At 38.1% G+C, this 71,471-nt stretch overlaps 7 protein-coding genes across 14 annotated transcripts in view; 3 read left to right on the forward strand and 4 right to left on the reverse strand.

Moving 5' to 3' along the window:
- Positions 1-8,790: 8,790 nt before the first annotated feature.
- LOC105219535 (protein RCC2 homolog) lies at positions 8,791-11,800 on the reverse strand. Of its 2 annotated transcripts, none has more exons than XM_054226835.1 (5): positions 11,497-11,800; positions 10,837-11,182; positions 10,200-10,778; positions 9,649-9,907; positions 8,791-9,588 (listed from the first exon to the last, which is right to left on the reverse strand). In XM_054226835.1, exons 2-5 carry the CDS (start codon positions 11,161-11,163, stop codon positions 9,311-9,313), a joined length of 1,443 nt encoding a protein of 480 aa, XP_054082810.1. In that variant the 5' UTR covers positions 11,164-11,182; positions 11,497-11,800; the 3' UTR covers positions 8,791-9,310. The 2 variants fall into 2 exon arrangements, with proteins under 2 accessions (XP_054082810.1, XP_011194047.1); XM_011195745.3 differs by having other exon boundaries at positions 10,837-11,200; positions 11,497-11,790.
- A 3,264-nt stretch (positions 11,801-15,064) lies between these two features.
- Positions 15,065-19,161, reverse strand: LOC105219537 (sesquipedalian-1). Its single transcript, XM_011195748.2, has 4 exons — positions 18,825-19,161; positions 18,568-18,762; positions 18,257-18,445; positions 15,065-15,581 (listed from the first exon to the last, which is right to left on the reverse strand). Exons 1-4 carry the CDS (start codon positions 19,024-19,026, stop codon positions 15,349-15,351), a joined length of 819 nt encoding a protein of 272 aa, XP_011194050.1. The 5' UTR covers positions 19,027-19,161; the 3' UTR covers positions 15,065-15,348.
- A 2,503-nt stretch (positions 19,162-21,664) lies between these two features.
- Positions 21,665-22,367, forward strand: LOC105219538 (uncharacterized). The gene has a single exon (XM_011195749.3). The coding sequence runs from the start codon at positions 21,782-21,784 to the stop codon at positions 22,352-22,354; it is 573 nt and encodes a 190-aa protein (XP_011194051.1). The 5' UTR covers positions 21,665-21,781; the 3' UTR covers positions 22,355-22,367.
- Positions 22,368-30,949: 8,582 nt separating this feature from the next.
- LOC128920323 (uncharacterized) lies at positions 30,950-32,080 on the reverse strand. The gene has a single exon (XM_054227404.1). It carries the CDS (start codon positions 32,078-32,080, stop codon positions 30,950-30,952), a length of 1,131 nt encoding a protein of 376 aa, XP_054083379.1.
- A 625-nt stretch (positions 32,081-32,705) lies between these two features.
- Positions 32,706-33,951, forward strand: LOC105219539 (protein slowmo). 3 transcript variants are annotated; one of them, XM_011195751.3, is made up of 2 exons: positions 32,706-32,847; positions 32,952-33,951. In XM_011195751.3, exon 2 carries the CDS (start codon positions 33,038-33,040, stop codon positions 33,680-33,682), a length of 645 nt encoding a protein of 214 aa, XP_011194053.1. In that variant the 5' UTR covers positions 32,706-32,847; positions 32,952-33,037; the 3' UTR covers positions 33,683-33,951. The 3 variants fall into 3 exon arrangements, with proteins under 3 accessions (XP_011194053.1, XP_054083205.1, XP_011194054.1); XM_054227230.1 differs by having other exon boundaries at positions 32,724-32,746; XM_011195752.3 differs by having other exon boundaries at positions 32,761-32,889.
- Positions 33,952-34,893: 942 nt separating this feature from the next.
- Positions 34,894-43,098, forward strand: LOC105219540 (phosphoribosylformylglycinamidine synthase). 2 transcript variants are annotated; one of them, XM_011195753.3, is made up of 8 exons: positions 34,894-35,112; positions 35,174-35,365; positions 36,136-37,070; positions 38,041-38,120; positions 38,309-38,569; positions 38,638-38,852; positions 39,637-41,440; positions 42,278-43,098. In XM_011195753.3, exons 2-8 carry the CDS (start codon positions 35,288-35,290, stop codon positions 42,967-42,969), a joined length of 4,065 nt encoding a protein of 1,354 aa, XP_011194055.2. In that variant the 5' UTR covers positions 34,894-35,112; positions 35,174-35,287; the 3' UTR covers positions 42,970-43,098. The 2 variants fall into 2 exon arrangements, with proteins under 2 accessions (XP_011194055.2, XP_054082685.1); XM_054226710.1 differs by lacking the exons at positions 34,894-35,112; positions 35,174-35,365 and adding an exon at positions 35,914-35,955.
- Positions 43,099-64,799: 21,701 nt separating this feature from the next.
- Positions 64,800-71,471, reverse strand: part of Fastkd1_1 (FAST kinase domain-containing protein 1, mitochondrial) — a 12,775-nt gene continuing 6,103 nt past the window's right edge. For 3 of the 4 annotated variants that reach the window (XM_011195754.3, XM_054227095.1, XM_011195755.3), the window contains 5 exons: positions 71,041-71,191; positions 70,857-70,980; positions 65,637-65,746; positions 65,185-65,267; positions 64,800-65,119 (listed from right to left, as the gene is read on the reverse strand). In XM_011195754.3, the coding sequence (XP_011194056.1) occupies positions 64,918-65,119; positions 65,185-65,267; positions 65,637-65,746; positions 70,857-70,980; positions 71,041-71,191 (670 nt within the window). In that variant the 3' untranslated portion in view covers positions 64,800-64,917. The remainder of the gene's footprint in view (positions 65,120-65,184; positions 65,268-65,636; positions 65,747-70,856; positions 70,981-71,040; positions 71,192-71,471) is intronic. The other variant, XR_008470340.1, reaches the window with a different exon arrangement.

Genomic DNA, 71,471 nt, shown 5'->3' on the forward strand with positions numbered 1-71,471 from the left:
CAGTGATCTTATACTTTATTATCCTTTATTGAACAATTTCAATTATTCCTATTTACTGAACTTGTAATAAATACATAGATATGTGCGCTAGGGACCAATATCAAGAAAAGAGCAAAAGAAATACGTTAAGTAAAAATGTTATGCAAAAGAACTACATATACCCATAACAAATCGAAATTTTTATTTGAAGTAACAAAAACCGATCTACATACTTTATTTCATATACCTAGTGGTTTAGCTGACATATCTCATCAAATTACTATTTCATGATCTTCGTAGTATGCTTAAACGCCAGTCAAATAAAAATGTCAGGTTTTTATTCTGGATTATGGGCTAAGTGCCCACTACTTTAGAAAGAGATCGTACTGCAAGTATGCTAGTATACAGAAATTGATCAACTAAATTATATGATTCTTAAGAAAATGCTGAAAGAAGAGGTTAGAGGTTGCTATACAATTTCTGGAAATAGTTTTAGTTAAATTACAATGTTAATGTTTACAAATATCAACTTCTGAAATTAAACTTATTATGAATCTTTAACTTTTTCTAAAACAGGCCCTGACCCTAATAAAGCAAATTTCCTATTTAACACCCTTTTTTGAAATGAGTATTTTCCTCAGTTTTTTAATCTAAATAACTTTAAAATTATTCAGGAGTATATGTATAACATACGTGCATATATCGCATAATAACTGGTTACAGTTTATATACTATGTAATCGTAATAAATTCAGCTGGACAACTGCGTAATGCTAAATTTATTTGCATTTGTGGAAAGTAATTCGAAAAATACGGTCATCCTTATCATTGACGTATTTTCTTTGTTTTCACTAGCTAAATAATAAAAATTTGAGTTTGACAAGAATGACAATAAATTCATTAACATTGTCACATCGTATTCTCCCTAAGCGCAAGCCATGTTTGTGAATGGAATGATTACATAGTACAACATCATAAGTATTTCATTTGATTATGTACTTTGCAGATGTCTTGATTATTTCATGCTTTTATAAATTACTAATATTCACAAGGTTTCTGAAAGTAAAATAAAATAATCTAAGAGTCATTAACAAATTTTGTATGAAAGCAATATCAAATTAAAGTTAATAAATGCCATAGATTCTACAAACTTCGTTTCACACACATAAACATACATACATACATATATTTGTAGCAATAACTCTCCGAATTTGATATTTTTATTTAATATTGGAACAGGTAAGTGCAATTAGCTTATTATGAATTAGTTAATATATAATAGAAAAAGATCCTTAAAACAATAAACCCGAAATGAAGGTTTCATTCAAGGGTATTCGACTGGGTATTGAACCAAACTGCTTTTTTCCGGGTGCGAGTGCCAGGCTCCTCGCAGAGAAAAATCGAGAAAGTTCAAGGAGGTAGTCGTTCACTTTAGAACGCATGTCATCTATTACAGTGCCCGACGTCATAATCGTGCAAACATCGGCTTATGAAGTGATTGAAATTCCCTGTGGGTTTTGAGGGAGTTTCGAGATGTTGAAATTAAACAGTCGAAATTGTGGAACTCCCTGAGAGAAGAATTGTGGAACCCCCCGAAGAAAATGATGTATGTTTGATATCTTCTAGTAGCGTTGTGAGATTGACCGTGTCAGTCCTGAGCAGCAAGACTTCAAGCGTCTTCACTACTGGGTTATCGGGCGATAAAGGTCCCCTTAGTTTCAATCCCAATATTCAACATATCGGGCATTCTAAGAGTGGTCATCGACGTATTGAGTACCTTGGTGAAGAAATTTACTATCATTTAGCCTAGGTGTTATCAAATTATTAATTCCGTCTGAGCCAATGGCTTTGGATGATTTGGCATTCCTTATGACATCTTAAATATCCCCACTAATGTTGTTGTCGTTGTTGTTGTAGCGGTTAGGTCAGGGTCTAGTCTGGATAGGTAGGAGTTTAGTCTGCTACAGTATCCAGAATGAAGTTGCGTAAGGGTCTTCTAGTCTAGTCCCCACTGATGAAAGTAAGTGGTGCGGTTTTGTTTGGCATTTTTCGCAGTCGTCTGGTGACATGTCTTCTAGCCTCGTCTACCGAAGGGTTCAGTGTAAATTGTCGGCTAAAATTACTGTTGTTGTTGTTGTTGTTGTAGTAACGATTATCTATCCATGCCGGAAAGGAAAGCATAAATATAGTTGTCGTCGAGGTCATCTAACGGGAGGCCCAGGAAACGTGCTGTTTCGACGTGCTGTTGGACCAAAGGGAAAGGGGTGTTAGATGAGAAGGGTTCGTTGGGCATGCAAAAAGGTGGTTAGTGTCATGCGGGGACTCATTGCATGCAGGACATGTACGAGGGCTGCTATATATATTTCTGGCCTAGGCAACACTAAGTGTTGCCAGGTGCGATCTGACATTTCCATTGGAAAGTTTGACATTTTTTAGCATAACATCACTCAGAACGTTTTGTCATTCAATCGTGAATTGTTTTATTTACAGGGAATTAAAAAATTCATCTCTGCCAAAAAATGGAATTAACTCGTGAACATTTTCGTGCGATCATTTTTCACAACTTTCGACGTGGATTATCGCGACAAGAGTGCATCGATGAACTAAAATCTTTATATGACTATGAAGCACCATCCTATAACACTGTGAAAAACTGGTACAACGAATTCAATCGTGGCCGACGCTCGCTCAAAGACGAATTCCGTGAAGGTCGTCCAAAAACAGCCGTTGTGCCAGAAAACATCGATGCCATACGTGAACGGATAATGCAAGACCGTCAAGTAACATACCTTCAGATAGAGGCATGCCTATGCATTTCTGCCACCAGCATACATTCGATATTGCTCGATACGCTCAAAAAAAGTGCTTCGAAAATTGGTTTGAGCGCATGCAAAAGTGTATAAATCTTGATGGAGAATATTTTGAAAAACAATAATATGTTGTAGGAGTGATCTCTTGATGCACATGGGAGGCGGTTCTGCTCCCAGCAAGTGACTACATTGGTGATTTCTGCGAAAACACCCAAATAGAAACTGCTTGGTAAGCAGTTCGTTATGCTCCTTAATAGGCAGCATAATGGTCTCACTGTGTAAATGTGTCTCTGGTGACATCAAGAGGCATCCTGTAGCTGTTCGGAGTGCGGTGACACGTCTGTATCTTCTTCTGCTGCGTGCCACTGCATCCAGGTGACCATGCCGGTGCTGCATAATTTACGACCGGCCGGCCGATAGCCTTGTAAGTGGCGAGCAACGTTCCTTGGTGCTTTCGGCAATTGCTACCGGCTAGCGACTTGAGGATTTTGTTCCGGCTCTGTATTTTAGTGATTATCGCGGTCATGTGTGGAATGACAGACTGTCCAATGTGACACCCAAAATCTTGGAATTGTTCACAGTCGGAATTGATGTGCCATCGACGTGAATATTAAGATTTAGTCTGTACTCCTTCGTCCAGTTGATAAAGAGGGTCGCCGTGGATTTAGTGGGTGCAAGTGCCAGGCTCCTCGCAGAGAAGAAGCGAGAAAGTTCGAGGAGGTAGCTGTTCACTTTCGAACACATGTCATCGATGCTAGTGCCCGACGTCATTGTCGTACAATCATCTGCGTAGGAGGTAACTGAAATTTCCTCTGGTGGTTGAAGAAGTTTAGAGATATAGAAATTAAACAGTAACGGGGAGAGGACGCCGCCCATTGGCAATTCAAGGCGAAGTTGAAAGTCAACGAATAAATAAAAAAAATGAATTGAAGTGAAGGATTATAAGTGAAACCTAAAACAAAATTAAAATCAATGGATTAAAATATAAAGAAAATAAGGAAAGATAAGCATAAACCTAAAAATTAAATTCAAATATTAACTTTGAAATCGTTTAGGAACTGACTGGAAGAGTTGTGGTGTGAATAGTGCAACAGATTCAGATGAAATATTTGAAGTAAAGAACAACAAGCGAAAGAAGGGATTCTCAAAGGTTTGTAAATTTGATTTAAGCAAATATTCAAATTAATATTTAAGCAAGTGCTTTGAATGCGGTAAGGAGGCGTGACCATTTGACCCGATTTCATCGCGATTGTGATAATAATGAAGAATCCTTTTGTACACGTTCTGGATCAACGATATGTGTTACCGTGTGCCAAAAAGTTGCGTGTTGAACTGAAACCGTCAACTAAGCTGAAAAACTTAAACTTAGTTTAAATTGAAATCCATATTATCGAATGTTGACCATGTCAGTATTACATGTGACGCCTGGACCTCGGCTGCAAACGACTCTTACCTTACCATCACTTGTCATTTTCTTTTAAATTTTGAGCTCAAATCGTGTGCGCTGTCAAAAAAAAATGAAAGATCCAACAAATCATAAGGCCACAAATATAGCTAATTCTATACAGACGGTATTACAGAAGGTATTGGATGATTGACATAGTGACAGACAACGCCAACTCAATGATTAATGCATGTAGTTTACTGAAAAAAACGCATCTTGGTTGCTATGCGCATACACTAAACATGGTGGTCCAGGATGGTTTATCACGGAGCGAAGACCTTGCACATTTGCGGAAAAAATGTAGGGACATTGTACCTTTTTTTAAATCTAGTACAATAGCATATGAAAAATTCAAGAAAGTGCAAGAAACAGATAATCCTTACTGTTTGCTGCAGGAAGTTGAAACGAGGTGGAATAGCATATATTTCATGTTTGAGCGGATTATATCAACCAATGAAGCTATATCCAAAATTTTATTGTCAACAGTGAAAGCTCCAGCACCACTTTCGGCCTCTGATGTTAATGTTTTGCGGGAAGTCGTCGATTTGTTGAAAAAATTCCAAGACGCCACGGAACAGGTACATTCTATATACTTGTATAAATTGTATTTAGTATTTTAATTTCTTATTCTTATAAATTTCTTAAATATAATTAAAATAACAATATTATTTTCACAGATATCTGGCAGTAGTTATGTAACTATTTCTTTGATAATACCGATCTCTTTTGGAATTATTGAAAAACTTGGTATAATGCGAACGGATTTGACAACGCCGGAGGCTAATTCGCTTCGTGATATTCTTTTAGCATCTGTATGTAAAATATTAGTTCCATATGAATTACGGAGCGTTACTAGAATAAGCACAATTTTGAACCCTAGAAGGGTTTCAGTCAACTAGCAATGCAAATGAAGCATCAAAATATCTGGAGCATGAAATTTCAACAATAGTTGCAAACGAAAAGAGAAGCCCTGAAAGTAATGGATCGACAGAAGGATACCACAACAGATCCTCGTTTTTTGACTTTGTCGAAAAAAGAATTGAAGAAAAAAAATGTTATCTAGAGCAGATGCAATTATTCTGCTTCGACAGTATTTTGAAAGTCAAAATGCAAAAAGAGATATAGATCTTCTTATTATTTGGAAAGTAAGTATATTTCATGCTTTACAAAAACTAAAATTGATATTAATGAATACAGTTTTCTTCTGCCGCAGATTTCAGCAGACGATTTAAAACCACTACGGAATATTATAATTTTTGCACGCCAGCAACGTCTGTTGATTCTGAGAGGATGTTAAGCAAGACTACACTCATAATATCGGACCGCAGGTCAAAATTAAAACCTAAACATGTGGATGCTTTTTTATTATAAATACATTTTTGTTTGTACTATCGATAGTTAATCAATAGTTTACCAAATACTATCGCACACTATCGATGGTATCCACTATCGATAGTTTCAGGCGTTGGACCCACTAGTACGGTTCTCTTACAGGGTGGTTTTTGATTAAGACCATGAACTATCTGGGCGTTTATGACGCTAAGTGTCTTGGTGAGATTTTCTACTCCCGTTGAACTTAGGTGTTTTAACATTAGAGAATTGATTCCGTCAGGGCCGATGGCTTTGGAGGACTTGGTCTTCCTGGTGACCTCCTGAACCTCCCCACTCGTGAAAACAAGTGGCGATCCGTTGTTTCGCATTTTGCGCAGCCGTCTGATGTCACGTCTTTTAGCCTTGTTAACCGGGGGATGCAGTATAAATTGTCGGCTAAAATAGCTCGCGCACCTCTCTTGTCCGAGTAGGCATGGCTACCGAATTGAATTTCAACCCGGTCGTCATGCCTCCTCGGGTTTGACAGGGATTTATTAAAGTTAACATAGGTGCGGTTGTCCGCAGAAATTAAGACAGGAGGTTTTTCAATCGAGATAATTATGGGCAGATGATCTGATGCAAGAGTTAGCATAGGTCGCCAGGTTATGCAGTTTATCAGACCACCGCTAGCAATGGTGATCTGATAAGCTACTGCTCATTATTCTGGTGAGGGCTTCGTCATTCATTGTGCAGACTAGCCAAATACCACAATTTCACTAAAGCCTGGTTCTGGGTCGGAATTCACATTTTTCTATTTTTTACATCAAAAGGATAATATTTTAGGCTTTCTCGAACCGGATTTAATATCGGGAAGATGCTAAGACTTTTCTGACTAATATTCCTGCAGGGTACTCTCGTTGCCAAAGTCTATGTGCACGTAATGGGCTCAGAAGATGATTTATACCAATTTGAGGACTGTGACTGTGCGCTTATTATACAGTTCGTTTATCGCACAAAAGTACAAATGTATGTTTGAAATGCACAATGATAACATTGCATGGTGACATAAAGACCAACGGTGGCCAAGGCAAGGCAACTAGAGATACTTCAAAAGCGGAGCAACACATAGAGAACAAGCTGTTGAGTGGTTGTTGTGAGTAGCGAGTGACAAATGCTAACACCACAGACAGCGTCAGAAAGACAACCAGATATGGAATCACATACATATATACGTGTATATCTACAATAATGCAGACGATCCTACTTATCTACGTTCATTTCAGTTTTCTGCTTTCCACTCTTTGGCTGCAATGTAAGGGCTTCGTCATTCATTGTGCAGAATATCGAATCGTCTATCTGTTCTGCCAGCTCCGTCCCTCTCCGATCATTTAACAGGCTAGAATGCCAAAGATCGTGGTGCGCGTTAAAGTCGCCAAGTACTAATCGGTTTTCATCCCGTAGTAGCGCACTAATATTCGGCTGATATCCTGTTGGGCAACTAGGATTTTTGCATTGCTTTCGCAGCTTTTTTTTGCAACACATCTCTTGAAATACCGTAAGTAACCATCCCTGATTCAAAAAATATGTTGAACTGAAGTAAAAAGTAAAAAATTTTGCTGCGGAAAGTGAAAAAGTGTATTTATTTTGAATGTGTAAACTGTTTCTTGACATACTGTATATATTAAATATTTCGAGCTCGACATCGCCTAACCGGACAGCTACACCTTGGCATTCTAGGATAGTGTCCCTGCGGTGGAAGTCACCTTCGATAAAACGATATTGCACGGTGTTGTGTAGTATGAATGCTAGGCCTCCACCACTATCTTGCTCGCGATCTTTACGTAAACATTGAAACCTGCACACATTGGTCAGACTGGGAGACATGCTGTCTAGTTGAGCTCCTGGGGGCCGTAGGGGCCCTAAGTTGGCCACTCCCTTGGGGGTGGCGGCGAGTTGCGCAAACTAGGTGCAAGTTGTACTGCCGTAGAGGCAACAGTCGCAGTATTGCGTTGACAGCATGGGGCCACACATAACGTGTGGTCCACTCCCTATGAGTCTTAAGGGCTGAACAGGTCTTAAGATGGCTCCATCCATTGCATGAGCTACACCTAACCGAGGTGGAATTTGGATGGAGCCTTTTAGCGCATACACAGCAGGAAAATACCTCAGGCCCTGGGTTGGCCTCGATGTCCTCGAAAGGGCAGCCATTGACCGGATAAAATCCGGGTCAACTCCGGTAACGTAGAACCGGCTGCAGTGGGAGTTGTTACTCGCACACCGCTGCAGGTCCGTGGAGGCATGGCCATTGAATTGAATGTCAAAGTCTTGTCTCCTCGGGTTCGGCAGGGATTTGACGGTGAACTAAAGCTTGCTCACATCAATGGATAGATTTTAATACTTCGATCTGCTTATGATTGTTTACTAGTTGCAGAAGCTCCAAATTCATTGTGCATAATCGTCTATCGTCCATGCCTCTACGGTCATTTAACAGGCTAGAATCCCAAAAAACATGGTGAGCGTAAAAGTCGCTAAGTACCAAACGGTTTTCGCCACGAAGTAGTTCACTTTATACGTAATAGTGGTATATGCTACTAGGGGTGTATATATGTATTAAATATGGAGTTTTTTTCGGTAATGCAGAAAATTCTGACAACTTTACGCAGTTTTCCCAGCTAATGTTTTGCCGGCTGACGCTGTTGCATGACACTTACTCGAAACTGCTCATAGAAACATTTGCATTTATAAACTTAGAAGTTGTTTATTTATTATATTTTTCAAAAACGAAATTTGTATAAATAAGAATAGTGAAAATATAGTAATTATTAATTGAATTACAAAGTAGCTCCACTAAATTTTCTCTGCAACCACTTCTTCGCTGCAGAACTTGCACTTTTTTGCGCATCACTAATGCCTTTGCTTTTTAGAATTTCCATTTATGATGCACATTCTTGTTTCGTTTTTTCGACCACGCATTAAGCATATCAACAGTTTGCATGACGCGAAAAAGCCCATGGTAGCGTAGAACCGGCTGTCGTGGGAATTGTGTACAAGATGCTAGGTATTTATGTACTATACGTATGGAGATATTCAATTAACAACATTTTACGTTTTTCAATCTCGGCAAAAACTTACTGCAAATCTATTTCATTTAACAAACCAAGGAACCATGGATGGCACACACATTTTAAAACGTTTTGACCAAAATCACTACCATACGAAATTTCGAAAAAAAATCATTTCGAAAAAGTGTAATGTTATTAAAATTTTATTTTCCAAAGAGTTCTTGTATATGTTTGTAATATATAGAATACAATACTGCATCAAAGTGGCAAAATATAAATATGTACGCCAAATAGTAAAAAAATATAAAACAGTGACATTGAATCTTAACTAAATTATTAAACTTACTTCTAAATAAGTATTCCGATATGAAAGAAAATGTACCGCAGTTCTAGCGAACATCTATAAAATAACCGTTTATGGATGTAGATATTAGAAATATATAGCAATGCAATTGCAAAAAATGTAATGATATCATACAATAAATAGTTTCACGAATGTACAGACTGTATCCGTTTAGCAGCCATGCACCTAGTAAATCTACTTACATGTATATATATATATTAATTTATAAATATTTATTTGTATTGAATTACTTCTTTAAACTCTATGACCCGAGGAAAAACTATATTCCCGAGCTAATATTATTATCATAAATGCATAATGGGGAGTATGAAGGTCAACAACTACAACTCAATCTACTCTGCTCAATTATCGATGGTATATTCTGGCAGTTTTTCATATTTTAGTTTTGTTGGCTCATGATCAGTATCAACAAGTAAAACTGTATGTGAATAACCAACAGCAACCTGAGGTATTTTTATATTATCCATTTTGGGCACTTCCTTAGGGACAGTGGAAGACTTTTGGAATTCACCTAAGCCTAGCTCTCCATATGTTGGAGAAGCACCCCATGCGATTAAGGTATCATCAGCTGAAATAATAATGGAAGTATTTCCACAACCAATGTCAGTGATATTCCAACCTGTAAATTAATGCTGTAAATATATTTTTTCAATATAACACATTATATTACGAAAATTACCCGATAAATCCTGCACAGGTTTTGGATACATGTTTGCTTCTCCAGTCTTTTTGTTTTGTCCAAATAAAAATAGAACTCCAAGTTCATTGACAATCAGACTAAAAGTTGCACCACAGTAAACATTACGGGCGCCGCGTCCTTGAGTGTCGAAATATTTTATTAAACGGGGTACCATTTCATCTTTAGGTTCAGCATGACCCAAGCGACCAAAACCACCGAATCCCCAACTATACACGCGCTTCTTTGAGTCAATGGCCACCTGAAAACAAATAAATAAAAAATATATACAAAATTCCAATTGTTACTTGGCAAAACTGCCGGTGTAAACCACATTTATGAAGTGTTTAATAAACCAAAATCGGTTTAAGCACATATCTAGTTATTTATGGAGTGAACAAAAGACATATAAGCAAAAATAAAATTGTATTATGAACATAATGTTTTAAGTTAACAATCCTACTACTGTTATTTTCATTAAATTTACTAAGTTTTTATAAGTTCCAATTTATAATTGTACCGATAATTGATATCTTAGTCGTTGTTACACTAACCGTATGATTATTACCGCATGCAAAATCCACAATTTGTACGTTGTCCACAGGAGTTACGTGTCCTTCCTTGTTCTTTTCAATATACAGTACAACCTTTTTAGGTGATGTTTCAAAGTGGAATGACAACTTGTTGGCGTTAACAAAGTATTTTGCGTCTGTGTTATGTCCAAGCTGGCCATATTCAGGTAAACCAAATGTATGCAAATTACCTTTAATATCAAGAATAACTGAAAATTCAGCTCCACAACCAATTCGAATAATTGGAGGGCCTTGATAATTTATCGGTGTTGGTTTATTTACTACCGGAAGCGTGTTTCCAATACCACATTGGCCAGGCTTATTTTCCCCACAGGCGTAAACTGTGCCTGTATCAGTCAAAAATAGGGAATGATGTCGACCACATGCGACTTGGACGATATTAAATTTCTCCAATCCTGGAACCAGAGTTGGTTGTTCACATATTTTAACATCGGATAAACCCAGCTGTCCTGATGGATTACGCCCAAAAGAAAGAGCCTTACGATCCATATTAATGAGCAGAGTGTGAGCGGAACTTGGACCAGTTGCACAATAGCGGTACTACAATATTAATAAAGACATATATAATAATTCGATATTTTTAATAATTTCCACCAACCTTTTCATCTGAAAAACGATGAAAGCTATAAAGATTAGGCCGCACTTTAACAACATTTTTGCGATCTCGTTTTCCGGTTAAGTCCCATGTTACCATTCCAGCAATCAACATTTTCCCCGGCGTCTTATCTAGAGATAACAGCAAATCTTCCGGTAACTTACTAGGTGGATCCAAATCATCATGGGGAATTAAAACTTCAACTTGATTTGAGGTAGACTGGACTTCGTCACTTGAAGCATCGCTTAAATCGTCTTCAATCTCCTGTTTTTTGGGACGACGTTTGTTAGGTCCATTACCATTTCCGCCAGCTTTACGTTTCGCAGACATATTTGATATGATTGCCTTCCTATTAGTTCGAAGAGGACTAGATTTCGTAAAGTAATCAATATATATTGTAGTATTTTGATCGATTAAATAATTAATTTAACAAAATATAAACGGAGCCAAATACAGGTCTAACCACTGTTTCAACATTTAAACTTTTTTGATAGTTATAAGCCTACCTTGAGAAATACCTAATTTGGTGCCACGAGCCGCCAATAATGCAAGCATTAGGATATATAAAGGATTAACAAAACTAACATATTTACTTAACCTTATATACTTCTAAAATTTTATTGCAATACACATGCGAAATTGCACTATAAAAATATAACTTACTTTCAACTTCTCAGTTTCACAAAGACAAACTTTTGTTAAATTTTATCGAACAAAGTGACGCTACAACGAAAATTGTGCATCACCCTCTCAAACCGCGGTAATCATTGAATATTTACAACGCCTCATATTTATCCCTATTTCAAACACAGAGTCGCACACACACTACATTTTCTTATTAACATGGTGTTCAGACTGACAAAAAACAAAGTTAATTTTGTTTTTGTATATTCGCGTGGAATTTACCGAAATTTACCGAATTATATGTAAATGATATGTTCTTTTACAAAATATCATTCTCATTTCGCAATTGTATTCAATACAGGAGAAAATTTAGTCTTTGATTGGCCATTTCTCTGCTCACTATCTCTCAGTATTGTTTTTATTTAAAATTTAATATTGAAAGAAACAACAATGTTCTGCGTTTAAATTCTTACAGCAGAGTATGCGGACCAGTATGCGGACCAGTATGCGAAAGAGTTTTGACCATTCTCAATGGTACGAATGGCTGAAAAGAAAAGAAAAATTTTATTTTAATTGATTTTATGAAATATAAATATGAAATATATACATATATAATATGAAAGAAATTACATTTTTTTAAGAGGAACGTAAGGTATAGACGCAGCTGGACACTAAAGGACAAACAATTGCACAGATTTAAGTGCTGCCCGTTTGTTTGAACATCTGAATAATTTGTTCGATTGACTTCTCTCCAACGTTTGCGAATTGAAGACAGCTATGTGTTCTTGGTACTGATATAAAATTATTTTTAGTAACCTAGTTCGAATGCACTCAAGTACCATTCTTGATTTTATTTCGAAGGACTTAACTATCACTGATAATGACAACACGTTATCCTTTCTGATGGCTTAAACTTGTTTGATATGGCTTCTGGGGAAATCCGTGAACCGATTTCACCCATTTTCGGCAACAAAGTATAGTTTATCCTAGTTTATAAGTTTATTTAATTTTATTACGATATTTTACTTGTTTACCAAAATATGTATAAAGTATACATATAAAGCCAGCCATAAGTTTGAAAATCTTTATATAGGTTTAAGGAGGCTACCCGACTTTCGGTAAAAAGTCAGCCAAGCGGTAGCTTAGATTATACTATTTGAGCAAGTCCGGTTGCGATATATTTATTATTTTTGTATTGTGAAACGAAATTTAAAAGTGTATTATTGGGGAAGTTGTTGTGGTTGTTTAACCGATATCATGGCAATGTTAAGAGCTTCAACCTTCGGTCTTCGTCTGGGCTTGACAAATAACCGTGGTCGTTAATTCTTCGCGTAGTACACCTTTTGCCATTTACGGTTGTTGTTGTAGGGATTACCTAAACTTTAACTTATAGTGGAAGCGCAAGTTTAGTTATCATGGAGGTCATCTAACGGGAGACCCAGGGAACAAACTGTTAAATATATATCGCACATCTCTTCGAATCTTAGGAGGCATGACTATCGAATTTAATTTCGACAAAGTCTTCGTGACCAAAACTTACTCACACCAAGGGAGAGCTTCCAAGACTTCAAGTGTTCTACTCATTTCGTCCGCTTATTTCCCAGTTGCCGAATCTTCAAACTAGGGTCCCTTATGCGAGATCACAGGGATCGACCTGGTGTAGGGTGCCACACAGGTTTTGCACTTTTTGCTTCGGCCGGGAAGTTGGGGCGAATATTCGCAATTCTTCCGCCATGTAGGAAGTGCTGAAAGCATTCCCAGTGAATTTCGTGAATCCGACCCATCTAGCTTTATAAAAGATAACAACGGTATGGTTCTCCACAGAAATAAAGTTTGGAGATTTCTCAATCGAGATTTTTTGTTTAATGTTTCTTTATTTATTGGATCTATTTGTAAAAAGCCTAACAATAAGTAATAAAACCTTTAAACTATTTAAAACTAGACAAGCTCAAATATGTACTTGAGCTGTTTTGGTAGTATGGCTTAGCCAATGGGTTTCAATGTTCACGGAGTTTAGAAATAAGTATATTTCTTTCTGCTGTCCTCTATCTTCTGCTTTACCATCGGGATATCAAGATCTGTGTGTACGCTTTTTTGGATTCATCTCTTTCATGATCCTATGACTTTCAGAAATAGAAGTCTTATAGGCACGAGCGACTCGTTAGCAGTTTTGAGCGAAGTTAGCAAGTCGAAATAATTGTTGGCAAATGTTCCGATGCCAAGGTTAGTATAAGTCGCCTGGTTATGCCTGCGATTAACACCAAGGTACAGACCGCAACAAAAGAACAAAGAAACGTTGTTGGCAACTCCAAATTGGTCTCCCAGATGCAGAAGGGCACAGTTTAGCAAGCTACAGACTTGCCATAACACCGCTATACGGACAGTACCAGGTTGCCTCTAGATGTCTCCGATTGAGCACTTACACAACTGGGATGTTTTCTTACAGTAGTAGATTAAACTCATACACAATATATGTCCCCTCATGACACTAACTACCTCTGTTCATGCCCAATTAATCTCACACATATACCCCTTTCCCTTTGTTCCGACCCGGTTGAAACAGCTTATTTCCTGGGCCTTCCGTTAGATGACTTCAATGGCAATTAACTTATACCCAGTGAGGGAAGGTTTAACCTTTACAACAACAACAACCGAATAACTAACTTCGCGGAGTCGGTCCCAGAAATTCAAAACCCGGATATTCGTTAGGTTCTGACGAAATCTTCCCAATTTTACTTGAGCAAGGAGAGAATTCCCTAGTCCGATGTTTGGTTGTGCTAATGAGAGAAAGCCTTGCGAGGCCCTCTTGGAGGATCGTGAAAGTAATTTTCATACCAAAAATAGGGAAGAAAGACTGATTCATGGCCAATTAGTCTGACTTCCTTCATACTGAAGAGGATGCACAAAATTATAGATAACGATTTTGTAACAGTTGACGACTGAGATCCATAATTCTCTTTAGAATGGAAATTAGCATTTTGTGCCTTTTTAGACACGAGAGATCATGCGACAACACTTCCCATACCAGCACCGCTTCAATATAGTGGTAAACCAATGTGCAAATCACAGTCTCCAGCGCAATTACCGGTATGAACTTACCTTATTTGGGTACTGGGACACAAAAGTTTGGCAGGAAATGAACTAGCCGATGAATTGGCCCGATCAGCAGCAGCAACACGACTGCTGGCTCCTGAACCGTTCTTGGCAGTTCGACCACATGCCTTCAATGAGGTGTTGCGGATGGAAGAGAGGTCAGAACGAGAAAGGCACTGGCAGGCGCAACCGGTTTGCGACAGGGGAGGATACAATACCAAAAGGTGTAGGACTCTAATAAACCTCGCTAGGAGTAAACTCAGGGTGGGGCACGCTACATGACACCTTAAGCTCAAGAAACAGCTGCATATATAACTTGGGCTTAGTCTCATGGATAGCTTCCCCTTCTGTGACATGGAATCAAAAAATTTTCAATAACTTGAAGGAGCATGTGGCATTTAAACATGACATGTGAGTATAAAATATTTAGCTCTTCTTTGTTTTTGGTATAAAGCCATTTTGATGAATAATGTTGTTGTTCAATCTGATTCTAATACCAATATTCGCAATGATATTGATGTGATAAAAACGGTCAGTGGTTTTATTTTGAGTACACCACAGTAAGTTGGTTATAAAATGGAACAAATGTCAAACTATTCAACACACAATTTTACAGTAGTACACATATACATATGTAGTAATTGCTATTATCGTAGGACACCCTCAAATAACTAATGACGACAAAGTTAATTTTCGGCACATAAGAAAATAAATATTAAATACTTAAACTGACAAATATGTGTCTTAATTTCAAGGCACATTACTATTCTTAAGCATATGTTAAATATTAGAAAAACATCACAATTCAATAAGCGGCTTCGCCTTGAGTAATTGTTCCGTCCTGTATATAAGCACATCTTTCATTACCGCTTGGCGAAAATTTTCATGTAATTGATCAAATGTATAATTGTTATTTCGCAAAATATTCAGCGATGGGGAACATGATTTAAATACTGCTGAATTGACTGCATTATTGCAATCATTTTTGTTAGTCCTTACTGGCGGCATAGGGATGTTCCCAAGGATTGATTCTGTAAAACAGATAATATAATTTTTTTTTAATATATAAGTATTAAGTAAAAAAATGTAATTTCAATAAATGAAGCCCAAACTTAAAATGAGAACGTCAATTAAAAATTTTTAAAATTAAAGAGCTATGTGACGACTATGTAAATCTTTTGCACATCCTGCAGTAAGTATTTTATTACAATACACTACAAAATCTAATTGATGAGGGTCGAGGATTTTTCCAAACTACTTCTTCTTGCAAAGAGAAGACTTACTCCTCTATGAGACTTACTCCATTTATTATTAAGATCGAAATCAAAATTTATATGCTTTCATTGAACACTTGGAATAGGATATTAAAACAAAACGAAAACAAAAATATAAAATAACAAGAACAAAATGTTGCTGTTTTATGTGCAAATTCAAAGAAACTTATAACAACAGTAAAGGTAACAACAAAGTGCAAATTGGATTAATAAGTTGCATAAGGAAGAAGCGCAATGATGCTCAACGTAAATTTCTCTATTCAGGCTTTCAAAATATTTTTAAATCTTATCTTAATTGAATTCAACTACTAACTTTTTATCCACTTAAACTGAGATTTTTGCAAAAAAGAGGTTCATAAGTTCAAAATACAAAAAAAAAAAATCTGTGTTCCTTTAACATGCTACTAATTAAAACTGTGTTACAATCTTTCAAATAGATTTTGAAAAAAAAAAAACGTTGTGTAAAGCAAAAGTGTGTGGCACAATTCCGATTTCTTTGGCGACGCGATCTGAAGGTACCGTTGGAAAGAGGATGAGATTAAAAAATATATAGGGTTATAGGTAACGCAGACGCCTAGTTTTCGAGATATTCGGCTTTAAAGATCAAAAAATCAAAAATTTCAACAAGCAATTTCACACACTTTAACACATTTTACGCTCTTTTTTCTCTTCAAATATTTGAAATTACATTACTAACATGCAATAAAATTCAAATTTTACATTTATTTTAAGTTTTTTAAGCAAAAAATACTTATTTTAAAAATTATTTTTCACTCTAAAATTTCTATGTTTACAATTATACAATTAAATTCAGACATCCCTGAAAAGATTTTTTATATACATACTTGATGCAGAAGAAAGTTCTACGGCAAAAAACTATGATATATAATACTATCGTGCCATATATATATATATATAATCGGAATCGTGCCAAGTGTGTCAAAAAAGATAGAGAAAGCTGTTAAATATCAAACCTTTAATAACACTGGTCTACATCAAAATTGCCTTCTACATGAAAATCTACTATATTGATTGTATTTCACTCGTTGAATGCTCAATAACGTTATTTTGGAATTAAAATTAAAAACCAAGACAAATCGTGGGTACCACATTTTAGTTGCACAATTGCTCCACAAATATGATTAAGTGGCTAAACAAAAAGAAACGTTCATTGCCTTTTGGTGTACCAATGATGTGGAGGGAACCTACCAATCATGCGAATGACTGTTACTTTTGCTTGACTCCACCCATCCAGCACGGTATATCACGAAAAAAGAAACGAAGCGTAGTATACCCTGACGTAGCCTCTGTATCGCGACCTGTACTACATGGAATCGATTTACCTGTTCCTCGACCTCTCGAAGAATACCAGCAAGATTCTGAAGAAGCGATTAATTCAATGGAAGTTGACTACAATGAGCCTACAACCTCACACTCGCCACAGTTTGTGGGTGACAATATTTTTGGTGACGAACTTCATAGAATTTCGCAAGATGAACTCAGCGACCTTATACGAGATTTAAATTTGCCAAAAGATAAAGCGGAATTACTAGGATCGAGACTTTAGTAATGGAATTTGCTTCAACCGGATGTTAAAATCAGTTTATACAGATATCGTCAGAAGAACTTGATGCCCTATTTCAAATCCGAAAACCAGCTTGCATTCTGTAATAACGTAAATGGCTTGATGAACGCTTTGAACATTGAATACCATCCACAGGAATGGCGGCTGTTCATAGACTCCTCAAAATTAAGTTTAAAAGCTGTTCTTCTCCATAATGGTAACACACAACCATCGATTCCGTTATGCTACGCTGTGCATACTAAAAAAACATACGAAAATATGAAATTAATTTTAGATGCCTTTTTTTTTTGATTTTTTCCCTTCTAACTGCGGTGGTGTAAGTGACGAACATGGTGAACGATTCCACCAAGATTTCTCGACAATGGAAAAGAGATACCAGGGCCGATGTTAGCGGACTACTGCTGGAATTTGAAAAGAGATACCCCTAACAGTGATTACAAAAGACAACCAAAAAAAAAGAGAAAATCTTAATCAAATACGTTATTTTTTTTAAATTGTAATATTTCCAATTTTTTATAAGTGAAAAGAAAAAAATAATAGTAAATAATTATTATAGTTTTTTTTCATAAAATGTTTTGTACTTTAACGTGTTACTAAAATTTTGTATATTAGATATATTTCCAAAATTAGAGCTAATTCAAAAAACATATTCTTGTTTTCCTATTCAGTAACTTCAAAGCAATATAAAAAAAAGTATTCAATTGAAAGGCACACAAAAAGTTACATTTTGTAGACCAGTGTAATTGAATTCATGTTGTCATACTAATCTACACTACATATACTATGTAGTAGACATATTTTTAATATTACTTCAAATATTATGATAATGCTAAGTACATATATTTACCAGGTGAAGTGTGCGTCGAGTTCAAGCCACCATGTCTGGCAGAAACAAACTGACCATTAATGAAGGGTCCAGGAACTCCATTATTATTACTAGTGCCTGGCAAGGGCGGAGCTGGTCGATTGAATGGATTGTATCTTCGAGGTGGTGGCCTAGGCACATTTGTTGTAGGGGTTACCTCCGTAGGAATTTCTGAAAGGTTTTCTAAATTACAATCTGATCTCAAAATTTTTCATTTCTTTTCTAATTGAATGAAGTGATATATTTTATATTACAAACGAAATTCATTAAACAATGTACAATTAATAACTTACTATTACGAGAACAATCAATCTCTTCTAATTGCCTCTGTAGCTCTGCTACAACCAATTTTTTGTACTCATAGCCAGCGCATGTCAAAGCTTTCATCCAACTTTCCATAATTTCCTGCGAATCTGCACTTAAGACGTAAGTTCGGTTACCATTGAAAGCTATTTCGAAACAATACTGATCGCTTTCTTCCGACAATTCTAAAGAAAAATTACACGTTTAATTTTATATATTCAACTCTTTTAATTCAGTTTGAATTTACCTATTGTGCAACCTTCTACAATTATGAGTCCCAAAGGTTCTTTATCTCCTTTTTTCTCAAAATAAAATAGCAAGTTTCCTTTTAGTACGAAATATCGTCTTTGGAACGCCTTATTAACTTCACCACGCTTATTCAAAAATCCCTCGCAATCAAATGGAGGTGTAGAGGCGAAAACACACAAGTTTTTCTCGTTAATTTTCATTCTGTCAAAACACTAAACACATAATAACAATTCCTGAGGTATTAATAAATAGTCAAATTTCAACCATTAAATGGTAAAGATAACTTGCTAAATTTATTCAGACATCGATATTCGTAGTTGCCAGATCGTTCGAGTGGCGATGTATTATCAACAATCGACTATATAAGAGCTGCCGGACTGACAGCAATACACAGTTCTAATAAGAGAGTTGTTGAATAAGGGTCCCTGCAGGAACCGGCGAATTCTTCGGTGAAATGCCAGGGAGCGGTACCCGCAGTTTCAATGAGAGTTTCTATGCCATTCTTAAGGGCGAATTGACAAAACTACCCGAAACTATTGTGTGCGTTTGGTCGATCATCCCTTTCTTGCACATTACATTCATCATTTAGCAATGTATATATACCTCTTGCACAATTTCGGGAATGGTATTGGTACAATCACGGATGAAAGACCCAAAACTGCGAACCAAAACAACATGTGCACTTCCAGTACTGTTCTTGGTACTATCACGGATGAAAGATCCAAAACTGCGAACCAAAACTGCACGTGCACTTTCAGTACAGCGACCCACAAAAGCCCAGAAACTATACCCGCTATTTTCGGTTAGTTCTACCAAAATCCCAAATGAGAATTTAATAACAAAATCATTAATTATATTTCATATTTATTTAAAATATCATGCCATTTATGTGTATTATTATATTTACTTTATAAATGTATTATCGTACTACACTATACACATATGTAAACGTATTGAATATTTGAACAATTTTTGCTATCTGACAAAGGCTGGAGGAAGAGTGGCAAATGTCAAATACCCCGAGCGGCCTGGAAGTGTAAGCTGCGCACATTATGTGAGGACTATTTTGGTTTCTTTAGGAGTTTTTATATAAAGAACAGATCTTCTTTCATTAAATTTAGATTCATCCAATTTCTGTGAGGAGGGCTTCTATAAAATATAAAGCAAAATTTGAATTTTATCAACATAAAAGTTGGTAATAATTACCTTATGTTTCAGGAATTGTAAATCTAGCACGGGCAACGTTCTAGTCTTAACATCCGTACTCTTGCTGTTGTGTTTCCACTGAACTAATTTCGTTGAATCAATATCCTTGTAAAGTGATACAACAACGTTATGTTTCCTCAATACATGGTGAAAATTAATCAAAAAAGTCCTCCTAATTAAGCATACAAGTTTTTAAATTTTTATGATCACAAACAATCACTTAAATTTACCCTTTAATTTCTGTGTTTTAGCTGCTAATGGCACGGCTAAGTGCCGGTAAACCCAAAAATACTGCAACTGCTTTGCCCTCTAGCTCATTGGAAAAACCCAGTTTATAGTTTGTGTTCGATGTAGCAGCGTTTGCATCCATAGTTCTGGATTTGCTTTCATCACATATTCCATCGCTTCGAAAGTTCTACGCTGCTACCATAAGTGACACCAATTAGGTTGCGTACCTTTAACGCGGCGTATGAGGTTTGAAATATCTGTATGGAAAATTTTAGAATTTAAGACAAGATAATATCATTATATTCAACAATTATTTACGTATTAAATGGTTTCGCCCTTGATGTTGACCATTGTTGGCGTAGCTTCTATTGGGTGCTTCGAATTGACAATGCAAAGTATTACTGTATCACCCTCTTCAATTCCATATTTTGGCTTTAGCAAACTTTTATTTTACGTTTTACTTATTTAAAAATGCGTGCTTCAATAATTTAAACTTTAATTAGGCTACAGATCACTGATTTAAATAAAACACGCAAAATAATACTTCACAAGCAGCCATGATATAGCTCAAAACAAAACTTGATCAAACACATAAAATTGGATAGAAAGCTAATATTGCGGTTCTTAGCGTAACCATGGTTACATATGACAGTATTTAAACAATATTTAAATGGCAAGTCGTGAACATTTAAATACAAATTAAGTCAAATGGTGAAACTCAAATTAATTATTTTTCACTTAAATTTGTTTCGTGAAACCGACTGTAAGCTTCTTGAATATGCGCAATCGTGTTGCACTATTTCCTTTGGAGGAAAAATATCTAAATCTGCGTAAAAAAGTTTAACACTTAGTTTCGAATTGCGTCCATGCCTTACGTTTTATTTTATCAATTATTTATTTTAAGTTAAAAACAATAAAAATATATTTGTATTAAAATTGGCAATAATTTGTCCTTTGAGAGGGTTTTACCATTGTGAATAGTATAAATTTGAAAAACCAAATAGCTTTCTAGTTGCTTCCACATGTAAATTTTTTGACAAACAAGAAGCGCACAAAGATAGCTAGCAGAGAGGGTCCAAAAAAGAATTGTCAATTGATCTGCGTAAGTAAGCTGTGTAATATCATTTAATCTCAGTTATAACAAAAGACATATTAAAATCATTACGAATGGCTTTATTTGTGATGAACAAAGGGGCATTTGTAATTAATCATAGGGTTTTCGATTGATAGCCTTTGTAAAATCTCATATAAGAATTTTAGAAAATTATATGAATGAGAATGACATAAAAACCGGAACTGAGCTGTTCAGCAATTTCCCGAAAATCAGCAACAATAGTATTTGTGTATGAACGCGAATCTGTGAAAACTTTTAGCTTATAATTAAAGTGTTATCACAGTATTAGCCTAAATCTGTCAAAAAAATTTGTTTCTTTGTGAATTGTGTTGTATGATTTGTTTATGGTGTTTTCTAAATATTCCATTTCCTTTGCTATTATTACGATTATTTAATAAATTTGAGCAATGTCATACTTATTAACTGAAATAGCTCTGGAAATGCTTGGATATAAGTTTTATGATATTGACGGTAACTTCGGTCCCACTAATTTTCAACATGTTACTGCAGGGCAACAGTGCCAAGCAAATGAAATATGTGCTGAATCTCTGCAAACTGTAATGGTGTTAGATACAGAAAATGAAAATGTTACTAATGTCTCTAATGATGGAAATCACACCGAAAATTCAAAGAAGAGTAATTCCACCGATATAGTGGATAAATCTGGACAAGAACGTACATTTTCTGCAGGCTTGAAGAAGCTTTTGGATCTTGAATATGAGCGACTTCGAAGTCAGGTTGAACAGTCAATAAAACAGGAAGCTGTTCGAATAACTGATGCAAACGGAGATAGAACACTGGAAAAAAATGCCAACACTAAAGATACATTGAAAACATTTGTACTTAAAGAGAAAGAAAAATTAAAGACCGAGTCTCGCAATCTGAAATTATTTAGAAATTTAGTGGAAACAAGCACATACAAAATGAATCCAGATGTTTTCAGTCAATATAAGAGAGTTTTCGTTGGTAGTAATAAATAAAAGTGAAAATGCACTTCTCGATTATTAGTATTATGTAGTTAGTTCAATAGGAGTTTTGTATGTTACGCTTGAAAAATGTTTGTATAAAATATGCTCTCGTTCATTTTCATTTTGCTGTTTCACTGGAGTACAATTATTTCAATTATATTGGGCCTAATCATTGAATCCGTTTCGATCGAAAAATGGTTCGATTTGATCGAAAAATTTTACGTCGGAATCATTGAATCCGTATCGAAAATAAAATTTACGATCACATTGAACTGACTTACCGACTCGAAAAAATACATTCCATTGCTAATAGATGTCGCTAATTACGAAATCATTGAATCCGCAAAATCGAAAATTTTGCTCGAAATCTATCCGTTGGTGAATGAGTTGCGGAAATGTAAAAGAAATGAACCATTTGGAAGTTTTTATGTAAACAATTACTGATGACGGACTAAATCATGTTTTAAATGGGCATTTTAGAGACGAGAGACAAAAACGGACTAACAAAAATGAATTAAAAATGTTTAAAAGCGATATAAAGTTGTCTACTTTCTCAAAGAGCCTCAAGCGAATTAAATATTTTTATGGAAGAAATTTCTCAATAGTTAAAGGTCAGTTTTAATTTTTTTAACAAAGCAAAAAGCACAGACACTTTATCAAATTTGTCGATAAAACAGTTTTACATTCTCATTTTGTGGAAAAACAGTTTATCGACGGAATCAATGATTGCATGAACATTTTCGATCGAAAATCTTTATCGTATCGAAATCGAATACGCTGCGGATTCAATGATTAGGCCCATTATATATGTATACTAGCAGACCCGACCACATGTTTTGGCTAAGGTATACATTAAATGGAGTTGGTCCCAACTTGGCTTCGGCGACGATATTGATTACTCGAGGTTGATTTATGTTACGCAGCATGATGACAACTCACACTACTTTTAATTGCAAAGTGAGTGGTGATAGTACAGGCAATTTGAAATAGTTTGGGATACTTGACTACGTCATCATGGTTTGTAGCTGTGTCAACTCTCCTGGACCGAAATTCTAAATTGTCGCATTAAGATCATCGATATCTTTGTTTTTTTTTTTACCACCAATATAGGTCATTCAATCAGTCATTTATGGTTATCGTATTGAGGTTGTCAGGAAAACTTTTCTTTCAAGTCAATGAAGTGACAGAAATCTGTTGGAAATGCTATTAATCCATCGAGGTGTCAACTGCGACCCTACCATTTCCAACTGCTTCTACAATCGCAATTTGATATTGTTGCAAAAACACTCATATGTTAGTTGTTAATTGGCGATACTTTATGTGTCAGTTGATCCTGGAATAATTGGAAGAGTCTGGCGTAAATCACCTGTTAACAGAATCCTGGCTCCACCAAAAACGTTTATCGACAATCAAGATCTTTTTAAGTCCTGTGCAGTACCTCCAGCGACTTCTTGAATATTTGGAAAATCTTCGTTATAGCGCTATTTTTGGCGATTTTGCCGACTGGTGTTTCGTTCATTTGCAATTTAGGAGTAATTTCAAGGCCGAATGTGCCGTTTGTTTGCCTACTAACAGGTGCATATTCTCGTTAACATTGGAACCTTGGTGAAAATGAGTGAAATTGGTTCTGGAATTACATCAGGCCTCATATACTATATGTTATGATTTTCTATGGGACTTAAAGCCGAATATATAGGTCATATTGTGTGTTATCTTAATAAAATTACATAAATAAATTGCGAGAGTGTAAAATGTTCGGTTGGACGTGAACTTAGCCTTTCCTTATTTTTTACAAATTGTTTTGGGCTATCGACACAACCTTATACAATTGAACAATAACAAAAATATTTTAACAAAGCAACAATAACAACCTTCAAAATATTATTTTTTTGTTTTCTCTTTTTATATTTTTCTTGTCAACTCGAATACAATTCTCTTATTGATATCTTCCTCGCAATTTTTCCATATTTACTCACTTTCTAATCTTTTACTGGTCTTCCACGAATATTTCAAGACTAAAATTAGCCAGATCGGTTTGAACTTCAACAACCAATAACTTCCCGATTTTAGAAAATTTTTAATTTTCTCCGCGGAAAGTTAAAAAAATTTAGGGGTGGACCACCTTTAAAATTTAGGAGGATGAAAAATAGATGTTGTCCGATTCTCCACCCTAGCCGATATGCACGCTAAGATTCACGAAAATCGGTCGAGCGGTTTTAGTTTTTTCAATAACGTACACCGTGACACGAGAATTTTATATATTTGATGTATGGCAGGATTATTCCTGCCTCTTCTTCTTATGAAGAATTGAAGTTTAGAGGACTACACTACGGTGGTCTTTTAGTGTTATACCCTCTCATAAAACGCATTGCTTTGCGTATACCCGTAGCCTGCCGCCAGTACCTTTCCCTGTCTTTCCTCACTTCATTCCGGAACACCTCCCTAATTGTGTGTGGCCCCACTGCTATAAAGCGGGACTTTGTCTCATAAAAAGATATAGCTTTAAGTGCCGCTTGGCTCCCACTCATAATAGCAATGTGTTCATTCCAATATCTGCAATCGATGGTAACCCTGGCGCATCGGTAGATAGCGTAGACTTCTGCCTGAAATATGCTAGGGAACATGCCCATTGGCACAGAGAGGGGGCTTCCTCTACTGTCTCACGAGGGGCGCTCCAAGTGTGTCTATCTTACTGACAGTAGCTTCCTGCTTTCCTGAACACACCTTGGACATTAGCGCTGCTTACGTCTATTTTATTTGGGGGCTTAGGCCGCCAGGGGCGCATACGAACCGCGCTTCCGGAGAATTTTATAAGACACATCGTCAATACAAATGAAGAGCCTTATGCCGGAATCTTCGATGGTACTGTTGAGAGTTCGGCAAGCTGAGGTGTTAATGCCCTCATTCTGTGCCTTTTTTAGGTCCAAGGCGAACGCCAGAGGTGCTTTAGCACTCCTAGGAAGGAATACCGTCATGCTATGCATTGGTTGTATCTCATCTCCTTGTTTTGCGCAGAGGACTGGACCATTCCACCCTTCAAGCTTGGGAGCAGTCTCCGTAAGCCAGGTGGTGGTCTCTTCGTCTCTGCAGTTGACAAGAAGCATACCTGATCTGAAGTAGGCGCCGTTGAAGGATAGAGCGTGCCTCCACCCTTTAGCTACCTATTTCATTATCATGTTTTGGAGAACGGTGAGCGTTTTTGGTTCCATGGCTTCCGCTGGGTTGTTCAGTGGCAGAAACGCTATGCGTATGCTTCTTCGAGCATCAGCATACCTGCGTTTGCTCTCTGATACCCGCGTTGTTTTCTGGACCTTAGCATGCCCACTTTTCTCCTGTGAGGGGATTTGCCTTAACCGTTTGGAATTGGGCATCTGTTTTCTGATTTGCTTGTAGGTAATGGACCACCTACAACCATGGCAAATCGTTCAAATGGCGCTTCATCTGACCATGACACTCTCTTACTGATTGACGACAACCAACCCATTAAAATCAATTTTTCCATAGCTTTCGTGATTCTCAATAAACCTAGATTTGGACCTTTGTGCATCTCATTGCGAACTTTAAGTAATCTTTCCTTCCGACCAATCATGAGAGATCTGGAGATTTGGAGATCCTTGTATTTCCTTCAGATTACAATCTTTTGTCCATGACACTTCTGCCATCTCTGGGGTCACCTGCGTCGATATATGTGCCTCCTGCTCCTTCAGCTATGTATACACCTGTACTGAAACCTGTGTATACCATACTCTCCATGCACTTCCTCTGCTCTATTTAAGATCACCTCCATCGACTCCACATCCTCCAACTGTGAGACAAAATCTCTTCATGTGTTTTCAAAGGTATTGACATACGCGCCTCATTCGCTTCCAAAAATGTGGCCATATTCCCCCCATGCTCTTCCAGCTATCTTAACATATCTGCTCTATTCGAGGTCACATCCATGGACTCCTCCTCCTGTTTTTCCAACTGGGAAGACACATCCGCTATATATGAGTTCACCTGCCCGGCCTGAATTTTCTCCTGCTCTTTTAACTGTGAAGAAATCTTCGATCTACCTTCCTCCATTTGCTGGTACGTTTCGAACCGTGACAGCTTTCAGCGAACAGCGAACATTCTGGCAACTACGAATATCGATGTCTGGATAAATCTGGCAAGCTATCGATTTCGATTGTTGATTCTTGTTTGTTCTGGTACCATTTTCGTTACAATATAGCAAAGTGTATTCAACAAAGTGAACTAAGTATTTGACATACCCGTTTTTGACAATAAAATAGTAAACAATTCATTTATTTGTTTACATTAACCCGTCTTTTTTTATCTTGAACAATATAATATATATTGATAAAATTGTTTGCAATTTGTCAGTTGGAGCACAAAACATTAGTAAATTGCTTCCATGAGTTGTTTTGCATAATCAGAAAGTATTCGGCATTTTCTTTTATCCATTTAAAAAATATTTTTTTGGTTTGAAATTTGTTTACTTTTGAATTTCAAAATTTTATTTTTGAATAAATGTAAGGGTTAAATCAATGGCAACAAACATGCCAAATTTGGGTAAAAAAAAATTAAATGTCATATACTTAGCTCACTTTGTTGAATACACTTTGCAATATAGTGTAACGGATTTCCAAAATCTGTCGTTTACTCTAAAACTCTACCTTGAGTTCGATCACTGGATTGTCAAATAAAAGTCACTGTTTAATGGTTATACACTTAACTTTATTTCTAATTGAACAAACTTAACACTTTATTACTCGTTGTACTTGTTTACAACTTCTTGCACTTTACTCGGCAACTCTCTAATTAGAACTGTGTCCTTATATACCCGATTGTTAGCAAGTTATCGTCACTCGAACATTCTGGCAACGACGAATATCGATGTCTGGATAAATCTGGCAAGTTATCGATTTCGTTGTTGATTCTAGTTTATTCTAACATACATGTTCGTCACACTGCCCTCCACTTAAGTCTGATCGTCCCGATTAGACATACTTCCAGAACCAAATGCTGCAAGCCGTTCTAGATGAACCACCTTCATTTTATTCCTAGGTCTTCCAATGGTTTGTATACGATACACCACATCATTTATCCGTTTAATAACCTGGTATGGTCCTTCCCAACTACATTGAAATTTTGGAGACAATCCTTTCTTCCGTTGTGGGTTATATAACAATACCCAATCTCCTTCCACAAATCCTTCTGAGTTCATTGCCTTGTCGTATTTTGCCTTCATTTTATCACTCATGATTTGCGTCCGCTGCCTCACCATAGCATGAATTTCTCTCATTTCGTCTTCTAGGGCACTGTTGGCTTCCCTAACATTCTTTCCACCATTTGCGTTTATTCCGAACTTTAAATCAATCGGTAACCGAAGATGATGACCAAAGATTACCTTTGCTGGAGTCTGCCCCGTTGTTTCATGTACAGCAGACCGATAAGCCATCAGGAACAAAGCTATATGGGTGTTCCAATCCTTTTGATACTTGTCTACCACTTTCCTTAGATGTTCTTCTAAAGTTCGATTGAAACGTTCTACCATTCCATCGGATTGTGGATGTAGGGCTGTTGTACGAGTTTTCCGTATACCCAATTTTAGGCACATTTCCTGGATTAGAGCTCATTCGAAATTCCTTCCTTGGTCAGAATGTAATTCTATTGGAACACCATACCTTGTTACCCAATTATTGATGAATACATTCGCTACTGTTTCAGCTTCTTGATTAGGAATTGGATATACTTCTGGCCATTTGCTGAAGGAATCCATAACTACCAAAACATATTTGTTTCCTAATTTGCTGGTGGGAAAATGACCGGCTACATCCATGGCAATTCTTTCAAATGGGGCGCCCGAATTGTACTGCTTCATCTGGCCGTGACTCCTGGATTTCGGCCCTTTTGCTTTAATGCACTCAATTAGCAATCCATTCCGTGACTGATTGCCGACAACCAACCCAATAAAATCTATGCTTTAGTTTTTCCAAGGTTTTTGTGATTCCTATGTGCCCTCCACTTGGACCGTTATGCATCTCCTTAAGTACATCAGGAATTCTAACTTTCGGAACGATTATAAGTGTTCGGGAACTTTGTCCATCTTCGCTTTCCCATACTCGATGCAAGCAGCCAGATACCAACTTTAAACTGTTCCACTGTGCCCAATATGCTTTTGCAACTGGACTCTCTGCAGCTATTTCTTCTCTCGCTGGACGCTTCTTCAGCTCCACTCCATGCATTATCAGTTCCAAATCTGGATCTTCTTGCTGACATTTTCGTAAATCCTTTGGATCCCAGCCTTCTGTGTTAGTTATTGTCATTAATCGGACATCTATAATGTCTTCTTTAGCTTCAGCTCTCGAACAATGTCTACATTCTAAATTTAATCCGTATTCCCATGACTACTACCTTTTCGATGTTCTATAGAGAAGTCATAACTTTGGAGTCTCTCAATCCACCGTGCCAACTGTCCTTCTGGATTCTTGAATTGCAGAAGCCATTTTAATGCTGCGTGATCTGTCCTTACTCGAAATCGCTACAGGTACTTATGGAAATGTTTGATGCACTTCACCAATGCCAGTAATTCTCTTCGCGTTATTTAATGAAAAGTGTTTATTTTGGGCTAATTTACCTAAAAGTGAACTCAAATCTTGGCGCCCCAGAAACTAAAATCTCCCCCAATAATTCTTCTCTGGCTTACTTATCGTCTGGCTATAATACGCGACCACTTTCTCATTCCCGTCAATCACTTGTGATAGAACGCCTCCTATAGCATAGCCACTAGCATCCGTGTCCAAAACGAACGTTGAGCCTGGAACTGGATATGCTAACATTGGCGCAGTACATAATCTCTCCTTCAGAGTTTGGAAGGCCAATTCCTGTTCTTCATTCCATTCAAAGGCTCTGTTCTTCTTCGTGAGTTCATGGAGGCTACTAGCTACGCTGGCGTAATTTGGAACGAATCGTCGGTAATACGTACACAGTCCAAGGAAACTCCGCAATTCATGTAAATTTTGAGGTCTGGGCCAATCCTTTACTGCCTCTATCTTTTCCTGAGCTGTACAAATGCCCTTCGTTGTCACTTTGTGTCCTAAATAGCTAACTTCCTTCTTGAACAGAGAACACTTCTTTGGGCTCAGTTTTAAACCAGCGCTGGCTATGCGTTGGAAAACCTCTTCCAAATTTTTGAGATGCTCATCAAAGCTTTTACCCAACACGATGATATCGTCTAGGTACACCAAACATGTCTTCCAGTGTAATCCTTTTAACACTTGGTCCATAAGCCTCTCAAAAGTGGCAGGAGCGTTACATAACCCAAAGGGCATTACAGTGAATTGCCATAGACCATCTCCAACGCTGAAAGCCGTCTTTTCTTTGTCTTCTTCGTTTACTTCCACTTGCCAATAGCCACTTTTTAAATCGAGTGTTGAAAACCAATAGTGCCTGATAGTGAGTCTAGGGTGTCATCTATTCTAGGTAATGGATAACTATCTTTCTTCGTGACATCATTCAACTTTCTATAGTCCACGCAAAACCTCATGTTACCATCTTTCTTCTTCACAAGTTCTACAGGTGAACTCCATGGACTCGATGATGGTTCAATTATGCCGCTATCGCTCATTTCACGTATGGTCTGGCTTACAACTTCTCGTTTGGCTAATGGAACGCTGCGAGGAGCCTGGCGGATTGGTCTTGCATCTCCGGTGTTGATGGAATGTTTCACAATTTTGGTTCTACCTGGTTTGGATTCATCTTTGTCGAATATGGTGGAGTATCTGAGAAGAAGTTGTTTGGCCTTCTTTTTATGGTCTACCTCTAGTTCCTTGGTCCATGCATTAATCTCGTTTGAAATATCGTTTTTACAACTGGAATTATCCTCAAAATGTGTTTCGCAATTTATTACGGCCTCAATCTCCTGACACTGCCCTAATATAGCTCCTTTGGAGACTGTGACTGGTGACTTACACTCATTAAGAACTCTTACTGGAACTCTTTTGTCTTGTCGTGTCATAGCCAGGGTTTTTCCTATAAGCAAGTTTGGTAAAGATTCTTTTGCACCTTCAACAACCCACAATGTGTTCGTCCCATAGTCTCCATCTATTTCTGCCCAAATAATTGCTTCTGATTTTGGTGGAATCTTCTGATTTTCTGTTATTAACACTTCTCTAACGTTGCATTTGTTATCATAACCAAACATAAGAGGCACTTCCATATTGGTATAAGTCATAATTTTGTTTTCCATGTCTAATTTGATTCCTTTACTGGCTAGAAAGTCTACTCCAATTATGACTTCGTCGACAATATCTGCCACTATAAAGTTATGTAACACGGCTATTTTTCCTATTCCAATTTCGCACGTTACTTCCCCGAGAACTTGAGCATCATCTCCAGTTGCAGTACGTAACTTTGCACCAGCTAGTGGTTTTACTTCCTTGTTAACTAGATCCGATCGAATTATGGAATGTGTTGCTCCCGTATCCACAGTGAGAATGCGCTTTTTACCATCCACGCATCCACTAACGGTAACGTTGTTTGTATTTCTATTTATTTGAGAGACAGAGATTACAGGGCATTCACTTGAGGGAGCCAGCACGCGCCCCTTCCGACTGGCTCGCTTTAGTTTAACGATTGGGTGCTTTTCAGAGTTGGTTGGTCTTCTTCAGCTTTGCGTTTCCGTCGGGATAAATAATTGGGTCGATTCGATTCCATATTGCAATTACGTGCAATATGGCCGCCTTTCCCGCAGTTGAAGCATTTAACCACACCATCATTTTTCTTACGTGTTTCTCCAGATTTCTCCAACATTTTATGCATTTCTTCCAAAAATTTCTTCGTCCAGGCAGGCTCTTCTATTTCTACACGATGAGCTTTAAATGTTCTGTTACTAAGTAAAGAGGCAGTTTCGTGCGTTAGAGCAAAGGAGACTGTTTCTGCAAATGTCAATTTTGGGCATGCTAGTGCAGAATAGCGCGTATTCTCGTCTCGTATACCATTAACGAAACTGTGGATTTTTATATCCTCTATATATTCTGCGGACTTATGCGCATAAGCCAAGTGAGCTAACCTTTCCACTTCCGTAGCAAATTCTTGCAGATACTCACTAGCTTTTTGTTTACGATTTTGCAGTTCGATTTGGAAAATTTGTCTCCGGTGCTCACTTCCATACCGTCTTTCTACAGCAGCCATCAACGCTTCGTAACTGCTTGACTCGCAATTGGGTATAGTTTGTAGAATTTCCGCAGCAGCCCCTTTTAAAGCCACGAACAATTGGGCAACTTTGTCTTCCGCATTCCATTTATTCGTATCTGCCGTCTTTTCAAATTGGAGTTTGAAAATCTGGAACGGAGTTGTGCCGTCAAATGATGGAGTGTATACTTTGACAAGTCCTGTTGGCACCATTGGTCGGTTTAGTTGCAGGTCACGGAGACGATCTTTCATTTCTTCCACATCAGCTTTAACTTTATCTTGCTCTTCTGAAATCTTTGTTGGCACTTCTGCTATTTGGGAAGTTACCTGTGATATACGGGCGTCCTGTTCTTTCAACTGTGCTGACACTTGAGCTGATATCTGTGATAACAGCTGTGTTATTTGTAAGGACACTTGTGTTGACAACTGTGACTGCTGTGCTTTCATCTCCATTAATTCTACTGACTGCGCCTGGAACTGTGACGACATCTGCGACGACAACTGCGACAACAATTGCGACGATATCTGCGAGGACATCTGGGATATTGCAGACAAAACCATGTTCATGTCCTGTATCCCTGAGGAACATGTAGTCTCTTCCTTTTCTTTTATCTTAGTTGTTGATTCTTCCAACACCGATTCGAAAACATATTCGTCAACGTTAATGTTTTCTTCTTCCTTCGCCTCTCGCAACCGAGCTTGTAACTCAGCTTTCAACCCATTCGTTGCTAAGCCTCGTTGTTCCAACTCCTTTTTAAGTTGTGGTATCTTTAATTCACTGAATTTAGCCATTATCTCTTATGGAATTTTCTTTGTCAATCCCACTTCTGACACCAATTGTAACGGATTTCCAAAATCTGTCGTTTACTCTAAAACTCTACCTTGAGTTCGATCACTGGATTGTCAAATAAAAGTCACTGTTTAATGGTTATACACTTAACTTTATTTCTAATTGAACAAACTTAACACTTTATTACTCGTTGTACTTGTTTACAACTTCTTACTTCTAATTTCTTGCACTTTACTCCCGATTGTTAGCAAGTTATCGTCACTCGAACATTCTGGCAACAACGAATATCGATGTCTGGATAAATCTGGCAAGTTATCGATTTCGTTGTTGATTCTAGTTTATTCTAACATACATGTTCGTCACAATAGTATATGGCCACCTCACCAATTCATTTCACTGAATATAAACGGCATCACCGCCTCTTTATAGTCAATAGGGTATGTTCAATGTACATGTTTAGAAGTCAGAAATTATTCAAGGGCCACACTCCTTTCTTTGACACTTGCGCTTTTATTTCGCTAGTTAATTTTAGCCAAAGGTTATTTACATCAAATTATTTTCGTTTGCCACTAATTTTGTGGTACAAATCATAGCTTTAAATTGAATGTGGTGATTTACTTTTGGATTTTTTTTCTAATATAGGCAGCTGGAGTCGTTTGGAGCCCTAGGCAAAAATTGATTGCGAAACGACTATCTGAGGCCCTCACTCACATATATATACTTGCATAATGAAGATATGGACATCGGAGCACACATTCAACCACCCGTGGGAAACAGTTACACAGGCAGCATGGCGGAAGTATCCAAATCCGATGACTCCATCTATAATTGGGACAGATGTTGTAGAACGTAAAGTGGTAGACGGAGTGTTACATACGCACCGCCTTGTTCAGTCTAAGTGGTATTTTCCAAAATGGACAAATTCATTGATTGGTACTGCTAAAACATGTTTTGCAAGTGAGCGCTCTACTGTGGACCCGCAACGAAAACAAATGGTTCTTAAAACCATAAACTTGACTTTCTGTCGGCATATATCGGTTGATGAAGTCCTCTATTACGAACCACATCCCACGGATTCAAGTAAAACCCTCCTTAAACAGGAAGCGTCTGTCAGTGTGCAAGGTGTTCCATTGTGCCATTATATGGAGGATATGCTAACATCAACGATCAGCATGAATGCTGGCAAGGGTCGTCAAGGTCTTGAATGGGTAATTGGACGAATAAATGCAGAAGTCAAAGGAATTGCCGAGTCTGCCGATGACTTCTTAATGAAAACAAAACACTCATTAGATGATATGACTGAAAGTGCTCGTAAAAGTATGGATGAAATAAGCGTGCAAGCTGCAAAGGCAGCAAAACATATTCACATATAATTGATGCCATATAAGCAAAACCCGAGAAGCATGTGATTTTTGTGAATTTTATATTTGGGGTGTATGAAAATAAAAAGGCTACTGTGACAAAAGCGAGTACTTGGATTGAGACTATCGTACAAAATGAATTACCAATAAAATATTTTATTTGTAAAACAAGAAGTTTTAAAAGAAATTTTATTACTCTTGTTTTTTCGAAAATTAATAATAAAAAATATTTATTACGGTTATTCGATTGATCCATTAAACAATCGTATACCTTCATGTAATTGTTTTTTTTTGTTAAGGCAGGCGTCTAGTGACATTTAGACATTCAGTTCTTATTATCTTATTCGAATAGAAATTTGCTGCAATTTCAAGGGAGGTGAGATACGCTCATCGATAATCTAAGTAATAAATAATATATATATATATCCCTTGTATATATATATATACAATATATATATATATATATATATATTGTCAGAATCTGATATATATATATATATATATATATATATATTGTCAGAATCTGATATATATATATATATATCCCTCCCTTGAAATTGCAGCAAATTTCTATTCGAATATATATATATAATCTAATCGATAATCTAAGTAATATATATATATTTGAATTTAATCTTCAAAAGGGGCTTGAATTTAACGTTCTTCCATTGTACATTTATTTGGATACTTAAACATCAGGTGTGCTTTTCTAACAGATTGTCACACCTTTTTTTCTACCTTAATCCCAAAGCGACCAAACAGAATCCAGTTGGAAGACTACTATTTACACTCTTGCAATAATAAATTAATAAATTTAATTACTTTCGACATCATTTTACAGACACACAAGTTCTTGAGAATCCTGAAAAATATTTTATTATTATATTTTTTATGTAAATAATGTTGTGGAGCGTCGTGATTGTCTTTCATAGCAATCAAAAAACGCGATTTTCTTCAAGTGTCTTTATCATTCCTGCTCTAGTATTAAAATGCAGATTGACAATTACATCTTGTTACTTTTTTGTAGTGTGTTTTTCAGAAGATTAAATTGGTCTGAGACGATATATGTACATACATATCATTCTTACTTTAAGAAAAAATAAAGAAAGATAGAATTTTTCTTGTACTGAGCTAAGTTTAAATAGTGTGAAAATAAGTAGTGCGATTGTCAGAATCTGATATAGGTTATATTCACTTTTTAAAATATTATTTAATCTCTTTTTTATGGAATGGCACAGTAATGGAAATATTTGCATTAATTTTTTATCAACACTGATCTATATAAAATCGTATCACCAGCCTAATTTGAAAATAAAGTATTGATAATCACTAGATTGATACAAAATTTCAGTATTCTGTATATGTATTGCTTATTATTGATAACCTCGAAGAAAAATATTACAACCAAAACATATCATATACATATGAATGTATATGCATAAGTAAGTAAGACAGTTTAATAAACTGAAGCGTGAACATACATTTTTGTATTTTATTTTTCAGTTGCTGTCTAACAACGCTGCCCAAAGGTTGTTGTTCTATCAATAAAGCTACTGCTTGATCCGGCTGCGCCACACGTGGTATTGAAGAAAAATATTTACTAAGAGGATTGTCACCATGCCGATTTTACGATATTTTTCAACGAATACATGGAGCGAATCGCACAAGCTGAGATTACTGAAACAATTGCAACAAGTAAGAATCCACTTCATATGATGGAGTAGATGATATGGTTTACATACATACATATATAGAAATAAAGTGTGTAGTTACTCTGACGTTGTTTTATGTAAGGTATGAGTATGATGTCTCTAATATGTTTTATATAGGCATAGTCGCTTCAGTATAATAATATAATATAAAATTATAACATATGAATGCAATGAGGATTGGAAAGTGCCATTTTTAATTGATTAATTGTTAAACTTAACTACTATTTTGAGATTCCAGCTTTCGTTTTAAGTTCTGACTCTATGTTTAAAATCATATCCTTAAGTTTAGTGTAAGTTAAGAGACACCCATTGGTATATCTTTGGTGTGAACTTGCGTTATTCTGATCTTTTATTGGAGACTACAACGAAAACTCTGTATAATGCTACTCCATTCACTGTTAATATGTATTATTCCGATGTAACAATTTTTATACAGAATACAAAAAGTAACTCTATTTCTTTTCTATTTGTTTTATCATGAGATCTCAGTGTCATTTCTCAGTCTTCAAAAACTCAAGTTTTGTGAAATCATCCTTTTGTCAGTGAATGTCTCAAATTAAATTTAGTAAGACAGTACGAAAATCTGATTCATTTGCCTTTTGTTTGTTTGATAACTCAAGCAATTAAGAAGCTAAAATATCATATAAAGCAAATAGTCTGCGTTATATTATACATACATATTATGTATTCATATAAAAATTTAAAACTTGTTTCCTTTGGTAAAAATTAATAACGTTTATTTATTTTTAATAGATATCTGGCAATATTTTATCACTGGAAGTAGAAAAGTGTTATTATGTGGAATCTACTCCTTCTATTGAGGTTGATACAAAGGAGGAATATTTATTACGCTGGTTACTCAAAGATCCGCAGGCTGATGTCTCTTCGTTGGATTATAAAAGCATTTTGATTGCACACCCTCAATCTTATCTCATGGAAATTGGTCCCCGCTTTAATTTTTCTACTGCATTCTCAACTAATTGTGTTAATATATGTCAAAATGTTGGCTTAAATAATGTAATACGCATAGAGATGTCTATGCGCTATCTTATTGAGTTCAATTCAACTCAAATGATGACACAAACATTAAAGGCTCAGCTTTTTGATTTGCTTAGTGATCGCATGACGGAATGTGAATATACTGAAGATAATTTACCAATAAATAGTTTTATTGAACAGCTTCCGAAATGTCAAGAGCCTTGGTACCATGTACCTCTTTTAACAGTTGGGCGACCAGCTTTGGAGAAAGTTAATTCTGAATTGGGTCTTGCATTTAGCGACTGGGATATGGATTACTATACGCATCTCTTTCAAGAAGTTCTAAGACGAGATCCGTCTACTGTGGAACTCTTTGATTGTGCTCAAAGCAACAGCGAGCATTCTCGTCACTGGTTTTTTCGAGGCAAGATGTTATTGGACGGACAAGAAGAGCCTGACTCCTTAATAAAAATGATAATGAATACTCAAAACTATAGTAACACTAATAATACTATAAAATTCAGTGATAATAGCAGTGCGATACGTGGCTTTAAGCATAAAACAATACGACCAGACAAATTTTATGAGCCAAGTTGCGTTAACTTGGTCAAAACAGAATCAGATTTAATTTTCACAGCAGAAACACACAATATGCCAACAGCAGTGGCTCCTTTTAGTGGAGCTACCACCGGTACTGGTGGTAGATTAAGGTGAGTACTAAAATCAGTTTAACGACTATATAATAGTTTCATATGATGATATCCGAAATTGATTCTTGGCTTCACTTAATCTTTGTATAATGAATGTACCGAACCAGGATTTACATTCGACTAAGGTCTGTACAATAGCACCCAAATTAATTGGGAATGTTTGCTGCTGTTACCGCAACAACAACAACAAAAAATAGTTTTTACATACTAGATAGGAATAATTGTGTATATGTATGTACATAAGTACAACAAATCGTAAGCTGATTATTGTCACTCCTACAAAACTCTTTTGCTTTACATTATATATAACGCGGTAGTCTATACTACTATTATAAAGAGGAGAGATTTGTATGTATGTTTGTAATGAATAAACTCAAAAACTACTGTGCCGATTTCATAAATTCTTTCACCATTGGAAAGCTACATTCATCCCGAGTAACCGAGACTCCGTGATGGAGAATCTTAATCTGAAACTGAAAATCGTCTAGCAAGTCATTCTCTTCGCATCGCAATCGCATGCCAGAGCGTCGAGTAACGAACGCGGAAAGAACATACATATGTATGGGAGAGTTTGTATAAGTGTTAAAAACTTCTAACTTTTGAAATGTATATTTAAACCCGTGCGAAGGCGGAGCGGTCTGCTAGTCTATAATAAATTAAACATACATACATACATATGTGTCATAGAAATTTTTGAATTAACGTATTTCAGTACTAACTCGCCAAGATGTAAGGAACACATATACGCATTTACTCCAAAATGGTCATCCTTATAATTATGCGACATCGAATAAAATACATATGTATATACTACATAAGTACATTGTGTAACTAAATAAACTAGCAGTCAAGTCTTCTATAAAAAATATATTTTGTCACCTAACTTTTTTTGTAGTTCGCTTTTGGAGTATAGATAACTTGTAAATAAATTCAAATCTTAATAAAATACATATCTATATATTTATTTTAGGGATGTCCAAGGTGTGGGACGTGGCGGTATACCTATAGCTGGAACGGCTGGTTATTGCGTTGGTTGTTTAAACATTCCAGGTTCGTATACATTTTTCAAATATTAAATTAAAAATATATATAATAAAAATATTATTCTTTATCAAATGCAATGCGATATATGACGTGTATGTATTACATCAATAAATATGTATGTACATTTTTTAGTAAGAATAATTTATATAATATATAATTTATCAAGTATTTATATATAAATGCTTACTACACAGGATATACACAAAGATACGAGCAGAATACTTTTGAATATCCTTCATCTTTTGCCAAGCCACTTAAAGTTTTAATTGAGGCAAGTAATGGCGCATCTGACTACGGCAATAAATTTGGTGAACCAGTAATTGCTGGATTCGCAATTTCATATGGTCTCGAAAACTGGCTTGGTGAACGCCAAGAGTATGTTAAACCCATCATGTTTAGTGGCGGAATGGGCATAATGGACTCAAGAATGCGTCAAAAAGTTGATCCCAAAAGAGGTAACGATATATAAATAATACATATGTATATATTTTACTTACATATTTACTATATTTGAAATTTGTAGGAATGCTACTAGTTAAAATAGGTGGACCTGTATACCGTATTGGTGTAGGTGGTGGAGCTGCCAGTTCTGTAGAAGTACAAGGCTCCAGTAATTCCGATTTGGACTTCAATGCCGTTCAGCGGGGTGATGCTGAAATGGAAAATAAACTTAATCGAGTTGTACGCGCCTGCATAGAAATGGGTGATAATAATCCAATATTAGCCATACACGACCAGGTAACATATTACGCTTTGCTCATTATATATACATTGAAATTCTGATATCAATAAGATTCTATAATAATTATATAACACTGTAAAACACTGGATATTGGATCAAACCTATTTTTCCGGGAGATTGAGTCATAAGTAAAAAACGTGTGTTCTTCGAGTTTTGTTATCCTCCAAAATTGAAATAAATGCCCTCGATGTTCGAAAAATGGCTTATTTAAAACAGATATTAATTTTAGAATATAGTCACTAAAAAATCTAAAAGATGTATTCAATACAAATTTTCTTTTCAATGGTGTATAAAATGTTTCGGTCAATCTTATATGACAGATGTTATTAGGGGTTAAAATTGCATGTTCGAAAAAAATGAAAGCTTTACATTTCGAAAAATATCTAATTTTTGAAAATTGTGTATGGTTGTGAATGTGATTAAGCCTCCTTCCCCCATATTTATTTAATTTCAATTCCGGAGAAAACACTTAAATTAAATATTTAATTTCTTTGAATTAGAAGAAATTTTAAAAATTGTGTCAGTATTTTCGGTTTAGATTATTTATTTCATTTGTCAAATAAGTTTGATCGAAACACCACCATTTGAATAATAATAAAGGGAATTTTAAGATTTCCAATTGTTCCCTTGAATATTTTACTGTTGTTATTATGCTATTATTCTGGCTCAATCAATTCAGAAATTCTCTTAATAAGAATTTCGTTTTTCCGACGCCACATATACATACTAACCTCTTGCATACACCTCTCTCAATACTAATAGCTTGATGTTCTTCCCTAGGGTGCTGGCGGTAATGGCAACGTTTTGAAGGAGTTAGTAGAGCCTGGTTTCGCTGGAGCAGTCATATTTTCGAAAGAATTTCAATTGGGTGATCCTACCATAAATGCCTTAGAGTTATGGGGTGCAGAATATCAAGAAAACAACGCACTGATTTGCAAGCCTGAACATCGTGAGGTATTGGAAGAGATTTGCTCACGTGAGCGCTGTCCAATCAGTTTTGTTGGTGTTGTTACCGGAAATGGAAGAGTGACATTGGTTGAAAGTGAGGCTGATTTTGAACGCGCTCTGGAGTTGGGGGATAATTTTAATTCATTGGGTGCTATACCCTTTGATCTTGAACTGAAGCATGTACTTGAGGATATGCCAAAAAGAGAATACAAATTGGACCGTATTCCAGAAAAGCTAAAACCGTTATCATTAAATTCGGTTTTCAATAATTCCGAATGCTTGAAGAGCGTGTTAAGTCAATTGTCCGTAGGAAGCAAACGATTCCTTACTAACAAAGTTGATCGGTGCGTTACTGGTCTAGTGGCGCAGCAACAATGTGTAGGACCGTTACACACTCCTTTAGCCGACTACGGCTTAACTGCAATTTCATACTTTGGTAAAGAGGGCATAGCTACATCCATCGGTACTCAACCTATAAAAGGCATCCTTAGCGCTTCTGCAATGGCACGTATGTGCGTAGCTGAAGCTGTATCCAATTTGGTTTTTGTAAAAATCACCGAATTGGCAGATGTTAAGTGCTCTGGAAACTGGATGTGGGCAGCGAAATTACCTGGAGAAGGTGCCCGTTTATATGATACTTGCAAAGAAATGTGTGCAATGATGAAGGAACTACATATTGCAGTTGATGGCGGAAAAGATTCGCTTTCTATGGCTGCAAAAGTGAATAATGAAACTGTAAAGTCTCCGGGTACTCTTGTAATTTCCACATACGCACCTTGTCCAGACATTACCGTAAAAGTCACTCCAGATCTAAAGGGACCTGCATTAGGAGAGCAAACTGCACTTGTCTGGATTAACATCGAAGGCAAGTTTCGTTTGGGTGGATCCGCGCTAGCTCAAGCGTTTTCACAGCAAGGAGACGAGTGCCCAACAGTTTTGCGAAGTGATATTCTTGCTAAAGCTTTCAGCACTACACAAAACTTAATAGAAGAGCAAAAGCTCTTAGCTGGACACGATATTAGTGATGGTGGCCTTATTGTATGTTTATTGGAAATGGCAATCGGAGGATTGTCTGGAATTCAAATTGACTTAACCAATGTGATGGAGGCGTTAAAGAATGCTCACATCGATAAAGCAGCAAAAATGATAGTTAAACCAGAAATTGCTGTCTTATATGCTGAGGAGTGTGGTTGGGTGATTGAGGTGCCAATGAATTTGCTATCAGAAGTTCAAAATATCTTTACGAATAATGGCGTGCCAAACTATTATTTAGGTTCGACATGTGGTCATGGTCTCAATTCGACCGTAACTATTAAAAATCATTCCGATACCATTCTTCATAGCGATGTTAAAACTATTTTCCAACAATGGGAAAGAACAAGTTTTGAAATAGAAAAGCTACAATCCAATCCAGAATGCGCTTTGGAAGAATATAATTCGTTGAATTATCGTTCCGCTCCTAAATATAATTGTACTGTCGACTTAAATGAAGAAATACGTGCACTGCGGGCAACAACAGTAGTGAGCGTTGCTGTTATTCGTGAAGAGGGCGTCAATAGCGATAGGGAAATTATGGCATCTCTAATGAAAGCCAATTTTGAAGTTCACGATGTCACTATGTCCGATTTGTTATGCGGTAAGTGTTTCCCCGTGAATTTTATGATTTTAATTAAAAACTAAAAGCTTATATTTGTTTAAATGTTATTTAATCATCACTTATTAATATTCGAATATTCATATACCCAACCTTCTTGCATTATAAATGTAAATGGTATATATACTTTTATTTTTATTATATTTGAAACTCCGATTTCGCACGGGTTTAAACTAACATTTCGAAAGTTATAAGTTTTTACACACTTATATACATTCTCCCATACATTAGTATTTACTTTCCCGTTTCTTGCGTGAGTTCATTTAAAAAAGGTAAAATGAGGAAAATTCGAACATGAAATTATATTATATTTGCAATGAGCTAAAACTTGATTACGACCTCTAGTCTTTGGTGTCTGTTGCCTTTCTCTCTGATTATGAAGGCGTTGGGAACGCTCACAGCTCCTAGTGCGATCTTGTATATTTCTAATATTTTGTTCTTCAAGCCGCTGCACACGCTCCGTACTCAACTTTGAGAGTACGCGTACTTGGGAGGTTTTGAAATTTTGTTCAGCAAGCAGCTGCGAGCGCTCGTTACTCGACTCACTGGCAAGCGATTGCAATGCGAAGAGTATGTCTTTTCGAGTTTATTCATTACAAACATGCATACAAATCTTTCCTCTAAATAATAGTAGTATAGATTTATTTTAGCTAAAAAGTTGTTTATCAGTGCTCAGTGTCTTTTAAGTACAATAGAATCATATTAATTTCGGTTAGTTTAAGTTCTGCGAAATACGTTTATCAATTTCTATCGACGAAAACATCTGTTAATAAACCTGTGGCTTATTCAACTTTTAATATATGTTCTCTATTTTTACAGGAAAAACTAATTTGGATCGATACCGTGGCATCATATTCCCTGGAGGATTCAGTTATGCCGATACTTTGGGTTCCGCTAAAGGTTGGGCCGCCAATATCATGTTTAGCGACTTACTTGCTCCGCAATTTGAAGCATTCAAACGTCGTCAAGATGTCTTTTCTTTGGGAGTTTGCAATGGTTGTCAACTCATGGCCTTAATCGGGTGGGTAGGAAACGTTACCATACCCAACAAACAAGTTATTGACATGCCGGATGTTGCCGTTCTTCATAATAAATCGGAGCGCTTTGAATGCCGCTGGACAACAATACGCGTTGAAGATAGTATATCTATAATGCTGAGTAAATTGAAGGGTTCAGTTTTGGGTTGTTGGATATCTCATGGTGAAGGCAGATTTTCATTCCGTAATACAGAAATTTTGAATTCACTCAAATCAAATCGATGCGTTGCTATAAAATATGCCGATGACATGGGGAACGCGACTGAAATATATCCAATGAATCCCAATGGAACTGTTGATGGCATAGCAGGTCTATGCTCAGAGGACGGCCGTCACTTGGCACTCATGCCACATCCGGAACGATGCAGCGCCATGTTCCAATGGCCCTATGTCCCAGCTGACTTCAAAATTAATTCCGTAGAAAGCCCATGGCAAATCATGTTTAATACAGCCTATGACTGGTGCAGTAAATAACTGAATATTTAAATTTGTGTTCTTATAAAAACTTATTTTTTATATTCCGTTTTTTAACTGCTAATTATACTATGTCTTGTAATTTCTATAATTTTGATGATTAAAAAAACCAATATATATACTAATTAATTTGTACTAATATATATGATTTCTTAAAAAACAATGGATATTGGCACAAATATTGAAATTTTAAGTTTTATTTTCAAACAAGTAAGAGAGGTCTACGTTCTGATATAACCGCACATTTCATACTCTGGCAATTTATTTATTTAATTTTATTAAAATAACACACATCCGATCTCTAAATTCGGTATAAAGTTCCGTAGAATAACAAAAATCAATATATATGGTATAAGAGGGTCACAGTAATTCCAAGGGGCCGATTTTACTAATTTTCGAAACCAAGATACATTACATTCATTCACTTATGATATCTCATGTATTAACCGATATATACGGTATAAAGTTTGGAAGTTTGAAAATCCTAATATTAGGTACATGGGAGCTACGGCAAGTAATTACTCGCTTTTATCAATTTTTGTCACAAAGGCACGGTAGGAAGAGAATTTCCCTTTACATTTTTATAAAATATCTGGAAGATTTACAAATCTATGTATATAAAAATTACATGTCACGTTGTTTGTCCGGGATTGGCGCCTAAATTACTGAACCGATTTTAATGAAATTTTGCACACGCCTGCAGTTTGGTCCAACTTAAAAGATAGATAGATATATTAAAAATTTTAGTCGCAATGTCCATCCGTCAATCCATTCGGCCATTCGGTCAAGCGATAATTTGAATTGAAATCCATATCTTCTTCTTCTTCTTGACTGGCGTAGACACCGCTTACGCGGTTATAGCTGAGTCCAAAACAGCCCGCCACGTATCCCTCCTTCTGGCAGTTTGGCGCCAATTGGTTATACCAAGCGAAGCCAGGTCCCTCTCCACCTGGTCCTTCCATCGGAATGGAGGTCTCCCTCTTCCTCGGCTTCCTCCGGCGGGTACTGCATCGAATACTTTCAGAGCTGGAGCACTTTCATCCATTCGAACAACATGACCTAGCCAGCGTAGCCGCTATTTTTTATTCGCTGGACTATGTCTATGTCGTCGAATAACACATACAGCTCATCGTTCCTTCGTCTGCGGTATTCGCCGTTGCCAACGTTAAGGGACCATAAATCTTCCGCAAAACCTTTCTCTCGAAAACTCCTAGTGCCGTCTCGTCGGATGTTGACATCGTCCACGCTTCTGCACCATAAAGTAGGACGGGAATGATGAGGGACTTGTAGAGTTTGGTTTTTGTTCGTCGAGAGAGGACTTTACTTTTCAATTGCCTACTTAGTCCATAGTAGCACCTGTTGGCAAGAGTGATTCTGCGTTAGATTTCCATGCTGACATTGTTATTGCTGTTAATGCTGTTTCCCAGGTAGACGAAATTATCTACAACTTCAAAGTTATGACTGTCAACAGTGACGTGGGAGCCAAGACGCGAATGCGCTGACTGTTTGTTTGATGACAGGAGATATTTCGTCTTGTCCTCGTTCACCACCAGACCCATACGCTTCGCTTCCTTATCCAGTCTGGAAAAAGCAGAACTAACGGCGCGGGTGTTGTTTCAAATGATATCGATATCATCGGTGTACGCCAGTAGCTGTACACTCTTGTAGAAGAATGTACCTTCTCTATTTAGCTCTGCAGCTCTTATAATTTTTTCCAGCATCAAGTTAAAGAAGTCGCACGATAGTGAGTCACCTTGTCTGAAACCTCGTCTGGTAACGAACGGCTCGGAGAGGTCCTTCCCGATCCTGACGGAGCTTTTGGTGTTGCTCAACGTCATCTTACACAGCCGTATTAGTTTTGCGGGGATACCAAATTCAGACATCGCGGCATAAAGGCAACTCCTTTTCGTGCTGTCGAAAGCAGCTTTAAAATCGACGAAAAGGTGATGTGTGTCGATCCTATTTTCACGGGTCTTTTCCAAGATTTGGCGCATGGTGAATATCTGGTCGGTTGTTGATTTTCCAGGTCTAAAGCCACACTGATACGGTCCAATCAGTTTGTTGACGGTGGGCTTTAGTCTTTCACACAATACGCTCGACAGAACCTATACGCGATGTTGAGGAGGCTTATCCCACGGTAATTGGCGCAAATTGTGGGGTCTCCCTTTTTGTGTATTGGGCAGAGTACACTGAGATTCCAATCGTCAGGCATGCTTTCTTCCGACCATATTCTGCAAAGAAGCTGATGCAAGCACCTTATCAGCTCTTCGCCGCCGTATTTGAATAGCTCGGCCGGTAATCCATCGGCCCCCGCCGCCTTATTGTTCTTCAAGCGGGTAATTGCTATTCGAATTTCTTCACGGTCGGGCAATGGAACATCTGCTCCATCGTCGTCGATTGGGGAATCGGGTTCGCCATCTCCTGTTGTTGTACTTTCACTGCCATTCAGCAGACTGGAGAAGTGTTCCCTCCACAAACTCAGTATATTATGGTCATCAATAACTAGATCACCTCTGGGGGTCCTACAGGAGTGTGCTCCGGTCTTAAAACCTTCAGTTAGTCGCCGGATCTTTTCGTAAAATTTTCGAGCATTACCCCAGTAGGCCAGTTTGTCAAGCGCTTCATACTCACGCATTTCGCTCTTTCTTTTTTTGTCTGCAAATGCGTCTCGCTTCCCTCTTCAGCTCTCGGTATCTTTCCCATCCCGCTCGTGTTGCGGTCGATCGCAACATTGCGAGGTAGGCAGTCTGTTTTCTCTCCACTGCGAGACGACAATCCTCGTCATACCAGCTGTTTTTTTGGCTTTTCCGAAAACCAATGGTTTCGGTTGCAGCTGTACGTAAGGAGTTTGATATGCCGTCCCACAGCTCCCTTATACCGAGATGCTGATGAGTGCTCTCAGAGAGCAGGAGTGCAGGTCGAGTAGAAAATCGTTCGGCTGTAGGTTGTGATTGCAGCTTCTCGATGTCGAACCTTCCTTGTGTTTGTTGAAGTGTGCGCTTTTCTACACAGAGGTGGGTGCGTATTTTAGCTGCTACAAGATAGTGGTCCGAGTCGATGTTGGGACCACGAAGCGTACGTACATCAGAAACACTGGAGACATGCCGTCCATTTATCACAACATGATCGATCTGGTTGCGAGTGATTCGATCCGGGGACAGCCAATTAGCTTGATGGATTTTCTTATGCTGGAATCTAGTACTACAGACGACCATATTTCGGGCCCCGGCGAAGTCGATCAGCCTCAGACCGTTTGGTGATGTTCGTCATGGAGGCTGAATTTTCCGACTGTTGTGCCAAAGACACCTTCTTTACCCACCCTAGCCGCCAAGCACGATTTTGACATCGTGGCGGGGGCAGCGCTCATAGGTACGTTCTAGGCGCTCATTGAAGGTTTCTTTGATCACTTCGTCCTTCTCTTCCGTCGGGGCGTGGCCCAAATCAGCGATATTTTGAAGAACCTCGCTTTGATGCGGATTGTGGCTAGACATTCATCCACCGGAGTGAATGCCAGGACTCGACGACGGAGTCTCTCTCCCACCACGAATCCCACACCGAATTTGCGCTCCTTTATATGGCCGCTGTAGTAGATGTCACAAGGACCCACCTTCTTCCGTCCTTGTCCCGTCCATCGCATTTCTTGGATTGCGGTGATGTCAGCCTTTACTCTTACGAGGACATCAACCAGCTGGGCAGAGGCACCTTCCCAATTAAGGGTCCGGACATTCCAGGTGCATGCCCCTAAATCGTAGTCCTTTAAACGTTTGCAGAGGTCGTCATCAAAATCGGGGTCTCTCATCCGAGGCTGTTTCGTCGTTTTCATTGGGGGGTGTTTTTATGTGGTGGGTCCCAAACCCTACGCACAACCGCATAAGCGGGTTTCGCCTTCTCACTTTAGCTCGCCTCCAAACGGATGTCTGTTGGCTACCCAGAGGATACTTGGTCTAAGACCGGAAGTCGTGAGCTGCTTGAGTCACATTTAAAAGAATCGTTCCTGGCCACTCCCAAGTGAATGACAGTCAGAAACTTTCCTCACTTACGTGAACTTCTACATTTGACTCCATCCTCCATTGAAATCCATATATCTTAATAAAACTTAGCAATATGAGATTGTATTGTAGATAGGCAAAACCGGAAAACCGGTTTTGGTGTATTTATCGCAAACCACTAAAGCTGACGCAAAACTTAAGATGGTAGAGAAAGGATTCACTAAAAAATAGACAATGGACGTAACAATACACACTAAAGACACTTTGACCGCTTTGATACAAATTGGATGCATATTATAAGTTTTATTACTAAACGTATTTTTAATATAGCAGTTCCCTCGCGAAAATTCAGTTATTATAGGACACGTTTTGTTTTTTTTCCATAGTACGAATTTGACACTAAAAAAGCTCGAGAAATATTAACAAAACTTTCTTGCGGAGGTGAAAATGTCTCGAAGCTTTAGAAGCAGTGAACTAAACGTCTTTTGGGAGTGCTTTCAAGATTTTACGCATATTGGCGTTATTGCCTGTTTCAATAGCATCACCGGAAAGAAGTTTTTTTTAGTTTAAACAGAATTAAAACCTATTTACGAAATACGACAGGTCAAGATATGCTTAATGGTCTAGCATCAATGAATATTCATAGGGATATTGATCTGTCAGTTGATGAAATACTAGAAGAATTCTTTCAAAAACCAAGGAAAATATAACATGGAATGTGAGATCCTCAATTAATCACTGAGCTTCAGCGATACTGCTTGTACAAATGTAGAGAAAGTTCGAATTATATGAATAACACCAAAAATCTTGTAACTTATTATAATTGCTTACAATTTGATGTAATTATTTTGATCAATAACCTCATTCCAAACCCATATCAACAAACATATATTTTTCTCTGAGTTTAGGGGGTGTTTTAACACCAAACGAGATTTTCAGCCTTCATGACATCACCAAACGGTCTGAGGCTGATCGACTTCACCGGGGCCCGAAATATGGTCGTCTGTAGTACTAGATTCCAGCATAATAAAATCCATCAAGCTACTTGGCTGTCCCCGGATCGAATCACTCGCAACCAGATCGATCATGTTGTGATAGTGTTTTTGATGTGCGTATGCTTCGTGGTCCCAACATCGACTCAGACCACTATCTTGTAGCAGCTAAGATACGCATCCGCCTCTGTGTAGAAAAGCGCACACGTCAACAAACACAAGGAAGTTTCGACATCGAGAAGCTGCAATCACAACCGACAGCCGAACGATTTTCTACTCGACTTGCACTCCTGCTCTCTGAGAGCACTCATCAGCATCTCGGTATAAGGGAACTTTGGGACGGCATATCAAACTCCTTACGTACAGCTGCAACCGAAACCATTGGCTTTCGGAAAAGTCAAAAAAACAGCTGGTATGATGAGGATTGTCGTTTCGCAGTGGAGAGCAAACAGGCTGCCTACCTCGCAATGTTGCGATCGCCTGCAGCACGAGCGGAGATGGGAAAGATACCGAGAGCTGAAGAGGGAAGCGAGACGCATTTGCAGAAAAAAAAAGAAAGAGCGAAATGCGTGAGTATGAAGAGCTTGACAAACTGGCCGACAGGGGTAATGCTCGAAAATTTTACGAAAAGATCCGGCGACTAACTGAAGGTTTCAAGACCGGAGCATTATCATGTAGGGACCGAGAAGGTAATCTGGTAACGGATGTCTAGAGCACACTGGGATTATGGAGGGAACACTTCTCCAACCTGCTGAATGGCAGTGAAAGTACAACACCAGGAGATAGCGAACCCGATTCCCCAATCGACGGCGATGGAGCAGATGTTCCATTGCCCAACCGTGAAGAAACTAGAATAGCAATTACCCGCTTGAAGAACAATAAGGCGGCGGGGGCCGATGGATTGCCGGCCGAGCTATTCAAATATGGCGGCGAAGAGCTGATAAGGTGCATGCATCAGCTTCTTTGCGGAACATGGTCGGAAGAAAGCTTGCCTGACGATTGGAATCTCAGTGTACTCTGCCCAATCCACAAACAGGGAGGCCCCACAATCTGCGCCAACTACCGTGGGATAAGCCTCCTTAACATCGCTTATAAGGTTCTATCGAGCGTACTGTGCCCACCGTCAACAAACTGATTGGACCTTATCAGTGTGGCTTTAGCCCTGGAAAATCAACAACTGACCAGATATTCACCATGCGCCAAATCTTGGAGAAGACCCGTGAAAATAGGATCGACACACATCACCTTTTCGTCGACTTTAAAGCTGCTTTCGACAGCACGAAAAGGAGCTCCCTTTATGCCGCGATGTCTGAATTTGGTATCCCCGCAAAACTAATACGGCTGTGTAAGATGACGTTGAGCAACACCTCTCCGAGTTGTTCGATAGCAAACGAGGTTTCAGTTCTGCTCTTTCCAGCGTAGATAGGGAAACGAAGCGAACGGGTCTTGTAGTGAATGAGGACAAGACGAAATATCTCCTGTCATCAAACAAACAGTCAGTGCATTCGCGTCTTGGTTGTAGATAATTTCGTATACCTGGGCACCAGAATCAACACCGATAATAATGCCAGCCTTGAAATTCAACGCAGAATCACTCTTGCCAACAGGTGCTACTATGGACTGAGTAGGCAATTGAAAAGTAAAGTCCTCTATCGACGAACAAAAACTAAACTCTACAAGTCCCTCATCATTCCCGTCCTACTTTGTGGTGCAGAAGCGTGAACGGTGTCAGCATCCGATGAGACGGCACTAGGAGTTTTCGAGAGAAAGGTTTTGCGGAAGATTTATGGTCCCTTAAACATTGGAATGATGAGCTGTTTGTGTTATTCGACGACATAGACATAGTCCAGCGAATAAAAAGACAATGGCTACGCTGGCTAGGTCATGTTGTTCGAATGGACGAAAGTGCCGCAGCTCTGAACTGGGGCCCCAGCTCCACTCCGATGGAGGACAAGGTGGAGAAGGACCTGGCTTCGCTTGGTATAACCAATTGGAGTCAAACTGACAAAAGGAGGGATGCGTGGCGCGCTCTTGTGGACTCGGCTATAACCGCGTAAGCGGTGTCTACTCCAGTCAAGAAGAAGAAGAAAGTGAACGAATCAGATTGAATTTAAAATAGTGTTATGTGGGAAGTAGGCGTGGTTTTTAACCAATTTCTCCCCTTTTTCATCCGTATCATCATAGTATCAAGAAAATATTAGGTTTAACATTGAATCCGTTTCAGTTTTATTTATTCGTATTGAACTCGATAAAATATTAAAGAAATAAACCATTCGTAAGTTTTTATGTAAACAATTTCTGATAACGGAATAAATTATGTTTTAAATAGGTATTTTAGATACAAGAGACAAAAACACACTAAAAAACCATTCGAGGTATGAACAATATGAATTGCACCGCGACATAGCTAGGATAGTCGCAAAGAGCATCCGCCGAATAAAATACTTTTTGGGAAAAATTCCAAAAATAAATAAATGCTGTGTATTGAAAAATATATGAAAAATCATCAGGTGTGTATATACATATGTCAGTGTTAAACTGCAACTCCATATATCAGTCCATAGTTTAATGGCATTAAAAGTTTGGGATTCAATAGAAAGTATACCGGATGAGATCCCTACCATTAACAAGAGACCCGAAAACGCAACTGACAAAAAACATAATGTTGTCTATGGTTGAATATAAAACGATTTGAAATTTTAAATTTAACCGGTTAATATGTTAATTAGTCAGATTATGAATGCCAGTGCCAAATCTTGATATGGATGACGCAGAAAACTGAAACGGGAACGTTATTAATGAAGGAGATAAAAAAATTTATGAACAATGTGATCTACACGATACTACTCAAAGGAAATTTCGAATATGAAGAAGTTCTAATTCCGAGGATCCCGATGATCTCAACCGATATGCCATTTGAGTTTAAACAACTTCAATTGTCCATACGTCTTGCATTAGCTATGACCTCAATGTAAAGTTTGATATAAATTATAATTCTCTCATTTACCAAAAAAAATTATGTTTTAAATTATAGCACTTTTCAAGTAGATCAGATTACCTTTGTGTGAATTATCATACCTCTAATATTTGAAATGCTGCATTGCTAATTGTTAAAAACGAAAACAAAACAAGTAAGGAAGGGTTAAGTTCAGTTGTGACCGAACATTTTATGTGATGTATGTGATTGGCGTTGCAACCGTTTAGCCGGTTATAGCCGAATCGACGATAGTGCGCCACCTGTCTCTCTCCTTCGCAGTTCGGCGCCAGTTGGAGATCCCAAGTGTAACCAGGTCGCTCTCCACCTGGTCCCTCCAACGGAGTGGAGGCCTTCCCCTTCCTCGGCTTCCTCCGGCGGGTACTGCATCGAACACTTTCAGGGCTGGAGTGTTTTCGTCCATTCGGACAACATGACCTAGCCAGCGTAGCCGCTGTCTTTTTATTCGCTGAACTATGTCAATGTCGTCGTATAACTCGTACAGCTCATCGTTCCATCGTCTGCGGTATTCGCCGTTGCCAATGTTCTGAGGACCATAAATCTTGCGCAAAATTTTCCTCTCGAAAACTCCTAGTGTCGTCTCATCTGATGTTGACATCGTCCAAGCTTCTGCACCGTAAAGCAGGACGGGAATGATAAGTGACTTGTAGAGCTTGATTTTGGTTCGTCGAGAGAGGACTTTACTGTTCAATTGCCTACTCAGTCCAAAGAAGCACCTGTTGGCAAGAGTTATTCTGCGCTGGATTTCGAGGCTGACATTGTTCGTGTTGTTGATGCTGGTTCCCAGGTATACGAAATTATCTACGACCTCGAAGTTATGACTGTCAACAGTGACGTGGGAGCCAAGACGCGAATGCGCCGACTGTTTGTTTGATGACAGGAGATATTTCGTCTTGTCCTCATTCACCTCCAGACCCATTCGCTTCGCCTCCTTATCCATGCGGGAAAAAGCAGAACAAACGGCGCGGTTGTTGCTTCCGATGATATCAATATCATCGGCGTACGCCAGGAGCTGTACACTCTTGTAGAAGATTGTACCTTCTCGGTTTAGCTCTGCAGCTCTTATAATTTTTTCCATCATCAGGTTAAAGAAGTCGCACGATAGTGAGTCAGCTTGTCTGAAACCTCGTTTGGTATCGAACGGCTCGGAGAGGTCCTTCCCAATCATGACGGAGCTTTTGGTGTTGCTCAACGTCAATTTACACAGCCGTATTAGTTTTGCGGGGATACCAAATTCAGACATCGCGGCGTAAAGGCAACTCCTTTTCGTGCTGTCGAAAGCAGCTTTAAAATCGACAAAAAGGTGGTGTGTGTCGATCCTCTTTTCTCGGGTCTTTTCCAAGATTTGGCGCATGGTGAATATCTGGTCAGTTGTCGATTTTCCAGGTCTAAAGCCACACTGATAAGGTCCAATCAGTTTGTTGACGGTGGGCTTTAGTCTTTCACACAATACGCTCGATAGAACCTTGTATGCGATATTTAGGAGGCTGATCCCACGGTAATTGGCGCAGATTGTGGGATCTCCCTTTTTATGGATTGGGCAGAGCACACTGAGATTCCAATCGTCAGGCATGCTTTCTTCCGACCATATTCTGCAAAGAAGCTGATGCATGCACCTTATCAGTTCTTCGCCGCCGTATTTGAATAGTTCTGCCGGTAATCTATCGGCCCCCGCTGCTTTGTTGTTCTTCAAGCGGGTAATTGCTATTCGAATTTCTTCATGGTCGGGTAATGGAACATCTGTTCCATCGTCATCGATTGGGGGATCGGGTTCGCCATCTCCTGGTGTTGTACTCTCACTGCCATTCAGCAGGTCGGAGAAGTGTTCCCTCCATAATCCCAGTATGCCCTGGACATCGGTTACCAGATTACCACCTTGGTCTCTACATGAGGATGCTCCGGTCTTGAAATCTTCGTTAAGTCGCTTCATTTTTTCATAAAATTTTCGAGCATTCCCTCTGTCTGCCAGCTTCTCAAGCTCTTCGTACTCACGCATTTCGGCCTCTTTCTTTTTTTGTCTGCAAATGCGTCTCGCTTCCCTGTTCAGATCTCGGTATCTATCCCATCCCGCACGTGTTGTGGTCGTTTGCAATGTTGCGAGGTAGGCAGTCTGTTTTCTCTCCGCTGCGAGACGGCACTCCTCATCGTACCAGCTTGTTTTTTGTCGTTGCCGAAAACCAATTGTTTCGGCTGCAGCGGTACGCAGTGAGTTTGAGATGCCGTTCCACAGTTCCCTTATACCGAGATGCTGATGAGTGCTCTCAGAGAGCAGGAGTGCAAGTCGAGTAGAGTATTTCGTGGCTGTCTGTTGCGATTGCAGCTTTTCGACGTCGAACCTTCCTTGTGTTTGTTGACGGGCATTCTTTGCTGCACAGAGGCGGGTGCGTATCTTCGCTGCGACCAGATAATGGTCCGAGTCTATATTTGGTCCTCGGAGCGTACGCACGTCTAAAACACAGGAGACATGTCTTCCGTCTATCACAACGTGATCGATTTGGTTCCGCGTGTTTCGATCAGGAGACAGCCAAGTAGCTTGATGTATTTTCTTATGCTGGAATCTGGTACTACAGACGACCATATTTCGGGCCCCAGCGAAGTCGATCAGCCTCAGGCCGTTTGGCGATGTTTCGTCATGGAGGCTGAATTTTCCGACTGTTGTGCCAAAGACACCTTCTTTACCCACCCTGGCGTTAAAATCACCAAGCACGACTTTTACATCGTGGCGGGTGCAGCGCTCATAGGTGCGTTCTAGGCGCTCATAGAAAGCATCTTTGGTCACATCGTCCTTCTCTTCCGTTGGGGCGTGGGCGCAAATCAGCGATATGTTGAAGAACCTCGCTTTGATGCGGATTGTGGCTAGACGTTCATCCACCGGGGTGAATGCCAGGACTCTGCGACGGAGTCTCTCTCCCACCGCAAATCCAACACCAAATTTGCGCTCCTTTATATGGCCGCTGTAGTAGATGTCACAAGGACCCACCTTCTTCCGTCCTTGTCCCGTCCATCGCACTTCTTGGATGGCGGTGATGTCAGCCTTAAGTCGTATGAGGACATCAACCAGCTGGGCAGAGGCACGTTCCCAATTAAGGGTCCGGACATTCCAGGTGCATGCCCTTATATCATTATCCTTAAAACGTTTGCAGGGGTCGTCATCAAAAGGGGGGTGTCTCATCCGAGGCTTTCGTAGATTTTTCATTGGGGGGTGTTTTTATGTGGTGGGTCCCAAACCCTACGCACAACCGCATAAGCGGGCTTCGCCTTCTCACTTTAGCTCGCCTTCAAACGGATGTCTGTTGGCTACCCAGAGGACACTTGGTCTAAAACCGGAAGTCGTGAGCTGCTTGAACCATGTGGAGAAGAATCGTTTCTGGCCACTTCCAAGTGAGTGACAATCAAAAACTTTCCTCACTTGCGTGAACTTCTACACATGATCCCATCCTCCGAACATTTTATACTCTCGCAATTTATTTATTTAATATTATATAATAGACAATTTGACCCACATATTCGTCATATATATGGTATAAAGTCCATTGAAAGTTGGAAACCCTAATATTAGGAGCCGCACCCACTTAAAATTTTGTATACCAATTTGGGTGGAGCCCTTCTGTACCTTCTTTATAATGAAATTTAAGGTTTCTGATGTTTTCCCTTACTGATTTAAAGCATTTTAAGTCGTTTTCAACATAACCTTTGTATGGGAGGTGGGCGTGGTTATAATCCAATATCCTCCATTTTTGGACTATATAAGAAAATGCCTGAAAAAACGACTCCTGATAATTTCGTTGATATAGCTTTAGTAGTTTACGAGATATGTACAAAAAACTAAGCAAGGGGCGGGGCCATGCCCACTTTCCCAAAAAGATTACATCTAAATATGCCCCTTCCTAGAACAATCCTTTGTACCAAATTTTACTTCAATAGCTTTATTTATGGCTTAGTTATGGCACTTTATGTGTTTTCGGTTTTCAAAAATCTAGAAAAATATTTTAAATATATATTAAAAAAATTGGCCCCATCAGACTACTAGGTCCTATAACTCCCATAGAACAGTAATTGCCATTATATGGCAATGATGCTCAAAAATACTTCTCGTGGTCATGGTTGGAGCGTCAAAACTTTCAGTAAGGCTTTGTAAAAAAAATTAAGAAAGCGAAAAACAAGCTGAACATGATTTGTCGTTATAGTTTCCCCCATCCAACCCCCACGTTCAACCTATAAGAATAATATCATATAAAAAATCATGTAGGAAAAAAGCAAATTATCAACCAATTTAGAACAGTTCATTTTTTCACTGCCATTCAACAGCCATTAAATTAGAACAAAAACTTATAATAGCTGCCATCGATTGGTCACTTCTCTGCTCGCTATATTTGGGCGCTGCTCGCCTGTCAAAAATTTTACATGTGAAAGCAACAACAAAGATATCTAGTTGAATTCGTGCTGGAGAGTATGCGAATACCTCATTGAAATTTCAATAGTCGCTTGCTGAGTGCTACCAAGCTTTGTTTTACACATTTTGGAACCATTTTACTATTGTGAACGGCTCAAAGGACAAATTACTTCAAAATAATAAAAATTGTTATACACAAATGAAATGGCAGGCGGAGATAAATTAATTATTTTTGTATTGAATTTATTGAATAAAAAACTTTAATAAAAATTAAATATGTTGCAAAAAAACAGTTCAGTGCGACCAAGTATAGACAATTCGATTTCAGTGCTGCCAGTTCGTATGAAAAATCGGAAAGTTTGTTCGATTGGCTTGTCTATAGCAGTTAGCCAATCGATGACAGCTAATGTCTCCTCTAGTAAACCGTACCAGGATTGAAATAACGACGATTTATCCTTCTTTTCAAGCTTTTTTAGCCCAATTATAAAGAGTTTGAACTTAAAAATAGTTAATTCAAAGGGCATTATTATTTTGACGATTGCAAATACATCCGCAACTTTCCGCACCCAACTTTAACCCTCTTATTATCTTAAGGCTCTGCTAAATACAATATAAAATATAATTAAAGGGGGATCGCGGGGGAACACAATTAAAACTTTATGTAAACACATTGAAGACGCAGAAAAAATATACAAAAAAACCGAGTGGGGTTGCACTCCGGGAGTGCAGGCAGAAGTGAAAACTTGAACTTATGGCGCGTTGGGCACTTTTTGGATGAGCATTTTTAGGTGCGCTCGCGACATGAGAAATAGTACATAAAAAATGAAGTTTATCAAAGCAATGTGGGCACTTTTTGAATGGACATGAAGTATAATAATATAGAAAGTATATTCGGAGGAAGTGGTTTTATTTAAATGATTAAATATTAGTAAATAGTAAATACACAATTTATCAATTCTCATCCATAATTTCAATGAGAATTGAGGTATATAAGGCACATCTCTGGTAGATGGACCAGCGATTTGAGGAGGTACACTTTGTTGTACAAACGTTTGGTCAGTTGATAATAAATTTAACGTTCTTCGTTTATCTCTGTATCGTTTACTGTCTCGATTCCCTGGCTGGCGAATTTAATTCGATTTACGAAAAATCATAAAAGGGAATTTATTTCTATAAAGAAGTAATTATAATACAAACTTAGTTTAATTTAGCTAACTTACCGCAGTGTCTCAGCCATCCTCTTCGGTGATTGGAAATCGAGTGAATTGCGATTGCTGTCTTACAGCAGAGGACACCGAAGCGAATGGCAGAGGCAAAGGATACTACGATAATTAACAATGGCAATAATTCATAATAGCGATAATTCACAATAGTAGACTTAAAATACTTTACAAATTAATTGGTTACAAGTAGTCGTTTTGTTACATCCCCTCCTCCGTCAATCGATCCGATTCACTTACTCCACGTCCAAAACGGCTAATTTGGCTACGCGGCGACTAAGTACTCCACCACTTGTGCGTACATTGGCTCTCCTTATGACACCGTCAACTCCATGATGTACGGCTTCTACTCGACCGCGGCACCACTGCTTACGTGGGATATTAACATCACACACGAATACCAGATCACCCACCTGAAGGGGTTTTGACCTTTCGCACCACTTTGCTCGGCGTGTGAGCGTTGGCAAGTATTCGTGGATCCATCGCCGCCGTCTCTTAACTGGCGAGCAATGCGCCACTGTTTACGAAGTACGAAAGCGTTCTCGACTGGATCTTTGACTGCTGGCGTTTGCGCGGTGTTGGCAGTCCCTAGCAAAAAATGGTTCGGAGTGAGCGGCTCATCTTGATCTGGTGATAGTGTGTGGGCGGTCTGGAATTTATGATATTCTCGGCTTCAATTAACAAGTTCTGTACAGTGTGTTCCAACGGTGCAACTTCCTTTAGGGTTATATTGAGAACGCGTTTCACGCATCTCACCATGCGTTCCCATATACCACCTTCTGCAGGATTGTTTGGGCAGTTGAATATCCACTCGACTCCTCTCACGGCAAGGTCGTCCTGAATGCGATGACGATCAAATACCTCGTGAAATCGCTTTCCTTCATTATTGACTCCGACGATATTCTTGCCGTTATCACTCCGAATTCTCACAGGCAAACCACGACGATTGATATATGATAGGCCGCGTGACGTCATACGGAAGCCAACTTGCAGCATTGATAAGTCCGTTGACACGCATAAGACCTTCTGAATCAATGAATGGCGACAATTTATATAACTCGCTTCCTTTCGGTACATTTCCACTCTCTCTTAACTGGTTAAGTTCAGAAGAGTATGAGATGGATTGGGCTAAGCGGCATATGCAGTTTTCTGCTATTTTTAGTTCCTCAGCGGTCAGACATCCTTCCGTATTCGTTTTTCGGCGACACTTATAAATAAATCGGATGATCCAAGCGACTGACCGCTTCAGCTTAGTTAAGTTTGAGAATCGGACAATGTCAATGGGCGAAATTCTTCACTCTCATGTACAAAATCCGGGGTTTTTTCGGTTGCAGGCCAGGCATGCTCTGATTCTTTTAGAAACGATGGTCCATTTAACCATCTCGAAGTAGGGCGAATATCGAAAGTTGCGCTTGGTCTGGTTGCTTTGTCAGCCACGTTCTCCTGCGATGATATCCAACGCCATTCGTCCACGTTGGTGGTGGCGAGGATTTCTGCTACTCGAGGTGCTACGAAAGGCTTGTAGCGACGTGTTCCTGACGCAATCCAACTCAGAACTGTTTTGGAGTCACTCCACAAAACCCGTATTTTAACTACTACTGAATGTTCATTAATGATGGTTTCTAATAATCGCGTTCCCAAAACTGCTGCTTTCAATTCAAGGCGGGGAATTGTCCACAGTCCAGAGGCAAAATAGTGACGAGGGACCTACTACTGCTAATGTGACTAGGCTATTTGTCACTTCCTTCGAATTGTAACCGTTACGGGCAATTTTGGCTTCTATAGAATTTTAAGAAAAGTTGCGTAGTTCAAATCCGGCCTTCTTATGAATATTCTTAACTTCGTTTGCAACTTTAATGGCTTCTTCCACATTGGCAAAACAATCCACGAAGTCATCGACATAATGATGCTTTGCGATAGAATCATAGGCTCTTGGGCATCGCTCGCGATGTTCAAGTGCGTTAATGTTTTTAACGTATTGAGCCGTGCATGGCGATCACGCTGCTCCAAATGTCATCACTAACATTTCATATACTTCTGGAGGGATTTTATCATCACCGTCCCTCCAAAGAAATCTCTAGGCACATCTATCTTCTTCTCTTATAACAATTTGGTGAAACATATCTTTAATGTCGGCGGCGACTGCAACTGCGCCCACACGAAAATTAAATAGTACCGTTGGCATAGGCTGATATTGCTGTGGGCCCTTTAGAAGGTAACTGTTTAGTGAACAACCGTTGACGACGGCAGCGGCATCAAACACTACGCGCAGTTTACCGGGCTTATTAACGTTCGTCACACCGAAGTGTGGAAGGTACCATGTCCTTGGGCTTACGACTGCAACTTCGTCCGGCGTTAGTTTCCTGGCATAATTCTTATTAACATAATCTCGAATGATCGGGCTCGATAAGTGGTGCTGGACGTACACCAAAGCTCTCTGTGTTGAAGTAATCGGCTACCAAGTCATGCAAGTATCCGTCATCGGCGACAGACATATGCAAGCATGACGTCTTTCCTTGATTGAAGTTGTCGGTGAGTCCAAAGACGACCCAACCTAACTTCGTACGGGCGGCATAAGGACCTTTGTGTTGTAAGGTCTCAATCTTTGTGGCAATTCCCAGGTGACTGTGGTCCAGTCCAATAAGTATCTTGGGAACTGTGTTGGCATACGTTTGAATCGACAGGTTGTTCAAACGTGCTTCATCTACATCGGCTTTCTGTAGGCTTTGCATCGGAAGTTGTAAGTCTTTAATACTGTAAACGTGACGTAACTTGTGCTTCTGACTTAGACCGGAACCGCTGATGTCGATGTCGACTATAGTTGCATTGTCACTTGCAGCTCTTCCACCCAACCACTGCAGGGATACTCGGCGTGGGTAACCCTTTATTTCAAGCTGTTCAATTAACGAAGAATCGACCATAGTTATCGATGATCCAGTAGAACGAAAGTCTCAATATTCGCTTTGTTGGCATGTACTGTGACAGGAACTATTCGAAACAATACCTTCTGTTTCCTCACTGTACTGGCTGTACAACTGAAAACTCTATCGGCTGTGGCTGCTGTTTGTGAAGGTTGCGTCTCAGATAGTTGCGGGTTTGAAATGATCCTCGATGACTCATGTAGCAGTTTATTATATACTCATTGACATTCGTTCGTTCTACAGATGTTACGTCGGCGACATGTTCTTGTGATATGACCACCCAGCAGGCAGGAAAAACATAATCGAAGTTGCTTAGCTTTCCTCCATCTCTCTTGAACGCTCAACGACTTAAATGTTCCACAATCGGAAATGTAGTGTCCACCACGGCACAGTGAACATGTAATTTCACGAATATTGGTGGTAGCTTGAAGGAGGACGCGTCGCTTATGTTCATTTGGGCGACTGTCTTGTACTGTACATATCAGATCTGCCACTCCACTAAGCCACGTACTAAAATCTCTAATTGTCGGATACGGCTTTATCGTCGATGAGGTTCTGGCCCATTCGAGTTTCTTGCTCATGGGCAATTTCCCCACAGGCTCCTCCATCAACGTTGGATTACAAAGATGATGCTGACCATTTATGGTTTGCAGAAACACGGCTAAATTCTTCACTTTGACGGAAAACGGAATTATGTGATGTGTTAGCCGGAAGATTCGTTCCGGTGGCGGCGTCTTCGATGTCTGACCTTTGGTCCTCGGCTGTAGTTGACTTACCAAGGCTGTCTTGGCGTTGAACCCGCACACTCTTTCTCGTTGAGTTGTCCATTATGCGGTTAATATGGTGGCGGCAAACAAATAATTAAATAATCTTAACGGCAAATATTTTCTTCGACTAGGAAGTCGGTATTCAAATTAATGGGATAACTTCCATTTGGCAATATAAACACTATAACTTGGCTATAATCGTTATATACGTGTTACGGATTAACGGGATGTCGTCCCGTTGGCAATAAACGGTTATTTCGCTGGCTGCGAATTCTTGGAATGGCGTCCCGTTTGGCGGCGTAGAAGCGTTTGACCGTTGTGTCACAGTGGCGGCACGTCAAGTAATCCACAACGAGCTTCTGGTGCAAAGATGGCAGGACTTTGCTGTAAATTGTATACTCCAATTGGCACAGTAGTTACGACAATGTATTCAGAATTTACATTCAAGACGGCGGCAACAATTGAATGCGATATAAAGATGTGTGCAATAAATTATTTCATAGCAACGGCAAATGCAGATCGGCACTATATATTTAAGATGGCGGCAACAATTAAGTGCAATAGATTCCGAAATAATTTATTTCACTGACATCGCAAGTAAAGATGAAACTTTGCATTCAAGATGACGGCAGCATTGAATGTAAAGAAATTCGAAATAAGTTATTTCGCTTACATCTTTGAAGACATATCGGCCTTTTACATTCAAGATGGCGGCAACAATTGAATGTAAAAGACTGCGAAATAAAGATAATAATAATAATTCATAATAGCGATAATTCACAATAGTAGACTTAAAATACTTTACAAATTAATTCGTTACAAGTAGGCGTTTTGTTACATTTACAATAATCTTTGTTCGCTTGTTTCGCCAAGTCGGACTTATGTGGGTGTTTCTCTCTGTAGCGATTATCATATTCTTTTCTTTTTTGTTTTCTTTTTTCTACTTCATCCTCATAAGTGGAGTCATCTATCGAGTTTTTTCTTTATCGAGCATCATTTGAATCATCCGCATCCATTTTCAAGACAAATCTATAATCAACAAGTAAGGAAGGGCTAAGTTCGGGTGTAACCGAACATTTTATACTCTCGCAATTTATTTATTTAACTTTACTTATATTATATAATACACAATTTGACCCACATATTCGTCATATATATTGTATAAAGTCCATTGAAAGTTGGAAACCCTAATATTAGGTTAGAAGCACCGAGGTCCTCATGTTCGATATATGGCCTTGAAAACCTATGGTCCGATTTCGGCGATTTTTAGAATGGGGCTGCCACACTATAAAGGTAGTATTTGTGCAAAGTTCTGCATCGATATCTTCACTAGTGCTTACTTTAAAAATTGTAAAGTAAACGATTCAGATCGTCTTCAAAGTTCCGGTATATAGGAAGTAGGCGTGGTTGTGAAGCGATTTGGCCTATTTTTACAACATATCATTGGGATGTAAGGAAACTTTTACAAACCAAGTTTCATTGGAATCGGTGGAGTAGTTCCTGAGATATGATTTTTGACCCATAAGTGGGCGACGCCACGCCCATTTTCCATTTTATAAAAAAATCTGAGTGCAGCTTTCATCTGCCATTTCTTATGTGAAATTTAGTGTTTCTGACGTTTTTCGTTATTGAGTTAACCCACTTTTAGTAATTTTCAACCTAACTTTTGTATGGGAGGTGGGCGTGGTTATGATCCGATTTCTTTCATTTTTGGACTGTATTAGGAAGTGACTAAAAAAAACGACTGCAGAGAGTTTGGTTTATATAGCTCTATTGGTTTGCGAGATATATACAAAAAACTTAGTAGGGGGCGGGGCCACGCCCACTTCCCCAAAAAAATTACATTCAAATATGCCCCTTCATAGTGTGATCCTTCATACAAAATTTTATTTCCATAGCTTTATTTATGGCTTAGTTATGGCACTTTATGTGTTTTCGGTTTTCGCCATTTTGTGGGCGTGGCAGTGGTCCGATTTTGCTCATTTCGAAAGCAAAGTTTCATCAAGATATCTTAATTTTTACTCAAGTTACAGCTTGCACAAACGGACGGACGGACGGACAGACAGACATTCGGATTTGAACTCCACTCTTCACCCTGATCACTTTGGTATATATAACCCTATATCTAACTCGTTTAGTTTTGGGTGTTACAAACAACCGTTATGTGAACAAAACTATAATACTCTCTTTAGCAACATTTGTTGCGAGAGTATAAAAATAAAAATGTAGATTTTTTTAAGGCTATAATCGTAGCATATATATTTTTTCGTGTTTTCCTACTTTTCCGGATTTCCCATAATTTTTAGCGATTTTCCGACCATCGAATTACGTCCCTAGTGAAATTCTCTAATAAAATGAGTATATTTTCGATTTTTCAGTTTTTCTTACTTTTCTGGCTTTCCGATAATTTTTAATTCTTAGCTGAAATGAGCATCGAGTTAATTTTCCTAAATTACCAAAATTTCGAAATTTTTTGAAATTTTGTAAAAATTTATCAACTTCAAACTTTAAATGAAGCGCCTTTTTAAACGCTAGCGCCAAACTTGTATTCTTGTAATGTAACTGTTGGTAAAACAGGAAGTTGTCTCCCTAGCCGAAGAAAGAGACAGCTGATATATACCTATGCGTATACTAATAGTATTGTACACTATTGTAAACATATATGTACCCCACGTGTTTCTCATTTTTTAGATAATTTTATTTAATAACGTGTTGCATTTGTTTATGTACGTAACAAAATTTACCAAATAAAATAATAATTTACTTACGTGATGACGAGCAGCAGTTGTAATAATGTTTACAAAATATAGTAACACTATAGTATACAAAAGCACTACAACAATGTTTTTATTAATTCTATTAACACTTTAGAATTGTTTTTTTTTTTACACAATACAACACAAGTCAAATGAAATATTTAAATAAATAAATTTTCCGTTTAAAATTCATTTATAAATTAAATATAAACAAGTAAGGATGGGCTAAGTTCGGGAGTAACCGAACATTTTATACTCTCGCAATTTATTTATTTAACTTTATTTATAATATATGATACACAATTTGACCCACATATTCGTCATATATATTGTATAAAGTCCATTAAAAGTTGGAAACCATAATATTAGGTTAGAAGCACCGAGGTCCTCGTGTTCGATATATGGGGCCTTAAAAACCTATGGTCCGATTACGGCGATTTTTAGAATAGGGCTGACACACTATAAACATAGTATTTGTGCAAAGTTCTGCACCGATATCTTCACTAGTGCTTACTTTATATATTGTAAAGTAAACGATTCAGATCGTCTTCAAAGTTCTGGTATATAGGAAGTAGGAGTGGTTGTGAAGCGATTTGGCATATTTTGACAACATATAATTGGGATGTAAGGAAACTATTACAAACCAAGTTTCATTGAAATCGGTAGAGTAGTTCCTGAGATATGGTTTTTGACCCATACCCATGGGCGACGCCATGCCCATTTTCCATTTTGTAAAAAAATCTGAGTGCAGCTTCCATCTGCCATTTCTCATGTAAAATTTAGTGTTTCTGACGTTTTTCTTTTGTGAGTTAACCCACTTTAAATAATTTTCAACCTAACCTTTGTATGGGAGGTGGGCGTGATTATTATCTGATTTCTTTCATTTTTGGACTGTATTAAGTGGCTAAAAAAACGACTGCAGAAAGTTTGGTTTATATAGCTCTATTGGTTCGCGAGATATGTACAAAAAACTTATTTGGGGGCGGGGCCACGCCCACTTCCCCAGAAAAATTACATCCAAATATGCCCCTTCATAGTGCGATCCTTCATACCAAATTTTATTTCCATAGCTTTATTTATGGCTTAGTTATGGCACTTTATGTGTAAAATCTCATCTGTCGCGAAAACGGCAGAAAATGCTCACCCACAAAAGTGCCTAGCGCCATAAGAAGTTTTCACTTCAAAAATAGATGATATAAAACACTAAATTCACAAAAAATACAAATAAAATTAGTCTTAATTAATTTCACAAGTTAAAATAAATTCCTTTAGCTTCAAAATCCATTAAAAATAATCTTGATTCGCTAGCCTGAACAAATACCAGAACAAATGGAAGTTCGTTGTTTTTGCGAAATTTAAAAAAAAAATCTGATGTGCTTTAAAAAATACAGTTGTTCATGCATTTAACTCTATTTTTAGAAAGTACGGTTAGAGTTTTAGGAAAACCCGGTTTGCAAATAGGAAGTGTGGACAATTTAGAGGCCATCGGTATACATTTTGACAAAAAATCGTGAGATGGATTTTTTGATTTTTGGCCTATGGCGGAACCACTGTGCTATGGTGCCAAGAAACAAGTGTTCCAAGTTTCATCAAGATATCTTAATGTTTACGCAAGTTACAGCTTGCACAAACAGACGGACGGACAGACAGAGATCCGGATTTGAACTCCACTCTTCACCCTGATCACTTAGGTATATATAACCCTATATCTAACTCGCTTAGTTTTGGGTGTTACAAACAACCGTAATACTCTCGTTAGCAACTTTGTTTCGAGAGTATAAAAATATGCTTGTAATATCCTATTGAACTTAAATAACAATTTATTTTTTTACTAATCACATGTACATAACAAAAAAATTAATTAACGATTTAATTACATAGGTATATACATATGTACACAATTTATTAGACTTGTTTATATCTGTAGGAGATATTTTAGGTAATTTGTTTTGGTTTCAGAAGAATTCATGTATCTTGTGTTCCAATCATGCTCATTAATATGGACCACTTTGTAACCCATCATTTCTAAATGTTTTGTTTTAAGGTGTTCAGGTCCTCGCAATGCCGTCAGATCATTTTCACAAAAAGAATCTAGCCGCAACAGCAATATTGCAACTCTAAAATGTTTATAGTTTTAAGTTTTTACGATTCATTGCCTAAATAATGAAGTTATATTACTTACTTTGTTATGCGATCTAATATTGTAGTTTCTGCTGGAGCAGGTATAGGCTCACGGTTTTTGTTGAAATGAATTACAAAATCAATCTGCAATTCAAAAAGATACAAAAATATATCAGAATTGACAAAGAACATTGTTTGGGCGGAACTAATAAAGAAACAGTATTATAGTATGTACATTTTTGATTGCGCCTTGCTTAATGCTTAATAATAATCAATATTAGTGTCAAAACTTTCTATATTCATTCTTTTTCGCTTCTAATTCCAAGGAGAGTTGAAATTTTATTTTTGATTTAATTTGTTCGGTAATAACTTCGCACTCTTCTAGGATGTTCCATACAAAATATCTATTGTCAATTTATTATTTTAAGGGACAATTTACAGCTGACTGGAAACATGCTTTATCAAATATGTACATATGTGTGTGCATGTATGGTGTAGTTAAAGTCTACTAACTTGATATCCATAAGGTGTAATGTGATTACAACTGAAGAAACTATCGTCACTAAAAACCGCACCCAGAAGATTTTTAACATCATCGCCAAATTTGCTACGAGATTTAGGCTCTAACAAATAAAATAATTAAATTATTAGATATTTTATAAATAAAATGAAATAGAATGTAAAATACGTATATGTACATATGTAAATCTTGGAGAAGACCCGTGATTTGTCGATTTCAAAGCTGCTTTCGACAGCACGAAAGGAGCTGCCTTTATGCCGCGATGTCTGAATTTGGTATCCCCGCAAAACTAATACGGCTCTGTAAGGTGAGGTTGAGCAACACCAAAAGCTCCGTCATGATTGGGAAGGACCTCTCCGAGCCATTCGATACCAAACGAGGTTTCAGACAAGGTGACTCACTATCGTGCGACTTCTTTAACTTCATGTTGGAAAAAATAATACGAGCTGCAGAGCTAAATAGAGAAGGTACAATCTTCTACAAGAGTGTACAGCTGCTGGCGTACGCCGATGATATTGATATCATCGGAAGCAACAACCGCGCCGTTTGTTCTGCTTTTTCCCGCATGGATAAGGAGGCGAAGCGAATGGGTCTGGAGGTGAATGAGGACAAGACGAATTATCTCCTGTCATCAAGCAAACAGTCGGCGCACTCGCGTCTTGGCTCCCACGTCACTGTTGACAGTCATAACTTTGAAGTTGCAGATAATTTCGTATACCTGGGCACCAGCATCAACAACACCAACAATGTCAGCCTCGAAATCCAGCGCAGAATCACTCTTGCCAACAGGTGCTACTTTGGACTGAGTAGGCAATTGAAAAGTAAAGTCCTCTCTCGACGAACCAAAATCAAACTCTACAAGTCGCTTATCATTCCCGTCCTGCTTTATAGTGCAGAAGCTTGGACGATGTCAACATCAGATGAGACGACACTAGGAGTTTTCGGGAGGAAAATTTTGCGTAAGATTTATGGACCTCAGAACATTGGCAACGGCGAATACCGCAGACGATGGAACGATGAGCTGTACATAGTTCAGCGAATAAAAAGACAGCGGCTACGCTGGCTAGGTCATGTTGTCCGAATGGACGAAAACAGCTCTGAAAGTGTTCGATGCAGTACCCGCCAGAGGAAGCCGAGGAAGGGGAAGGCCTCCACTCCGTTGGAGGGACCAGGTGGAGAGCGACCTGGTTACACTTGGAATCTCCAACTGGCGCCGAACTGCGAAGGAAAGGTAGGAGTGGCAAGCTCTCATTGATTCGGCTATAACCGGCTAAACGGTTGAACGCCAATCACATACATACACATATGTAGGTTAGAGGCAATCCATTATATATTTCAATTTATTTCGGCTGTACCGATGCTAATATGTATACCCTTCACAGGTGCATTTCTTTTAGTAACTATGTGTTTAATGAAATTCTAAAGACGTAAGAAAAAGTAAGTAAAAAAAAAGAAAACATTTTACTAATTCTTTTTAGCCGGGTTGTTTGCTAGAAACATTAAGGTTATATAAGCTGTCATCGATTGGCTAACTGCTATAGACAAGCCAATCGAACAAACTTTTCAAATTTTCATACGAACTGGCAGCACTTAAAACGAATTGTCTATACTTGGTCGCACTGAACTCTTCTACCACCGTCCATGTCTTACGTTTTCTGTAACAAATTTAAAAAAAAAAAATTAAAGTTTTTTATTCAATAAATTCAATACAAAAATATTTATGATTTATCTTTGCCTGCCATTTTCAATTTCAAATTTGTGTATAACAATTTTTATTATTTTGACAGTAATTTGTCCTTTTAGCTGTTCACAATAGTAAAATGGTTCTAAAATGTGTAAAACAAAACTTGGTAGCACTCAGCAAGCGAGGTATTCGCATACTCTCCAGCGCGAATTCAACTAGGTATCTTTGTTGTTACTTTCACGTGTAAAAATTTTGACAGGCGAGCAGCGCTCAAAGATAGCGAGCAGAGAAGTGACCAATCGATGGCAGCTATAGTTAACCGATCTGAAAAATTTCTTCGGAGATTATATTATTACCTTAAGCAGTAATCCATGTCAAATTTCGTGAAGATACCACGTCAAATTTTCCATACAAGCCATTGATTCCGATCGTTCGGTTTGTATGGCAGCTATATGCTATAGTGAACCGATCTGAACATTTTTTTCGGAGATTAAATTATTTCTATGAACAATAACTCACACCAAATTTCGTGAGGATATGTAGTAAAATGCGGAAGTTTTCCATACAAACCCCTGATTCCGATCGTTCAGTTTGTATGGCAGCTATATGCTATACTGAATCGATCTGAACAATTTTTTCGGATATTAAATTATTTCTATGAGCAATAACTCACACCAAATTTCGTGAAGATATATAGTAAAATGTGGAAGTTTTTCATACAAGCCCTTGATTCCGATCGTTCAGTTTGTATGGCAGTTATATGATATAGTGGTCCGATATCGGCAGTTCCGACAAATGAGCAGCTTCTTGAAGAGAAAATAACATCTGCAAAATTTCAAAACGATATCTTAAAAACTGAAGGACTAGTTCGTATTTATACAGACAGATATCCGGGGCATTCAAAAGTTATACCCCGATTTCGACAATTTTTTCACAAGTGCTGCCACAGCTCATATACCGCTATATTCATTGGTTCCTAATGAATATATTATAAAATGAACAAATCAGATGGAATTCAAAATTTAGTTATATGGGAAGTAGGCGTGGTTGTGAACCGATTTCGCCCATTTTTCTTCCGTGTCATCAGGGTGTCAAGAAAATATTATAAACAGAATTTCATCAGCCTTATTGGTTTGCAAGATATATACAATCAAGTAAGGAAGGGCTAAGTTCGGTTGTGACCGAACATTTTATACTCTCGCAATTTATTTATTTCTTCTTCTTGACTTCTCGAGTACACAAGAGCGCGCCACGCATGTCTCCTTTTGGCAGTTTGGCGCCAATTGGTAATACCGGGTGAAGACAGGTCCTTCTCCACCTGGTCCTTCCATCGGAGTGGAGGTGTCCCTCTTCCTCGGCTTCCACCAGCGGGTACTGACCCACAACATGACCCAGCCAGCGTAGCCGCAGTCTTTTTATTCGCTGGACTATGTCTATATCGTCGAACAACACATACAGCTCATCATTCCATCTTCTGCGGTATTCGTCGTTGCCAATGTTTAAGGGACCATAAATCTTCCGCAAAACCTTTCACTCGAAAACTCCTAGTGCCGTTTCATCGGATGTTGACACCATCCCCGCACCATAAAGTAGGACAGGAATGATGAGGGACTTGTAGAGTTTGGTTTTTGTTCGTCGGGAGAGGACTTTACTTTTCAATTGCCTACTCAGTCCATAGTAGCACCTGTTGGCAAGAGTGATTCTGCATTGGATTTCAAGGCTGACAATATTATCGGTGGTGATGCTGGTGCACAGGTATACGAAATTATCTACAACTTCAAAGTTATGACTGTCAACAGTGACGTGGGAGACAAGACGCGAATGCGCTGACTGTTTGTTTGATGACAGGAGATATTTCGTCTTGTCCTCGTTCACCACCAGACCAATTCGGGAAAAAACAGAACTAACGGCGCGGGTGTTGTTTACAATGATATCGATATCATCGGCGTACGCCAGTATTGTACCTTCATTGCCATAAAAAATTGTACCTTCTATTATTTAATATTATATAATAGACAATTTGACCCACATATTCGTCAAATATATTGTATAAAGTCCATTGAAAGTTTGAAACCATAATATTAGGTTAGAAGCACCGAAGTCCTCATGTTCGATATTTGGGGCCTTGTAAAACCTATGGTCCGATTTCGACAATTTTTAGAAAGGGGCTGACACACTATAAATGCAGTATTTATGCAAAGTTCTGTTCCGATATCTTCACTAGTGCTTACTTTACATATTGTAAAGTAAAATATTCAGGTCGACTTCAAAGTTCTGGTATATTTATAGGAAGTAGGCGTGGGCGGAGCCACACCTACTTAAAATTGTTTATACCAATTTGGGTGGAGCCCTTCTGTACTTTCTTTATAATGAATTTTAACGTTTCTAATGTTTTCCCTTACTGAATTAAAGAATTTTTAATCGTTTTCAACATAACCTTTGTATGGGAGGTGGGCGTGGTTATAATCCGATGTCCGATATTTTTGGACTATATAAGGATATGCCTGAAACGACTCCTGAGAATTTCGTTGATATAGCTTTAGTAGTTTACGAGATATGCACAAAAAACTTATTAGGGGGCGGGGACATGCCCACTTTCCCAAAAAAAAAACTACATCCAAATATGCCCCTTCCTAGAACGATCCTTTGAACCAAATTTTATTTCCATAGCTTTATTTATGGCTTAGTTATGGCATTTTATGTGTTTTCGGTTTTCGCCATTTTGTGGGCGTGGCAGTGGTCCGGAAGCAACCTTCCTATGGTGCCAAGAAACAAGTGTTCCAAGTTTCATCAAGATATCTTAATTTTTACTCAAGTTACAGCTTGCACAGACGGACGGACGGACAGACAGGCATCCGGATTTGAACTCCTCTCTTCACCCTGATTACTTTGGTATATATAACCCTATATCTAACTCGTTTAGTTTTGGGTTTTACAAACAACCGTTATGTGAACAAAACTATAATACTCTCTTTAGCAACTTTGTTGCGAGAGTATAAAAAACTATTTGGCGGCTGGGCCACACCCATTTAAAAAAAATTACATCCAAATATGCCCCTCCGTTGTGTGATCCTCTGTACCAAATACTACTTTCATAACTTTATTTATGGCTTACTTATGACACTTTATAGGTTTTCGCCATTTTGTGGGCGTGTCAATGATCTGATTTCGCTCATATGCAATACAAACCTCCTTAAGGTGCCAAGGAATATGTGTACCAAGTTTCGTCAAGATATCTCAATTTTTACTGAAGTTATCCGTTGCAGACAGACGGACAGACAGACATCCGGATTTTAACTCGTCTCGTCATCCTGATCATTTTGATATATATAACCCTATATCTAAATCGTTTAGTTTTATGACTTACAAACAACCGTTATGTGAACAATCCTATAATACTCTCTTATCAACTTTGTTAGCAGTTAATACGTGGATTGAAAACAAAACAAAATTATTTCTTGTCAAAAAAAGCGAAAATTAATAAATGTAAATATTGGTCATATTTGAATAGTAAAAAAAAATATCTTACTTTTACTGAGTTGAGCTTCTATGTAGTTTTGTTGAAACCATGGTACATTCGCCTCCGGATAATCCAGACACACTGTGCGATTCAACTGCATTATTAAGTTAAGTACCCGTTCGGGATAAGTCGCCTGAAACATTTTACAAAATTTTAAAAGACGTAGTAAATTAAAAATTTATGAAAACAATACCTTGGAGTAACACATGTGAATCTCCTCTTCTATTCGTTGAATAAATTTTACACAAAACACTTTGTCAATAAGATCTTCTGGAATCGATTTATAGTAGCACAGTGCCAGACATGCTTGAACAATCGACAATCCACTCATGTTTCCGAAGTCTCTACAAATAATTAACATTCGCAATTGTTACATTAACTATGTATATATGTATATAAAATGTTGTAAACATTTTTTTTGGTAGTTGCAAATAAATTTATTTAATTTGGATGTATTTTTAACATCTTTCAAATATTTACATATACATATATAACCTTATTATTATATAACAAGACTGAAAATTCCTTCTAAGGTCACTCCACAAGTTCTCAACCGATTTTGGCACTTTTGCATTTTGAACCAATCCTCGATCTGTGTTTCAGTAGTTATCTTGTATATAACAC

This window comes from Zeugodacus cucurbitae, chromosome 3, assembly GCF_028554725.1.
Source record: "Zeugodacus cucurbitae isolate PBARC_wt_2022May chromosome 3, idZeuCucr1.2, whole genome shotgun sequence".
NCBI classification, from domain to species: domain Eukaryota; kingdom Metazoa; phylum Arthropoda; class Insecta; order Diptera; family Tephritidae; genus Zeugodacus; species Zeugodacus cucurbitae.

Bases quoted from the DNA above. Each gene is read 5' to 3' on its own strand.
- LOC105219535 (XM_054226835.1), bottom strand. From the start codon at position 11,163: ATGTCTGCGAAACGTAAAGCTGGCGGAAATGGTAATGGACCTAACAAA. The intron at 10,779-10,836 runs GTTGGTGGAAAT...TTAATATTGTAG, and splicing joins ATCGTTTTTCAGATGAAAAG to TACCGCTATTGTGCAACTGG. The intron at 9,908-10,199 runs GTTAGTGTAACA...ATTTGTTTTCAG, and splicing joins CATGCGGTAATAATCATACG to GTGGCCATTGACTCAAAGAA.
- LOC105219537 (XM_011195748.2), bottom strand. From the start codon at position 19,026: ATGAAAATTAACGAGAAAAACTTGTGTGTTTTCGCCTCTACACCTCCA. The intron at 18,446-18,567 runs GTAAGTTATTAA...AAAACCTTTCAG, and splicing joins GATTGATTGTTCTCGTAATA to AAATTCCTACGGAGGTAACC. The intron at 15,582-18,256 runs GTAAATATATGT...TCTGTTTTACAG, and splicing joins CTCGACGCACACTTCACCTG to AATCAATCCTTGGGAACATC.
- LOC105219538 (XM_011195749.3), top strand. From the start codon at position 21,782: ATGTCATACTTATTAACTGAAATAGCTCTGGAAATGCTTGGATATAAG.
- LOC128920323 (XM_054227404.1), bottom strand. From the start codon at position 32,080: ATGGTTTTGTCTGCAATATCCCAGATGTCCTCGCAGATATCGTCGCAA.
- LOC105219539 (XM_011195751.3), top strand. From the start codon at position 33,038: ATGAAGATATGGACATCGGAGCACACATTCAACCACCCGTGGGAAACA.
- LOC105219540 (XM_011195753.3), top strand. From the start codon at position 35,288: ATGCCGATTTTACGATATTTTTCAACGAATACATGGAGCGAATCGCAC. The intron at 38,121-38,308 runs GTTCGTATACAT...CTTACTACACAG, and splicing joins TGGTTGTTTAAACATTCCAG to GATATACACAAAGATACGAG. The intron at 38,570-38,637 runs GTAACGATATAT...TGAAATTTGTAG, and splicing joins AAAAGTTGATCCCAAAAGAG to GAATGCTACTAGTTAAAATA.